Source organism: Cupressus sempervirens, chromosome 11 (assembly GCF_028749045.1).
Source record: "Cupressus sempervirens isolate cs-2001-9-10 chromosome 11, ASM2874904v1, whole genome shotgun sequence".
Classification (NCBI taxonomy): Eukaryota; Viridiplantae; Streptophyta; class Pinopsida; order Cupressales; family Cupressaceae; genus Cupressus; species Cupressus sempervirens.
In genome coordinates, this window is record NC_143128.1 from 389,308,241 (window position 1) to 389,380,329 (window position 72,089).

Below are 72,089 nucleotides of genomic sequence, written 5' to 3' on the forward strand. Positions count from 1 at the left end.
ATTTAATAAAATGAGATATGCTCTCATTATTACTTTTTCTATTTAATTAAATAATCTTTAATTAATTAGAGGCACTTTTCTTATTTAATTAAATAACTTCATTTAATTAATTAGGAATGGTTTCTCATTTAATTAAGTAACTTTGTTTAATTAATTAGATGTAAGTAATTAAATAATTTCGTTTAAATATTTAAATTTTTTTTTCAAAACTAGTCAACTCAAGTCAACTGTAGTTAAGTCTGGTCAACTTTTGGTAAAACTTGTTCTTTGCGTATGTCAATATGAGCAAATGCGAGTATGAATTCTAGCAACAATTCGATTCAAATTCTCATTCAACCTTTCAAAATGAAGAGATGAGGGTCTCTTAAATAGACATTCCTGGAATTCATCAACAGTTGAGATCGATTTCAATCAATGGTCAGGATTAAAGGTAAAGTTTAGTCATAAAGGGAGATTTCCAAATTAAAGGGAGTTAACAGATTTAATTTCAATAAAATAAGGAGTTAACTGATTCACTTTGAGTAGAAAAAGGAGTTAACTGATTTAACTCATTTTTGATCAATAGTGAATCGAAAATTTCACTTTTTGAACTGAAGAGAGATTTTGTTGAGATATTTAATTTAATAAAATGAGATATGCTCTCATAATTTTATTTTCTATTTAATTAAATAATCTTTAAGTAATTAGAGGCACTTTTCTTGTTTAATTAAATAATTTTATTTAATTAATTAGGAATTGCTTCTCATTTAATTAAATAAATTTGTTTAATTAATTAGAAGTAAGTACTGCATTTAATTAAATAATTTCATTTAATTATTTCAAAATTCTTTTCGAAACTAGTCAAGTCAAGTCAAGCATGGTTAAATCTGATCAACTTTTGGTCAAACTTGATCCTCGCGTATGTGAATATGAGCAAATGTGAGTATGAATTCAAGCAACAATTCGATGCAAATTCTCATTCAACCTTTCAAAATGAAGAGATGAGGGTCTCTTAAATAGACTTTCCTGAAATTCATCAACGGTTGAGATCGATTTCAATCAACGGTCAGGATTAAAGGTGAAGTTCAGTCATAAAGAGAGATTTACAAGTTAAAGGGAGTTAACAAATTTAATTTGAGTAAAATAAAGAGTTGACTGATTCAATTTGAGTAGAAAAAGGAGTTAACTGATTTAACTCATTTTTGATCAATGCTCAACTAGAAATTTCCCTTTTTGAGCCGAGGAGAGATTTTGTTGAGATATTTAATTTAATAAAATGAGATATACTCTCATAATTAATTTTTTTATTTAATTAAATAATCTTTAATTAATTAGAGGCACTTTTCTTATTTAATTAAATAAGTTCATTTAATTAATTAGGAATAGCTTCTCATTTAATTAAATAACTTTGTTTAATTAATTAGAAGTAAGTACTCCATTTAATTAAATAATTTCATTTAATTATTTTAAATTTTTTTTCCAAACTAGTTGACTCAAGTCAACCGTGGTTAAATCATGTCAATTTTTGGTCAAACTTGATCTTTGCGTATGTGAATATGAGCAAATGTTACTATGAATTCTAGCAACAATTCGATGCAAATTCTCATTCAACCTTTCAAAATGAAGAGATAAGGGTCTCTTAAATAGACTTTCTTAAAATTCATCAACGGTTGAGATCGATTTCAATCAACGGCCAGGATTAAAGGTGAAGTTTAGTCATAAAAGGAGATTTCCAAATTAAAAAGAGTTAACAGATTTAATTTGAGTAAAATAAGGAGTTAACTGATTCAATTTGAGTAGAAAAAAGAGTTAACTTATTTAACTCATTTTTGATCAATAGTGAACTGGAAATTTCCCTTTTTGAACTGAAGAGAGATTTTGTTGAGATATTTAATTTAATAAAATGAGATATGCTCTCATAATTACTTTTTCAATTTAATTAAATAATCTCTAATTAATTAGAGGCACTTTTCTTATTTAATTAAATAACTTGATTTAATTAATTAGGAATGGCTTCTCATTTAATTAAATAAATTTATTAAATTAATTAGAAGTAAGTACTCCATTTAATTAAGTAATTTCATTTAATTATTTTAAAATTCTTTTCGAAACTAGTCAACTCAAGTCAACGGTGGTTAAATCTGGTCAACTTTTGGTCAAACTTGATCTTTGCGTATGTGAATATGAGCAAATGTGAGTATGAATTTCAGCAACAATTCGATGCAAATTCTAATTCAACCTTTCAAAATGAAGAGATGAGGGTCTCTTAAATAGACTTTCCTGTAATTTATCAACGGTTGAGATCGATTTCAATCAATGGTCAGGATTAAAGGTGAAGTTCATTCATAAAGGGAGATTTCCAAATTAAAGGGAGTTAACAGATTTAATTTGAGTAAAATAAGGAGTTAATTTATTCAATTTGAGTGGAAAAAGGAGTTAACTGATTTAACTCATTTTTTATGAATAGTGAATTGGAAATTTCCCTTTTTGAACTAAAGAGAGATTTTGTTGAGATATTTAATTTAATAAAATGACATATGCTCTCATAATTACTTTTTCTATTTAATTAAATAATCTTTAATTAATTAGAGACACTTTTCTAATTTAATTAAATAACTTCATTTAATTAATTAGGAATGGCTTCTCATTTAATTAAATAACTTTGTTTAATTAATTAGAATTACTCCATTTAATTAAATAATTTCATTTAATTATTTCAAAACTGTTTTCGAAACTAGTCAACTCAAGTCAATCGTGGTTAAATCTGGTCAACTTTTGGTCAAACTTAATCTTTGCATATGTGAATATAAGCAAATGTGAGTATGAATTCCAGCAACAATTCGATGCAAATTCTCATTCAACCTTTCAAAATTAGGAGATGAGGGTCTCTTAAATAGACTTTTTTGAAATTCATCAACGGTTGAGATCGATTTCAATCAACGGTCAGGAGTAAAGGTGAAGTTCATGTTGGAAAATGAAGATGGCATAACTGAGAGGGGAGGGGTGAGTCAGTTACCACAAAAATATTTTCTAAAGTCCCAAAGATGCCTTAAACTTAGTTGCTGCTTCTACTCGATAAACACAAAAATTACTGCTTAAAACTTGATAGATGTTTAGTTAATTTATGAAGCATTTACTGAAATAAGCGACTATGCAAAAGAAAGTAATCATTAACACAGTAGACACCAGATTTACGTGAAAACCCAATATGGGAAAAACCACCAGCAACTAGTCACCAATTTTCACTCTTCTGAAGTGAGCCCTGTTAGGAGCCAACCCTGTTAAAGGTTACAAAACACACTGTTAGGTGTGACCCTGTTAGAGGATTTAATCACCCTGTTAGGAGTGGCCTTGTAAGAGGTCTTTTGAACAATTCAACTGAATTGCCACCCTATTAAAGGATTTATGAAATGGCTGTTAAACCAACTCTGTTAAGAGATTTTGGAATCACTGTTACAATGGTTAGAAAGCAACAATGAATGATCTGAAAATACATGCAACTTATCTTGCTGAATACAGATCTTAGTTTAGCTCCACAAGATCCTTACTGATCAAATATATCTCTGCAGCTCCAAAATTTCCCTCTGCTCAATTCTGCTTAGGCACACGCAAGTCTCTTCCTTGCACTTCCTTGCACTTTCCGTACATACTCTCTCTCCTTTTTTTTTTCGCATCTTGAGCACCTCTTTATATATTATTCATAATACCAAGTCGGCCCAACAAACTTGTCAAAACAATTCCAAAGTCGGCTTGCCCAACCAACTTGACGAAACATATTCCAAAGTCGGCTTGAACTAAAAAACAAAATTCTTCACTGGCCGATGCTGCTCGGTCAATACAGAACAAAAACTTCCTTCCTGTGTTAACCGGCAGAACTCGGTAAAAATTCAATTACTGGGGAATTCGGTAAACCTTCCACTTCCTTTGGAAACCGACTGGACTCGATAAAAGCTGTCTTCGACTACCGAGTGAGCTCGGTGAAAACTCAGCTTTCCTTAGCTTACCGTGCGAACTCGGTTAACACTAACCGTTCGCTACAAAATCCTTTGATACCCGAGTGATCTCGGTAAGAACTAAACTTTCCTTAGCTTATTGTGTGAACTCGGTTAACACTAACTCACCGTTTGACATACAGGAATGCTCGGTATACACTGCAAAAGGCTTTTACTGATCGAATGAGCTCGGTAGACTCTGTCTGATAATTGATATGACATTTGTGTAACATCAAAGACAATACACAATTACTTAATTGTATCCAACAATCTCCCTCTTTGGCATTGATGGCAACACAACATGTCATAGCAGAAATGAAATTTGAAAGCAAGTCTACTGCAACACAACACAATTAACAATTCTCCCTCTAAGATTGAGAATTCTCCCTCTTACAGTAATCTCCCTCTGTGAAGAAATTACTTAATCAAATTTTGGATTTCGGAAAAGATATGACAGTAAAACTCTCCCTCTTTGACAACAAATGCCAAAGACCATCTAATTTCAAATGAATTTCATTGTACCTTTAGTACTAATTCATATGCAATATTTCCTTGATTTGCTGCATCAACTGATGATTGTTCAATTTTGTAAGAGTTGATGCATCACTAAAACTTATTTTAGTGAACTTCAGATAGGGGAATAACCCCTAACTTACCTCTGAGATACAAAAATGCATCCTCAGGTAAAGGCTTTATGAATATGTCAGCAATCTGTTCCTTTGTATGTACATATTCCAATCTGATTTCCTTGTCCTGCACCAATTCTCTGACAAAGTGATACTTGATTGCAATGTGCTTAGTCTTAGAATGCATTACTGGATTTTTAGATATATTGATTGCACTTGTGTTATCACAAAACATGACGACTGGTTCCTTGATTTCCATCTTCATGCCTTGTAGCAATTGCTTGAACCAAACAATATTAGAACAGTTTACTACTGTAGCAACATACTCTGCCTCTGCTGTTGATTGAGCTGTACAGTTTTGCTTTTTGCTTATCCAAGAAACCAACCTCTTTCCAAGAAAGAATGCACCTCCACTTGTTCTTTTTCTGTCGTCAAGGTTTCCTACCCAATCAGCATCAGTAAACACTTTTAAGTCTAGGTTTCCTCCAAGTTTATACCATAATCCATAATCTTCAGTTCCTTTCAGATATCTCATTATTCTCTTGATTACCATCATGTGATTTTCTCTTGGTTTGGCTGAAAATCTTGCCACAATTCCAACTGCAAGAGCAATATCTGGCCTAGTATGAACTACATATTGCAACTTTCCAATCATAGATCTGTACAATGTCTGATCTATTTCCTTTGAATCATCTTCTTTGGTAAGTTTTAGTCCAGTACACATGGGAGTTCCAACTGGTTTACAGTCTTCCATACCAAACTTTTTCAATATCTCTTTGATATATTTTGATTGAGTGATGTAGATGCCATTCTTGTTCTGCTGAATTTGAAGTCCCACAAAGAATTTGATTTCACTGAACATTGACATTTCAAATTCCTTGCTCATTTGTTCTGAAAATTCTTTGCAAAGATCATCATTCCCTGTGAAAATAGTATCATCTACAAATATTTCTGCCAGAAAAATCTTATTTTCTGGTCCTTCCTTGATATACAAATTACTATTATCATTATTTCTTTGAAATCCAATTTGAATAAGATAGCTATGCAATCTTTCATACCATGCTCTAGGGGCTTGTTTCAGACCATACAATGCCTTGTGCAATTTGCAAACCATGTTCCTTTTATCTGGATCAATAAAACCTTCAGGTTGTTCAATTTAGACCTCTTCATCCAGTATACCATTTAGAAATGCTGACTTGACATCCATCTGATAAAATTTAAATCCTTTGTAGGCAGCATATGCTAATAAGGTTCTAACACCTTCCAATCTAGCAACGGGAGCAAAAGTTTCTCCATAATCTATGAATTCTTCTTGAGAATATCCTTTGCACACTAATCTAGCTTTGTTTCTTGATACTTTACCATTTTCATCCAACTTATTTCTGAAAACCCACTTTGTACCGATTACATTTTTGTCTTTAGGCCTGGGTATAAGAGTCCATGTTTTTTTTTTCTCTATCTGCTCTATTTTTTCATTCATTTCTTCAATCCAATTATCATTTTCTAATGTATCTTTGACAGTTCTAGGTTCAAAATCAGCAAGTAAACAAGTACCTTTCAACTTACTTCTTGTGATGGTTCCATCAGATTTATTTCCAATGATCTGATCTGCTGAATGATGTCTCCTGACATATTTGGCTAGAATAGGTTCTTTTTCTTTTGGATGAATTTTTTCGTTATCTTCTTGCATTTCTCCTCCTTGCTCGGTTTGGTCTGGCTCAGTATCAACTGGCATGGTATGTACCTGCTCGATTACCTCAGGCTCGGTAATCTCTAACTCGGTATTTTTTGACTCAGTAGACGTTGGCTCGGTAGATGTTGGCTTGGTAGATGTTTCCTGCAACTCGGTTAGTGATGACTCGGTAGAAGAAGATTTCTGATTCTCAGATGCAGTTGATATTATATCTGAATCACTGGAGACAAATCTTTTGTAATCTTCTGGTTCTTTTCTGCTTTCTTCTTTAGTCTTTTCTGCAAATTCATCAACTTTCACATGTATACTTTCTATGACTTTGTGAGTAGATAAGTTCAAGCATCTATATGCTTTACTCTTGCATGAGTATCCAAGAAATATACCTTCATCACCTTTTACATCAAATTTACCTTTTCTAGATTCTTTCAAGATATAACATTTGCTTCCAAATACTTTCAGATAACTTACATTGGGTTTATAGCCATACCATATTTCGTAGGGAGTTTTGAATGAGTCCTTTTTTAACTGTACTCGGTTTAAGGTATGAACTGTTGTACTGATAGCCTCCTTCCAGTATTTGATAGCAACATTCTTTTCTATCATCAAGGTTCTTGCACAATCCATGATGGATCTGTTCCTTCTTTCAGCTATGCCATTTTGTTCAGGAGTACCTGGTGCTGAAACCTGTCTTTTGATTCCTCTTTCAATACAAAAGTTATTAAATTCATGTGAAATAAATTCACCACCTCTGTCTGACCTTAGGCATTTCAATATTTTCCCTGTTTCTTTTTCTACTCTTGCCAAATACCATTTGAACTTTTCAAATGCTTCTGATTTGTTCCTTAGGTACATGATGGTCATCATTCTTGAATAATCATCAACAAAAAGAATAAAATATTTTTCACCAGTATAGCTTTCAGTTTCAATAGGTCCACATAAGTCGATATGCACAATTTCTAATAAATCTTCAGACTGATAATTTTTGCTTTTGAAACTAGACTTACCCATCTTTCCAATTTGACAATTCTTGCATAAACCGACCTCTGGTTTCTTTAAATCAGGAATGCCTCTCACTTTCTTGAATTTGCTTATCTTTACCAGATTGTCAAAATTCACATGACATAATCTTTTATGCCATAACCAACTCTCTTCTATTTGAACAATAAAACATGAATGTTCATCACGTTCAAGATAGAATAAGTTACCTTTAGTTTGAATACCAGATCCAATCATCTTTCCTTTACCGTTTAGCAGTCTTGCTTTGCCTTGGATGAATTCTACTTTGAGTCCATAGTTGAGTAACTGTGCCACACTCAATAAATTGTGCTTTAGTCCTTCTACCCAATAAGCATTATCACATACAAGTTCCTAGGTTAGAGTGATTCTTCCTTTTCCTTTGATGCAACAAGGTTCATTGTTTTCAAATCTTACACTGCCACCATCATACTCTTCAAATTGATCAAACTTTGTTTTATCTCCAGTCATATGATGTGAGCAGCCACTATCAATGATCCATGTATCATTCTTACTTATGTGAGAGATGAGTGCCATTTCTTCGTTGTCAGATTCATCTTTTACAGCAATGTAAACAATCTCATCCTCTTCTTCATCATTAGAATCATTAGAATCTTTAGCCATAAAACATGATTTCTTACTTTTATCCTTAAATGATTCGAAATCTTTCTTACTGTTCCATTTATTATCTTTCTTTTCATCTTTATCTTTCTTGTTTGGACACCTTGCAACAATATGACCGACTTCTTCACATGAAAAGCAGATTAGGGGTACTTTACCTCTGTATTTACCTCTTCCTCTTGAATATTTCTTTGCAAGTAGGGCTTCAATTACTTCAAGGTCACTGTCAGAGCTCTGATCTGATTGATCTTCACTCTCTGACTGAGATTCCTTCTTCTTTTTGCCTTTGTCCTTGAGTGAAAGCTTGGCTTCAAATGCAAACTCAATGTTCTTTGTAGCTGGAACATAATTATCAAAATTATCTAATTCAAATGCTGTCAATCTTCCAACTATGGCCTCTAGGTTTATCTTGTGATTGGCCTCACACCTTCTTTCTTGAATGGCTGATACCCTGATGGCATAAACTGGAAGTAGAGTTCTAAGAACTTTACTTATGACTGTCTCTTCACTGATACTTCCTCCAGAAGCTTTGATAGCACTGACACATGCTTTAATTCTTTCAACATATGTGGCAATATTTTCATCTTCTTTCATTTTCATCTGATCGAACTGTCCTCTCAGACTTTCAGCTTTGGCTCTTCTGACATTGTCATCTCCACCATAGATCTCTTTCAGTCTTTCCCACATTTCATAGGCAGTAGTGCAGTCCTTGACATCATCAAACTCTTCATAACTCAAGGCAGATGCAATATCAATCATCATAATGTTATGAGTCTTTTTTATAGCAATGTCATTGACTGATAATGTACTTGATCGTTCTACATATTTCTCATCAAGATATTTTAGACTAGTGTCACCAATGGAAGCTAGATGAAGTCTCATTAATCCCTGCCATGCTGAGAAGTTGTTTTGGTTAAGCCTTGGGATTTCCCTCTTATAAGACATCTTGATCTTTGGCTTAGATCTTTGAAATCTTCTCCTGCAAGCACCAAAAGCTCTGATACCAATTGTTGGAAAATGAAGATGGGGTAACTGAGAGGGGAGGGGTGAATCAGTTACCACAAAAACATTTTCTAAAGTCCCAAAGATGCCTTAAACTTAGTTGTTGCTTCTACTTGATAAACACAAAAATTATTGCTTAAAACTTGATAGATGTTTAGTTAATTTATGAAGCATTTACTGAAATAAGCGACTATGCAAAAGAAAGTAATTATTAACACAGTAGACACCAGATTTACGTGAAAACCCAATATGGAAAAAACCACCAGCAACTAGTCACCAATTTTCACTCTTCTGAAGTGAGCCCTGTTAGGAGCCAACCCTGTTAAAGGTTACAAAACACACTGTTAGGTGTGACCCTGTTAGAGGATTTAATCACCCTGTTAGGAGTGGCCTTGTAAGAGGTCTTTTGAACAATTCAATTGAATTGCCACCCTGTTAAAGGATTTATGAAATGGCTGTTAAACCAACTCTGTTAGAAGATTTTGGAATCACTGTTACAATGGTTAGAAAGCAACAATGAATGATCTGAAAATACATGCAACTTATCTTGCTGAATACAGATCTCAGTTTAGCTCCACAAGATCCTTACTGATCAAATATATCTCTGCAGCTCCAAGATTTCCCTCTACTCAATTCTGCTTAGGCACACGCAAGTCTCTTCCTTGCACTTCCTTGCACTTTCCGTACATACTCTCTCTCCTTTTTTTTTCGCATCTTGAGCACCTCTTTATATATTATTCATAATACCAGGTCGGCCCAACCAACTTGTCAAAACAATTCCAAAGTCGACTTGCCCAACCAACTTGACGAAACATATTTCAAAGTCGGCTTGAACTAAAAAACAAAATTCTTCACTGGCCGACGCTGCTCGGTCAATATAGAACAAAAACTTCCTTCCTGTGTTAACTGGCAGAACTCGGTAAAAACTACAATTACCGGAGAATTCGGTAAACCTGCCACTTCCTTTGGAAACAGACTAGACTCGGTAAAAGCTGTCTTTGACTACCGAGTGAGCTCAGTGAAAACTCAGCTTTCCTTAGCTTACCGTGCGAACTCGGTTAACACTAACCGTTCGCTACAAAATCCTTTGATACCCGAGTGATCTCGGTAAGAACTAAACTTTCCTTAGCTTACCGTGTGAACTCGGTTAACACTAACTCACCGTTTGACATACAGGAACGCTCCGTATACACTGCAAAACGCTTTTACTGACCGAATGAGCTCGGTAGACTCTGTCTGATAACTGATATGACATTTGTGTAACATCAAAGACAATACACAATTACTTAATTGTATCCAACAGTTTAGTCATAAAGGGATATTTTCAAATGAAAGGGAGTTAAAAGATTTAATTTGAGTAAAATAAAGAGTTAACTGATTCAATTTGAGTAGAAAAAGGAGTTAACTGATTTAACTCATTTTTTTATCAATAGTCAACTGGAAATTGCCCTTTTTGAACTGAAGAGAGATTTTGTTGAGATATTTAATTTAATAAAATGAGATATGCTCTCATAATTACTTTTTCTATTTAATTAAAAATCTTTAATTAATTAGAGACACTTTTCTTATTTAATTAAATAACTTTACTTAATTAATTAGGAATGGCTTCTCATTTAATTAAATAACTTTGTTTAATTAATTAGAAGTATGTACTCTATTTAATTAAATAATTTCGTTTAATTATTTCAAAATTCTTTTCGAAACTAGTCAGCTCAAGTCAATCGTTGTTAAAGCTGGTCAACTTTTGGTTAAACTTGATCTTTGCGTATGTGAATATGAGCAAATGTGAGTATGAATTCCATCAACAATTCGATGCAAATTCTCATTCAACCTTTCAAAATGAAGAGATGAGGGTCTCTTAAATAGACTTTTCTGGAATTCATCAACGGTTGAGATCAATTTCAATCAACAGTCAGGATTAAAGGTGAAGTTCAGTCATAAAGGGAGATTTCCAAATTAAAGGGAGTTAACAGATTTAATTTGAGTAAAATAAGGAGTTAACTGATTCAATTTGAGTAGAAAAAGCAGTTAACCGATTTAATTCATTTTTTATCAATAGTGAACTGGAAATTTCCCTTTTTGAACTAAAGAGAGATTTTGTTGAGATATTTAATTTAATAAAATGAGATATGCTCTCATAATTACTTTTTCTATTTAATTAAATAATCTTTAATTAATTAGAGACAATTTTCTTATTTAATTAAATAACTTGATTTAATTAATTAGGAATGGCTTCTCATTTAATTAAATAACTTTGTTTAATTAATTAGAAGTAAGTACTCTATTTAATTAAATAATTTCATTTAAATATTTCAAAATTCTTTTTGAAACTAGTCAACTCAAGTCAACCGTGGTTAAATCTGGTTAACTTTTGGTCAAACTTGATCTTTTCGTATCTGAATATGAGCAAATGTAAGTATGAATTCTAGCAACAATTCGACGCAAATTCTCATTCAACCTTTCAAAATGAAGAGATGAGGGTCTCTTAAATAGACTTTCCTAAAATTTATCAATGGTTGAGATCGATTTCAATCAACCGTAAGGATTAAAGGTGAAGGTCAATCATAAAGGGAGATTTCCAAATTAAAGGGAGTTAATAGATTTAATTTGAGTTAAATAAGGAGTTAACTGATTCAATTTGAGTAGAAAAAGAGGTTAACTGATTAAAGTCATTTTTAATCAATAGTGAACTTAAAATTTTCCTTTTTCAACTGAAAAGATATTTTGTTGAGATATTTAATTTAATAAAATAAGATATGCTCTCATAATTACCTTTTCTATTTAATTAAACAATCTTTAATTAATTAGAGACACTTTTTTTATTTAATTAAATAACTTCATTTAATTAATTAGGAATGGCTTCTCATTTAATTAAATAACTTTGTTTAATTAATTAGAAGTAAGTACTCCACTTAATTAAATAATTTCGTTTAATTATTTCAAAAAAAAATTCAAAACTAGTCAACTCAAGTCAACCGTGGTTAAATCTAGTCAACTTTTGGTCAAACTTGATCTTTGCGTATGTGAATATGAGCAAATGTGAGTATGAATTCAATCAACAATTCGATGCAAATTCTCATTCAACCTTTGAAAATGAAGACATGAGGGTCTCTTAAATAGACTTTCCTTGAATTCATCAACTATTGAGATCGATTTCAATCACCGTTTAGGATTAAAGGTGAAGTTCAGTCATAAAGGGAGGTTTTCAAATTAAAGGGAGTTAACAGATGTAATTTGAGTAAAATAAGGAGTTAACTGATTCAATTTGAGTAGAAAAAGGGGTTAATTGATTTAACTCATTTTTTATCAATAGTGAATTGGAAATTTCCCTTTTTGAACTGAAGAGAGATTTTGTTGAGATATTTAATTTAATAAAATGAGATATGCTCTCATAAATACTTTTTATATTTAATTAAATAATCTTTAATTAATTAGAGACACTTTTCTTATTTAATTAAATAACTTCATTTAATTAATTAGGAATGGTTTCTCATTCAATTAAATAACTTTGTTTAATTAATTAAGAGTAACTACTCCATTTAATTAAATAATTTCGTTTAATTATTTCAAAATTCTTTTCGAAACTAGTCAACTCAAGTCAACCGTTGTTAAATCTGGTCAACTTTTGGTCAAACTTGATCTTTGCGTATGTGAATATGAGCAAATGTGAGTATGAATTTCAGCAACAATTCGGTGCAAATTCTAATTCAACCTTTCAAAATGAAGAGATGAGGGTATCTTAAATAGACTTTATTAGAATTCATCAATGGTTGAGATTGATTTCAATCAACGATCAGGATTAAAGGTGAAGTTTAGTCATAAAGGGAGATTTCCAAATTAAAAGGAGTTAACAGATTTAATTTGAATAAAATAAGGAGTTAACTAATTCAATTTGAGCAGAAAAAGGGGTTAACTGATGTAACTTATTTTTTATCAATAGTGAACTGGAAATTTCCCTTTTTGAACTAAAGAGAGATTTTGTTGACATATTTAATTTAATAAAATGAGATATGCTCTCATAATTACTTTTTCTATTTAATTAAATAATCTTTAATTAATTAGATACTATTTTCTTATTAAATTAAATAATTTCATTTAAATGATCTTTGCGTATGTGATATTTTAAAGTCTATTTAATATTCACATACGCAAAGATCAAGTTCTTTAATTAAAGATCAAGTTCTTTTCGAAACTAGTCAACTCAAGTCAACCGTGGCTATATCTAGTCAACTTTTGGTCAAACTTGATCTTTGCGTATGTGCATATGAGCAAATGTGAGTATGAATTCCAGCAACAATTTGATGCAAATTCTCGTTCAACCTTTCAAAATGAAGAGATGACGATCTCTTAAATAGACTTTCATGGAATTCATCAATGGTTGAGATCGATTTCAATCAATGATTAAGATTAAAGGTGAAGTTCAGTCAGAAAGGGAGATATCCAAATTAAAGTGAGTTATCAAATTTAATTTGAGTGAAATAAGGGGTTAACTGATTCAATTTGAGTAGAAAAAGGAGTTAACTGATTTAACTCATTTTTTATCAATAGTGAACTGAAAATTTCCCTTTTTGAAATGAAGAGAGATTTTGTTGAGATATTTAATTTAATAAAATGAGGTATGCTCTCATAATTAATTTTTCTATTTAATTAAATAATCTTTAATTAATTAGAGACACTTTTCTTATTTAATTAAATAACTTCATTTAATATTCACATACGCAAAGATCATTTAAATGAAGTTATTTAATTAAGTAAGAAAATAGTATTTAATTGAATCAGTTATCTCCTTTTTCTACTCAAATTGAATAAGTTAACTCCTTATTTCACTCAAATTAAATCTATTAACTCCCTTTAATTTGGAAATCTCCCTTTCTGACTGAACTTCACCTTTAATTCTGACCGTTGATTGAAATCGATCTCATCCGTTGATGAATTCATGGAAAGTCTATTTAAGAGACCCTTATATCTTCATTTTGAAAGGTTGAATGATAATTTGCATCGAATTGTTGCTAAAATTCATACTCACATTTGCTCATATTCACATACGCAAAGATCAAGTTTGACCAAAAGTTGACCAGATTTAACAACAGTTGATTTGAGTTGACTAGTTTTGAAAATAATTTTTAAATAAATAGATGAAATTATTTAATTAAATAGAGTACTTACTTCTAATTAATTAAACAAAGTTATTTAATTAAATGAGAAGTCATTCCTAATTAATTAAATGAAGTTAATTAATTAAATAAGAAAAGTGTCTCTAATTAATTAAAGATTACTTAATTAAATAGAAAAAGTAATTATGAGAGCATATCTCATTTTATTAAATTAAATATCTCAACAAAATCTCTCTTCAGTTCAAAAAGGAAAATTTCTAGTTCACTATTGATCGAAAATGAGTTAAATCAGTTAACTCCTTTTTCTACTCAAATTGAATCAATTAACTCTTTATTTTATTCAAATTAAATCTGTTAACTCTTTTTAATTTGGAAATCTCCCTTTATGACTGAACTTCACTTTTAATCCTGACCGTTGATTGAAATTGATCTAGACCATTGATGAATTTCAGGAAAGTCTATTCAAGAGACCCTCATCTCTTCATTTTGAAAGGTTGAATGAGAATTTGCATCGACTTATTGCTGGAATTCATACTCACATTTGCTCATATTCACATTTGCAAAGATCAAGTTCGACCAAAAGTTGACCATATTTAACCACGGTTGACCTGAGTTGACTAGTTTTGATAAGAATTTTGAAAGAATTAAACAAAATTATTTAATTAAATTGAGTACTTACTTCTATTTAATTAAACAAATTTATTTAATTAAATGAGAAGCCATTCCTAATTAATTAAATGAAGTTATTTAATTAACTAAGAAAAGTGTCTCTAAATAATTAAAAATTATTTAATTAAAAAGAAAAAGTAATTATGAAAGCATATCTATTTTTATTAAATTAAATATCCCAACAAAATATTTCATCTATTTAAAAAGGGAAATTTTAAGTTTGATAAAAAATGACTTAAATCAGTTAACTCCTTTTTCTACTTAAATTGAATCAGTTAACTCCTTGTTTTACACAAATTAAATCTGTTAACTCCTTTTAATTTGGAAATCTCCCTTTATGACTGAACTTCACCTTTAATGCTAACCGTTGATTGAAATTGATCTCAACCGTTGATAAATTCCAGGAAAGTCTATTTAAGAGACCCTCATCTCTTCATTTTGAAAGGTTGAATGAGAATTTGTATCAAATTATTTCTGGAATTCATACTCACATTTGCTAATATTCACATATGCAAAGATCAAGTTTGACCAAAAGTTGACCAAATTTAACCACGGTTGACTGCTTTCGAAAAGAATTTGTAAATAATTAAACGAAATTATTTAATTAAATGGAGTACTTCTAATTAATTAAACAAAGTTATTTAATTAAATGAGAAGCCATTCCTAATTAATTAAATGAAGTTATTTAATTAAATAAGAAAAGTGTCTCTAATTAATTAAAGATTATTTAATTAAATAGAAAAAGTAATTATAAGAGCATATCTCATTTTATTAAATTAAATATCTCAACAAAATCTCTTTTCAGTTCAAAAAGGGAAATTTCTAGTTCACTATTGATCAAAAATGAGTTAAATCAGTTAACTCCTTTTTCTACTCAAATTGAATCAGTTAACTCCTTATTTTACTCAAATTGAATCTGTTAACTCCCTTTAATTTGAAAATGTCCCTTTATGACTGAACTTCACCGTTAATCCTGACCGTTGATTGAAATCGATCTCAGCCGTTGATGAATTTGAGGAAAGTCTATTTAAGACACCCTCATTTCTTCATTTTGAAAGGTTGAATGAGAATTTGCATCGAATTGTTGATGGAATTCATACTCACATTTGCTCATATTCACGTATGCAAAGATCAAGTTTGACCAAGAGTTCACTAGATTTAAACATGGTTGACTTGGGTTGACCAATTTCAAAAAGTATTGTTAAATAATTGAATGAAATAATTTATTTAACTGGAGTAGTTACTTCTAATTAATTAAACGAAGTTATTTAATTAAATGAGAAGCTATTCCTAATTAATCAAATGAAGTTATTTAATTAAATAAGAAAAATGGCTCTAATTAATTAAAGATTATTTAATTAAATAGAAAAAGTAATTATGAGAGCATATCTCATTTTATTAAATTAAATATCTCAACAAAATCTCTCTTCAGTTCAAAAACGTAAATTTCCAGTTCACTATTGATAAAAAATGAGTTAGATGAGTTAACTCTTTTTTCTACTCAAATTGAATCAGTTAACTCCTTATTTTACTAAAATTAAATCTGTTAACTCCTTTTAATTTGGAAATCTTCCTTTATGACTGAACTTTCACTTTAATCCTGACCGTTGATTGAGATCGATCTCAACCATTGATGAATTCCAAGAAAGTCTATTTAAAAGACCCTCATCTCTTCATTTTGAAAGGTTGAATGAGAATTTGCATCGAATTATTGCTGGAATTCATGCTCACATTTGCTCATATTCACATACACAAAGATCAAATTTGACTGAAAGTTAACCAGATTTAACCATAGTTGACTTGAGTTGACCAGTTTCAAAAATAATTTTGAAATAATTAAATGAAATTATTTAATTAAATAGAGTACTTACTTTTAATTAATTAAAAAAAGTTATTTAATTAAATGAGAAGCCATTCTTAATTAATTAAATGAAGTTATTTAATTAAATAAGAAAAGTGTCTCTACTTAATTAAAGATTATTTAATTAAATAGAAAATGTAATTATGAGAGCATATGTCATTTTATTAAATTAAAGAGCTCAACAATATCTCTCTTCAGTTCAAAAAGGGAAATTTCCAGTTCACTATTGATAAAAAATGAGTTAAATTAGTTAACTTTTTTTTCTACTCAAATCGAATTAGTTAACTCCTTATTTTACTCAAATTAAATCTGTTAACTCCCTTTAATTTGGAAATCTCCCTTTATGACTGAACTTCACCTTTAATCCTGACCGTTGATTGAAATCGATCTCAACTGTTGATGAATTCCAGGAAAGTCTATTTAAAAGACCCTCATCTCTTCATTTTGAAAGGTTGAATGAGAATTTGCATCAAATTGTTGCTGGAATTCATACTCACATTTGCTCATATTCACATACGCAAAGATCAAATTTGACCAAAAGTTGACCAGATTTAACCACGGTTGACTAGTTTCGAAAAGAATTTTGAAATAATTAAACGAAATTATTTAATTAAATGAAGTACTTACTTCTAATTAATTAAACAAAGTTATTTAATTAAATGAGAAGCCATTCATAATTAATTAAATGAAGTTATTTAATTAAATAAGAAAAGTGTCTCTAATTAATTAAAGATTATTTAATTAAATAGAAAAAGTAATTATGAGAGCATATCTCATTTTATTAAATTAAATATCTCAACAAAATCTCTCTTCAGTTCAAAAAGGGAAATTTTTGGATCACTATTGATAGAAAATGAGTTAAATCAGTTAACTCCTTTTTCTACTCAAATTTAATCAATTAACTCCTTATTTTACTCAAATTAAATCTGTTAACTCCCTTTAATTTGGAAATCTCCCTTTATGACTAAACTTCAGCTTTAATCCTCACCGTTGATTGAAATCGATCTCAATCGTTGATGAATTTCAGAAAAGTCTATTTAAGAGACCCTCATCTCTTCATTTTGAAAGGTTGAATGAGAATTTGCATCGATTTATTGCTGGAATTCATACTCACATTTGCTCATATTCACATACACAAAGATCAAGTTTGACCAAAAATTGACCAGATTTAACCATGGTTGACTTGAGTTGACCAGTTTCGAAGAGAATTTTGAAATAATTAAACAAAATTATTTAATTAAATGTAGTACTTACTTCTAATTAATTAAACAAAGTTATTTAATTAAATGAGAAACCATTCCTAATTAATTAAATGAATTTATTTAATTAAATAATAAAAGTGTCTCTAATTAATCAAATATTATTTAGATAAATAAAAAAAGTAATTATGAGAGCATATCTTATTTTATTAAATTAAATATCTCAACAAAATCTTTCTTCAGTTCAAAAAGAAAAATTTCCAATTCACTATTGATCAAAAATGAGTTAAATAAGTCAACTCCTTTTTGTACTCAAATTTGATCAGTTAACTCCTTATTTTACTCAAATTAAATCTGTTAACTCCCTTTTATTTTGAAATCTCCCTTTATGACTGAACTTCACCTTTAATCTTGACCGTTGATTGAAATCGATCTCAACCATTGATGAATTCTAGGAAAGTCTATTTAAGAGACCCTCATCTCTTCGTTTTGAAAGTTTCAATGAGAATTTGCATCGAATTGTTGCTGGAACTCATACTCACATTTGCTCATATTCACATACACAAAGATAAAGATTGACCAAAAGTTGACCAAATTTAACCACGGTTGACTTTAGTTGACTAGATTCAAAAAGAATTTTGAAATAATTAAACGAAATTATTTAATTAAATTGAGTACTTACTTCTAATTAATTAAACAAAGTTATTTAATTAAATGTGAAGCCATTCCTAATTAATTAAATGTAGTTATTTAATTAAATAAAAAATGTGTCTCTAATTAATTAAAGATTATTTAATTAAATAGAAAAAGTAATTATGAGAGCATATCTCATTTTATTAAATTAAATATCTCAACAAAATCTCTCTTCAGTTCAAAAAGGGAAATTTTCCAGTTCACTATTGATAAAAATGAGTTAAATCAGTTAACTCCTTTTTCTATTCAAATTGAATCAGTTAACTCCTTATTTTATTCAAATTAAATCTTTTAACTCTCTTTAATTTGAAAATCTTCCTTTATGACTGAACTTCACCATTAATCCTAACCGTTGATTGAAATCAATCTCAACCGTTGATGAATTCCAAGAAAGTCTATTTAAGAGACACTCATCTCTTCATTTTGAAAAGTTGAATGAGAATTTGCATTGATTTGTTGCTAGAATTTATACTCACATTTTCTCATATTCACATATGCAAAGATCAAATTTGTCCAAAAATTGACCAGATTTAACCACGGTTCACTTGAGTTGACTAGTTTCGAATTTTTTTTTGAAAAAAATAAATAAAATTATTTAATTAAATGGAGTACTTACTTCTAATTAATTGTACAAAGTTATTTAATTAAATTAGAAGCCATTCCTAATTAATTAAATGAAGTTATTTAATTAAATAAGAAAAGTGACTGTAATTAATTAAATAGAAAAAGTAATTATGAGAGCATATCTCATTTTATTAAATTAAATATCTCAACAAATTCTCTCTTCAGTTCAAAAAGAGAAATTTCTAGTTCACTATTGATCAAATCTGAGTTAAATCAGTTAACTCCTTTTTCTACTCAAATTGAAACAGTTAACCCCTTATTTTACTCAAATTAAATCTGTTAACTCCTTTTAATTTGGAAATCTGTCTTTATGACTGAACTTCACCTTTAATCCTGACCGTTGATTGAAATCGATCTCAACCGTTGATGAATTCCAGGAAAGTCTATTTAAGAGACTCTCATCTCTTCATTTTGAAAGGTTGAATGAGAATTTGCATCGAATTGTTGTTGGAATTCATACTAACATTTTCTCATATTCACCTACGTAGAGATCAAGTTTGACAAAAAAATTGACCAAATTTAACAATGGTTGACTAGAGTTGACTAGTTTTGTAAAGAATTTTTAAATAATTAAACAAAATTATTTAGTTAAATGAAGTACTTACTTCTAATTAATTAAACAAAGTTATTTAATTAAATTAGAAGTCATTCCTAATTAATTAAATGAAGTTATTTAATTAAATAAGAAAATTATCTGTAATTAATTAAAGATTATTTAATTAAATAGAAAAATTAATTATAAGAGCATATCTCATTTTATTAAATTAAATATCTCAACAAAATCTCTCTTCAGTTGAAAAAGGGAAATTTGCATTTCACTATTGATCAAAAATGAGTTAAATCAGTTAACTCCTTTTTCTACTTAAATTAAATCAGTTAACTCCTTATTTTACTCAAATTAAATCTGTTAACTCCCTTTAATTTGAAAATCTCTCTTTGTGACAGAACTTCCACTTTAATCCTGACCGTTGATTGAAATCGATCTCAACCATTGATGAATTTTAGGAAAGTCTATTTAAGAGACCCTCATCTCTTCATTTTGAAAGGTTGAATGAGAATTTGCATCGAATTGTTGTTGGAATTCATACTCGCATTTGCTCATATTCACATACGCAAAGATCAAGTTTGACCAAAAGTTGACCAGATTTAACAACGATTGACTTGAGTTGACCAGTTTCGAAAAGAATTTTGAAATAATTAAACAAAATTATTTAATTAAATGGAGTAGTTACTTATAATTAATTAAACAAAATAATTTAATTAAGTGAGAAGCCATTCCTAATTAATTAAATGAAGTTATTTAACTAAATAAGAAAAGTGTCTCTAATTAATTAAATATTATTTACATAAATAAAAAAAGTAATTATGAGAGCATATCTCATTTTATTAAGTTAAATATCTCGACAAAATCTCTCTTCAGTTCAAAAAGGAAAATTTCCAATTCACTATGGATCAAAAATGAGTTAAATCAGTTAACTCTTTTTTCTACTCAAATTGAATCAATTAACTCCTTCTTTACCTCAAATTAAATCTATTAACTCCCTTTAATTTGGAAATCTCCCTTTATGACTGAACTTCACCTTTTATCCTGACCGTTGATTGAAATCGATCTCAACCGTTGATGAATTCCAAGAAAGTCTATTTAAGAGACCTTCATCTCTTCATTTTGAAAGGTTGAATGAGAATTTGCATCGAATTGTTGTTGGAATTCATACTCACATTTGCTCATATTCACATACGCAAAGATCAAGTTTGACCAAAAGTTGACCAAATTTAACCATAGTTGACTTGAGTTGACCAGTTTCAAATTTTTTTTGAAATAATTAAATGAAATTATTTAATTAAATGGAGTACTTACGTCTAATTAATTAAACAAAGTTATTTAATTAAATGAGAAGCCATTCCTAATTAATTAAATGCAGTTATTTAATTAAATAAAAAATGTGTCTCTAATTAATTAAAGATTTTTTAATTAAATAGAAAAAGTAATTATGAGAGCATATCTCATTTTATTAAATTAAATATCTCAACAAAATCTCTCTTCAGTTCAAAAAGGGAAATTTCTAGTTCACTATTGATCAAAAATGAGTTAAATCAGTTAACTCCTTTTTCTACTCAAATTGAATCAGTTAACTACTTATTTTACTCAAATTAAATCTGTTAACTCCCTTTAATTTGGAAATCTCTCTTTATGATTGAACTTCACCTTTAATCCTGACCATTGATTGAAATCAATCTCAACCGTTGATGAATTCTAGAAAAGTCTATTTAAGAGACCCTCATCTCTTCATTTTGAAAGGTTGAATGAGAATTTGCATTGAATTGTTGCTAGAATTTATACTCACATTTGCTCATATTCACATATGCAAAGATCAAGTTTGACGAAAAGTTCACAAGATTTAACCACGGTTGACTTGAGTTGACCAATTTTGAAAAGTATTTTGAAATAATTGAACAAAATTATTGAATTAAATGGAGTAGTTATTTCTAATTAACTAAATAAAGTTATTTACTTAAATGAGAAGCTATTCCTAATTAATTAAATAAAGTTATTTAATTCAATAAGAAAGTGTCTCTAATTCATTAAAGATTATTTAATTAAATAGAAAAAGTAATTATGATAGCATATCTCATTTTATTAAATTAAATATCTAAACAAAATCTCTCTTCAGTTCAAAAAGAGAAATTTTCAGTTCACTATTGATCAAAAATGAGGTAAATCAGTTAACTCTTTTTTCTACTCAAATTGAATCAGTTAACTCCTTATTTACCTCAAATTAAATATATTAACTCCCTTTAATTTTGAAATCTCCCTTTATGACTGAACTTCACCTTTTATCCTGACCGATGATTGAAATCAATCTCAACCGTTGATGAATTCCAAGAAAGTCTATTTAAGAGACCCTCATCTCTTCGTTTTGAAAGGTTGAATGAGAATTTGCATCGAATTGTTGCTAGAATTCATACTCACATTTTCTCATATTCACATACGCAAAGATCAAGTTTGACCAAAAGTTGACTAGATTTCACCACATTTGACTTGAGTTGACTAGTTTCAAAAAGAATTTTGAAATAATTAAACAAAATTATTTAATTAAATGGATTACTTACTTCTAATTAATTAAACAAAGTTATTTAATTAAATGAGAAGCCATTCCTAATTAATTAAATGGAGTTATTTAATTAAATAAAAAATGTGTCTCTAATTAATTAAAGATTATTTAATTAAATAAAAAAAGTAATTATGAGAGGATATCGCATTTTATTAAATTAAATATCTTAACAAAATCTCTCTTCAGTTCAAAAAGGGAAATTTCCAGTTCACTATTGATCGAAAATGAGTTAAATCAGTTAACTCCTTTTTCTACTTAGAATTTAATCAGTTAACTCCTTATTTTACTCAAATTAAATCTGTTAACTTCCTTTAAGATGAAAATCTCCCTTTATGACTGAACTTCACTTTTAATCCTGACCGCTGATTGAAATCGATCTCAACCGTTGATGAATTCCAGGAAAGTCTATTTAAGAGACCCTTATCTCTTCATTTTCAAAGGTTGAATGAGAATTTGCATCGAATTGTTGCTGGAATTCATTCTCACATTTGCTCATATTCACATACGCAAAGATCAAGTTTGCCCAAAAGTTGACCAGATTTAACCACGGTTGACTTGAGTTGACTAGTTTTGAAAAGAATTTTGAAATAATTAAACAAAAGTATTTAATTAAATGGAGTACTTACTTCTAATTAATTAAACAAAGTTATTTAATTAAATGAGAAGCCATTCCTAATTAATTAAATGAAGTTATTTAATTAAATAAGAAAAGTGTCTCTAATTAATTAAAGATTATTTAATTAAATAGAAAAAGTAATTATGAGAGCATATCTCATTTTATTAAATTAAATATCTCAACAAAATCTCTCTTCAGTTCAAAAAGGGAAATTTCCAGTTCACTATTGATCAAAATTGAGTTAAATCAATTAACTCCTTTATCTACTCAAATTGAATCAGTTAAGTCCTTATTTTACTCAAATTAAATCTGTTAACTCCCTCTAATTTGAAAATCTCCCTTTATGATTGAACTTCGCCTTTAATCTTGACCGTTGATTGAAATCGATCTCAACCGTTGATGAATTCAAGGAAAGTTGTAACGCCCCTCCAAGGGATCCAAAAGAATTAACCTAAAGTTTCACTAAGTTTGCTAAACATTTTTTTTTTTTAAAGTAAGAATGTATAACATACACATCAAACACATAGTAGCGGAAGCAATAACATGTAATCATTGACAAACATACATTGCAAGTTACATTTCTTAAAGATCCCAAGACGTTGAGTCACGTTTAAAATTTAATTAAATTCTAAGTCTAACAACTAATACATACATAATAAAGAATAATCAGAAACTCCAATGTCCATAATATACATTTGTTCCGAATGCTCTTTGGCAAATTAATTCGGAATGCTCCATCATCCACTGTACATGTCACAAGGTATGAAAGGTTTAAAAGAATATACATATGTAAAGATCAAGATACAACATCCTCAAATCCATGATACAAGGTACAGTAAAAATATATGAAACTATTCACCATACATGATACATCCATACATCCATAATGATAAAACATTTATCATAAAATCTAACCATCCGTCATAATAATCCAAGAGCATAGTGAAGGTAAAAGCCAATCATGAAATCTCCAGCCACGGTGACCACGGAATGGATCTCAATGGTAAGAGTAAAAGCACTACCACCCGACTGCATGGAACCTAAATGGTCCACTCCCACCGCGCTGAGGAGATAGTCTCAAGTCCCAAACAAGGTATCAAAACACAAAACACAAGTACTCTCTAAGTCTGGGAAATCCTAAAAGTATACTAACTCAAGGGTTCCAACATAGATAGACATCTAGACCCAGAGGCACCCCAAAGACACGTAGGAAACCTAATATGCAAGCGGGAAAGTGTCATCGCAAAAGTCACGTAGAAGTTACCCAAGCAATCCCTTAGGAATCCCGGGTCCCTACTGATCCCTACGGCCATTAGTATCCTCTCGTACTGACGAGGCATACTGTGGAATGCAAGGTCGTAACCAAGCGTTCTCTCTACCCCATCCTAGTCTGTACTAGCACTCAAGGCATGGGAGAGAACATACAATTATCTTATTAGGTTTATTTTCCCTTATTTAGTGTAAATATTTTCACTTATTAAAACAACTTACAATAGGTTACTCCAGGCAGCCTCTTAGGGCCCCGATCCCCATTGCAAGCCACTTCCTGACTCTACACATAGATAACCTACCCTAGGCTCATGAAATCACAAATCAAGAATAATAATAAAATCACCTCAGTCCTATACAAGCAACTGAAAAACATCATAAAAGATAAGCCACAAAATTACATCAGTTCTTCATGAGCAACAGATAAGCATCCAATAATAATCATATGATCACGACAGTTCTCTATCAACAACTGAAGGCATCAATGATAAATCACAAAATCCAATGGTTCTCCAATGAGCAACCAGAAAGTAACCCAATAGTAAATTACAATACTGATCGAAGACTTCAAAATGGTCAAGTCAAAACATGACATCATCAAGAACATAACAAACACTTCAGTCCTCTTAAGCGACCGAAAAGCAAACCAAGTATAACTGATCGAGACTCAAAAATGGTTAAGTCAAGTATCTCAAATACATACACCTCAGCTTCACACAAGGAAACTAGAAAGCAATAACAAATAGTAAACACAATCATGTCATAGAGCACTTCATCACATTACCATGGTCGGGTTAAGAAAGATCGAGACCAAATCATCATGACATCACATTCACAACCCCGAGCCTCTGGTAACAACCTAAACTGGTCAACGCTAAACCAACCCTAAAACACTGAAAGCACAAGGACAACATCAAAGTCTCAGATATTGGATTTGAAAGTATATTATTGAGTTAAGGTATGGTTTATGTTTCAGTTTAACGTCGAATTCAAGTAACTAGGTTTTCATAACTACCCCTTACGATTAACCCAATTCTATAATAACTTCCATTAAGTCAATATTCCAAATCTACCATTTAATCAATTAATATTCATTATTAATTAACTTTAATTAAACTAATTTTAATAATCATTTGTTCTTATCTTAATCTATTCATTACTTGTTAATTTATTAATATTAAACCAAAATTATTAATAAATTAATATTTACAAACTATGTTAAATGCATTATTATTTAATTATTAAATATGAATAAAAAATTAAAATATTTATTAATTTAAAAATATATATATTAAAAATTTATTAATAAAAAATTTTAAATAATAATACAATTTGTTTTATAATTAATAAAAATTATATTAAAAAAATATTAAAAAAAAATACAACTTTAATACATACATTTAAAGCCCGTCGGCTTTGCCGCAGGCCTGCGGTCGTAGGGCCTGCGGCGGCAGGTACATTGTACCTACCGTCGCAGTACCTACGACGCAGGTACTGTCAGTCGTCGGAAGTGGGGGGTGGGTACGGGTGATCCCCTCCCCCCCCACTTAAAACAATAATTTTATATATATATATATTTTTGTATAAAAACAATTTGTTTTTAAAACATTTTCTATAAATAAAGTCATGTATTATATATATCGATTTCAAGTAAATTTACTTTATTAAATTTTATCAATCATAAAATTTAAATAAAATAAATCAATCATATTTATTTTCCAACTTAGAGTTTTCTTCATCCAATTTCACAACCCTAACCTTATTAAATTTCTCAAATTCCATTTAATTCAAACTCAAATCTTGATTTAATTCTTATTTATTTCAATTGTTGACTGAGGTTTGTAAACAGTTTTTCAATCTAGATTTACAAATGAAAACGAGTAGCAAAAGATTCAGAACAAAGAAATGACACATTCGAGAAGGCAAGTTCTTACAATCACGGAGTAGACAGGAATATCAATTTGCATAATTCAATCAGTGATCAAAACACAAGACCCTAGCTGAACCTGATACTATTATGCAATCTCCAGGAACTGTAAGAGAATTCGCTCCTCTCAATGACCTTCTTCTCGAAAAACTTTCTTGGTATCAGCCTTCTGAAATTCGCTTCCAAAAATTGTCTCCCAAAAATTCCTGTCCAAATACGTCTATCTCAAAAATGAACCCCCCCAAAGTTGTGATAAGCAATTTCTCCTCAAATCGGGGCACTAATTGTGCATTTACCCGAGAAGACTCTTTGCACAACTCAGTTAACTCCAAATTAACCTTTATTATATTTTCTTTTAATTTGCATTCATCTTTTATGCACATTAAGTTGAATTATTAAATAACTTTATTTAATATTCCACTTGACTTCTATTTTTAATCTTTATTACTTTTAATCTCATGCGCACTTTATGAAATTAAAGTAACATTACTATTTTCACTTATTTTTTTATCTTTTAATAAATTTCTTTTATTTAATCTTATGCATAAGTCATGCGAACTAGAATCTTTTATTAAATAATTATATTTTCACTTTTTAAATTATTTTAGAAACTAAATTGATAAAAATATTTATTAACTCAAATAATAATAATATTTAGCATTTATTTAAAAATGAACTCTAAATATATTATTATTAAATTAACTAAATATTATCACGTTCTAAATTTAGACTTAAAGCTTTTATCTCCAAATTTAATTCCTTTCATTTAATTAATTTCTCAATTTAAATAAAAATAATAATTAAATATTAAAATGTCATAATAATCTTCTATTAAATTAAATCATTAATTAATCATTTTAATTAATTTCTTTTATATTTAAACTCATGCCTAGATCATGCGATCTAGAAACCTTTAATAATTTAATATCTTTTCCACTTTTAATTTATTTAAGAAACTTTAATTGATAAAATATTTATTAATTCAATTAATAATAATATTTAGCATTTATTTAAAAATGAACTCTAAATATATATTATTATTAAATTAAATAAATATTATCACATTCTAAAATTATACTTAAAACTTTTATTTCCAAATTTAATACTTTTTATTTAATTAATTTCTCAATTAATTAAATATAATTAAATATTAAAATATCATAATAATTTTCTATTAAATTAAATCATTAATTAATCCTTTTAATTAAACTTAATTAATAGAAAATACATCAAGGACTCATAAAGCAACATATGAAAACCCATCATAGAAGAACACATACTAAATCAAACAAAAAGGGTTATAATCACGAAATAACATCATTTGATGCATTCGGAGGGTACTTAACTCAGATACTTGTCTTAATTATAAATTAGGACAATTGGCTAAAGGGTTTAAGAATTGGACTTAAGAGTTTATCTCCCCTCTCTTACCATTGAGATAATGCGATAGAGTACGCTCATCTTGGCAATTCAGGGAAGTCGATACCTGGTACTTGCAACCTGCATAAAATCCACGCATGTACAGACACAATATTCTAAGCTAAACAGACAATGGCAGGAAGTGGTGCATCATGTAGATCCTGACTAGCAGGTGACTACGACTCCCTTCCTTAACCACATCAGAAACACCATACATAAAGAAAACAAACACGCACACCATACACATGCAGTATGGGGTAAGTATCCATAAGAAAGCACATGTGATAATAAACCATATAACTAATCATCATTGATAATTGAAAACATTGAATAATCATCATACATGCATGAAATATAGAGTACCAAGTAATCTCATCATATAATAAACTGAGTGTAAAACAACATCTGATAATTTCTCAAATAATAATACTGATCATCAAACATAAATTGGCCTAAAAGAGTTTGGAAATGATGACAGAAATGCGACTTAGGGGCAGGCACTACAAAAGTCTATTTAAGAGACCCTCATCTCTTCATTTTGAAAGGTTGAATGAGAATTTGCATCGAATTGTTGTTGGAATTCATACTCACATTTGCTCATATTCACATATGCAGAGATAAAGTTTGAACAAAAGTTGACCAGATTTAATCACAGTTGACTTGAGTTGACTAGTTTTGAAAACAATTTTGAAATAACTAATCAAAATTATTTAATTAAATGGAGTACTTACTTCTAATTAATTAAACAAAGTTATTTAATTAAATGAGAAGCCATTCCTAATTAATTAAATGAAGTTATTTAATTAAATAAGAAAAGTGTCTCTAATTAATTAAAGATTACTTAATTAAATAGAAAAAGTAATTATGAGAGCATATCCCATTTTATTAAATTAAATATCTCAACAAAATCTCTCTTCAGTTCAAAAAAGAAAATTTCCAGTTCACTATTGATCAAAAATGAGTTAAATCAGTTAACTCCTTTTTCTACTCAAATTGAATCAGTTAACTCCTCATTTTACTCAAATTAAACCTGTTAACTCCCTTTAATTTGGAAATCTCCCTTTATGACTGAACTTCACATTTAATCCTAACCGCTGATTGAAATCGATCTCAACTGTTGATGAATTCCAGGAAAGTCTATTTAAGAGACCCTTATCTCTTCATTTTTAAAGGTTGAATGAGAATTTTCATCGAATTGTTGCTGGAATTTATACTGACATTTGCTCATATTCACATACGCTAAGATCAAGTTAGACCAAAAGTTGACCAGATTTAACCACGGTTGACTAGTTTGGAAAAAAAATTTGAAATAATTAAATGAAATTATTTAATTAAATGGATTACTTACTTCTAATTAATTAAACAAAGCTAGTTAGTTAAATGAGAAGCCATTCCTAATTAATTAAATGAAGTTATTTAATTAAATAAAAAAAGTAATTATGAGAGCATATCTCATTTTATTAAATTAAATATCTCAATAAAATCTCTCTTCAGTTCAAAAAGGAAAATTTTCAGTTCACTATTGATCAAAAATGAGTTAAATCAGTTAACTCCTTTTTCTACTCAAATTGAGTCAGTTAACTCCTTATTTTACTCAAATTAAATCTGTTAACTCCCTTTAATTTGGAAATCTCCCTTTATGACTGAACTTCACCTTTAATCTTGACCGATGATTGAAATCGATCTCAACCGTTGATGAATTCCAGGAAAGTCTATTTAAGAGACCCTCATCTCTTCATTTTGAAAGGTTGAATGAGAATTTGCATTGAATTGTTACTAGAATTCATACTCATATTTGCTCATATTCACATACGCAAAGATCAAGTTTGACCAAAAGTTGACCAGATTTAACCACGATTGACTTGAGTTGACTAATTTCAAATTTTTTTTTGAAATAATCAAACGAAATTATTTAATTAAATTGAGTACTTACTTCTAATTAATTAAACAAAGTTATTTAATTAAATGAGAAGCCATTCCTAATTAATTAAATGAAGTTATTTAATTAAATAAGAAAAGTGTCTCTAATTAATTAAATATTATTTAATTAAATAGAAAAAGTAATTATGAGAGCATATCTCATTTTATTAACTTAAATATCTGAAGAAAATCTCTCTTCAATTGAAAAAGAGAAATTTCTAGTTCACTATTGATCAAAAATGAGTTAAATCAGTTAACTCCTTTTTCTACTCAAATTGAATCAGTTAACTCCTTATTTTACTAAAATTAAATCTGTTAACTTCCTTTAATTTGGAAATCTCCTTTTATGACTGAACTTCACCTTTAATCCTAACCATTGATTGAAATCGATCTCAACCATTGATGAATTCAAGGAAAGTCTATTTAAGAGACCCTCATCTCTTCATTTTGAAAGGTTGAATGAGAATTTACATCGAATTGTTGCTGGAATTCATACTCACATTTGCTCATATTCACATACGCAAAGATCAAGTTTGACCAAAAGTTGACCAGATTTAACCACGGTTGACTTGAGTTGACTAGTTTCGAAAAGAATTTTGAAATAATTAAACAAAATTATTTAATTAAATGGAGTACTTACTTCTAATAAATTAAATAAAGTTATTTAATTAAATGAGAAGCCATTCCTAATTAATTAAATGAAGTTATTTAATTAAATAAGAAAAGTGTCAGAATAACTCTGCTTTCGAAAATGTCGAAAGCGAACACTTCACTCAGTTATCCAAGCCCGAATCGAGGGCAGAGGAACAAACTGAAACTCTCCAGAAATGCATGCATCATCGAAATAGCGAGACATGGAAGCTCTCCAGTGAATCAGAGCAAATTTCTTAACCTAAAATATGGTAAAATGGATGTAAGATTTGAGGTTCCTATGGCCAACAAATTCGAGGCTCTGGATAAATCAGTAGTCGAGGCCACCCACTTTCGTCCAAAAGAAGGGCCTCAAAGACTTACAATCAGTGCAGAAGCTTCCTCTGATATCAAAAACCTATCTGGAGTGCGCCCCCAGTTGCCTATATTCACGGTAGAACATATCGATAACTAGATCCGAGTTTTTAACATGACTAAATATGTATTTCCAAATTCTTTCAAATCTTTGTCCCCTCTAGGAAGCGCTTCAATTATCTCTAATCTTCCAGATGTTAAATCTGATTTAAAACTAGTCTCCTCTCCAATCTATATACCCCCTCATAAACGGCTTAGCAACCCATCCCCTTCTCCTAACCCTAATTGTTCTCTTGGATCGCTGCAACCAAACCCCCTTGAGAAACCAGTTCACATCACCATTGATGATGTTGAAGATTCTTGGTTCGACTATCTAAAGAGAGGGATCTTCGCAATTTGGACTAATTCAATTTGAGAAGAACAGGTAAGTATTTTTCACCATCATGAAAATGTTTTGTTTTTAAAATGTGAAGAAGAGTCTGTTAAAAATGAGTTTATTGCTATCTCAGAATGTTTCTTTAAAGGTTTCTATGTCAAATTTGTTGAATGGGTTCCTAATTTTCATATTGATAAGGTGGATTGTATGATCCCATTATGGTATTCCATGTCTCTTCCTCCAGAGCTATGTGATGTTGATATTATCTATGAAATAGGCTCTATAATAGGAGTAGTTATTACTATTGATGCTTCTTTTTTTAGCTGTAACAGTATTAAAATTCTCATCAAACTTAATATTAATCACCCTTCAGAGTTCCAAAAGAAAATTATTTCCAGGAAAGCCTCATATGATATAACCTTTCAAGAGTATAAAGGGAAGATCATTGATATACTAAAATCTAAAATTAAAAATAATCATAGACCTGAGGTCCTTCCCCTCACATCGCACTTTAGAGACAAATTCCCAGGACTAAGTTCTAAATTAGTCAGAAGGAATAAAAATTGAGGAAACTACTGATCAGAGATTCAGATTGGATAAAATTCTCAGGCAGAATAGAGGGCTTCATTGATAAAAATGATGCCAGATGAGACAGAAGGTACCCTATTAATCTCAAAAGCAGATTTAATAAAGGATACAACAGTATTGAAGAATGGTGTTTGTAGCAAAAATGACAAGGAACTCAAGGGAACAAAAAAATGTGACAAAAAACATAAGACCAACAAAAGGGGATCTGATGGAATTAAGATTTAGTTTCCAAATGACAGAAGAGAGCACCCCAAAAAAATGAAAGAGCCAACTATTAGACAGTACAAGGAAAAAAGAAAGGCTTTAGAGAGAAATGAATTATTAGACAGAGCAGACAGTAAGGATTATAGGACAAACAAGGAGAATTCGAGAGATCAAGTTTTCCCTCCCTCAGAATTGGATTCTGTGAATCATACAGAGAAGGAAGCCCAGGATGATAGAAAATGGAAGGAGAAGGAAGAATCAGCAAAAATCAGAATTGAGGCAGGCAATAGAGAAAAATTTGGTCAAAATCATGAAACAACATGCAAATCAGATGGGATTTGGAATAGAGACCAAAATCTTGAGCAAGGCACAGTAAGGCATAAGGCTCCTGCAAAGTATAAAGAAAGATGTAATAAGGAGGATGGAAATGAAGAAAGCAGTCGGAAATCAGAAAAAATGAAGGGGCCTAACATATACATATATCAGGAGGAGATTGATGGGAACAAGGATACTGCAGGACAAGGAGAGATACAAAACAGCATTACAGAATCAACAAATAATCAAGATATAGGTGAAGCAGAAAATGTCATGCTTTTCTCTTCTCCCAAGGTGTGGATGGAAAAAGCAGCTTCTAGAGCAAAAAAATAGGATTCTCAGCATTTGAACACTGATTTTATCCCTGAATCAGAGTTAACCAACCCGCAAATTGAAGGTGCTAGAAGAACTTCAAAATTTTGGCAGACACCAGATGGATATCCTTCCTTGCCATTCACCCCAGAGGAGATTCAGTCGCAGATTCAGAATGTTGGCAAAAGACTAGAAGTCTGTATATCATTAAAGACTTTCAACAATTTTTAAATGAGGACCTAGAATTTACACCAGAGGTTGGATTATCAGAGCTTGAGGCTAATAGTCTTGAGCAGCTATCAGAGGAACTTATTAAGGTGTTTGACTTTGATAATTTAGATAAGAGTACTACCTCTTAGAAAGAGAGGCTGATCCAAAAAATTATCAAACTGGGAGGAGATGATTATACTGCTGAAGATCTCCAAAGGGATATGATAAAGATCCAGATGGAGGATAGTGCAAGGAAGCAGGACAAACAGAGTGAGAAGAAGTCAAAAGACAATCAGGTAGGTGAACGAACAAACATGGGAGAAAGAGAGAATAAAGAACTAGAGGAGGACAGTCTCGGGAGTAAAATTTGCAAAGAATTGGAAATGGAAGAATTTCAAAGAACAGAGGAATGCATTTGTCCAACAGCACAAGAACTAGGTATATTTCAACAAGAGCTTGGTATAGAAATGAATCAGGAAGGTATAACCTCTCCAAAATATGGTAAGCCAAAAGGAAAAAGGGGGAGGAGATCACTGAAGGATTTATGTGAGGCTGAAGGACTAGCTAGAGAACAAAGGAAAATTGATGAACTCCTAAACATGGGGAAGGGGAAGTGCCTTCCTAAGACTACATGAGGATAAATTCATGGAGTGCTAGGGGTCTAAATGCCCCCAACAAGAAAAGGTTATTAAAACAACATTTAAAAAGTTTTAATTCAGAAATAATATTAATTCAGGAAACAAAACTAAATAAAGTAGAAGGAGACAAATTTAACAAAATGTTAGGAATGTGGGGTTCAATCTTCATAGAGGCAATAGGTTCCTCGGGGGGTTTAGGAATTGTTTGGAATCCTAAGAAAGTTAGTCTAACTTATTTAGTTAATAACAATAATTGGATGTGTGCTAGTATACAGAGCCTAAAATTAGATACAAAATTCATCCTAATCAATGTGTATGGTCCTAATAATACAATAGGAAAAAAAACTGTTTGGGCTGAATTAAGTATGGTTATTTCAGAACACAAAGATTGTCCGATTATATTAGGAGGTGATTTTGATACGATTTTAAGTTTAAATGAGAAAATAGGGGGTACTCAACATCTCTCGCTATCATCAATAGAATTCAAAGTATGGATCGACAAATTTAGTTTATTAGAAATTCCTCCAAGCAATGGTATATTCACGTGGAATAATAGAAGAAAGGATAATGATTATATTGCAAAAAAGTTAGATAGATTCTTTCTTGTAGGAAATATCTCTTCTTACAATAAGAACTTCCAATCCTCCATTCTTCCCTTCGCAGGATCAGATCATTTCCCAGTATGTTTGGAGATTTCAGAACCTTCTAAACCACAGAGAAATCCTTTTAAGTGTGAAAAGATGTGGTTTCGGGATTCAAAATTTTTAGAACTGATTAAGACATGGTGGACTCAAGCGGACTTCGCTGGGTCCAGAATGTTCATTTTCATTTCGAAACTCAAATTTTTGAAAGAAAACATTTTGAGGTGGAACAAAGAAAACTTCAACAACATTTTTAAAGAAAAGTTGGAAGTTGAAGATAAACTGAAAAACTTGAACTAGGAAATTATAAAATATGGCATGAATTATGAAAAATATACTTTAGAAAAAGAGCTCCTCATGAAACAAGAAGATATTTTATCCAAATAGGAAACCTTCTGGAGACAAAAATCCAGAGAGAAATGGTTGGAAGAGGGAGATCGAAACACAAATTTTTTTCACAATTCTACTATTCAGAACCGATCTCTAAAGAAGATATCTAGTATCTCGACTCTGCAGGGTTTGCATACAGAAAACCCTACAGAAATTGTAGACACGATAGTCTCTCACTTAAAAAATTTACTAAATAATTATGAAGGGTCTAATAGGGAAGCATAGGCCTGAATGCTCAAATTTATTCCAAAGTTGGTCACAGCAGAAGAAAATAAAAAATCTAAATAGACCAATAACATTGGAAGAGGTAAGGACTGTGGTCTTTAATATGAGTCCAGACAAATGTCTAGGCCCAGATGGGTTTCAAGCTTTCTTTTTTCAAAAATGTTGGGATACACTTGGAGAAGACCTATGGAGACCAATTGAAGCATCAAGAAATGGTGGATCCTTGCTGGCTGAAATCAACTACTCATTCTTCACACTTATCCCTAAGAAGGAATGTCCGAAAAATCCTAGAGACTTCCACCCTATAGCTCTGTGCAACACTATTTACAAAATTTTCTCAAAAGTTATAGCCAATAGACTCAAGGCAATTATGCCAAAATTGATTTTTGAGGAACAAACAGGTTTTTTTCCAAGTAGATCCATTTTGGATGGCATACTCATTATTCAGGAAGCTATTCACTCGGCTGCCATAGATAAAGAACTATGTATTCTTATGAAATTAGATATACAAAAGGCTTACGATATGGTTGATTGGCATTTCCTATGCAAAGTTCTAGAAGCATTTGGCTTTTCATGTCAATGGGTAAATCTAATATTTAAGTTTATCTCAACTCTGAAGATTTCTGTTCTCATAAATGGGACTCCTGAAGGTTTCTTTGAAATCTCCAGGGGTATTAGGAAAGGAGACCCTCTATCTCACTCTCTCTTCATTCTAATGGCTGAAGCCTTTGGTAGAGTAGTCTCCTATGCTTATCAGGTTTGAAAGATTTAAGGGATTTCTGTTACCAGAAACCTCCCTAACATTACCCATCAACAGTATGCAGATGACACTATTTTACCTGGCAAGAGTTTGATCCAAGAAGCTATGGGTTTTAAAAATATACTTCAAAATTACATGGATGCTTCAGGGCAGAAGGTTAATAAAGATAAATCCAAAATATTCTTTATGAACACCTCTCCGAAAATGGAAAACAAGATATGTGGAATTATGGGATATAGAAAGGGTATGTTCCCTTGTTAGTATTTGGGTATCTCCCTGGAAAAGAACTCGATATACATCAAAGTTTGGCAGGATACGATTGAAAAGGTGGATAAGCGGATTGGAAGTTGGAAGAATAGATGGCTCTCTAAGGCTGGTAAGATTACTAAGATACGATCTGTCCTCTCAACCATCCCAATTTTCCCTTTGGCATGTCTTCCTCTCACAAATTAGATGTCCAAGCGATTCGAATCTAAACTTAGGAATTTCCTTTGGAAGGATAAGGAAAATGATAAGAAACTTTCTCTCATTAAATTGGACAATTTATGCAAACCTAAAGAATGTGGAGGTTTAGGATTGAGGAAACCACAATGGAAAAATGAGGCTCTAGGAGCCAAACTTGTATGGAGATTATACCAAGAACATGAGCACAAATGGGCTAAAATTTTATATCATAAATATCTGGATCCAACGAAGCCGAAATCGCTGTTCAGAATGGAAAATTTGCCGAAAGGGTCAGAATGCTGGAATTTTATGGTAAAATGCAGGGGTATTATCAGCAAATACCTAACATGGGACGTGGCTGTAGGAGATAAAGCCTTGTTCTGGGAAGACTCCTGGGATGGGCTCCCCCCTTTAAACACACCTCCCAATTTAGAAAACCTAATAATAAGGCTAAAATCATAATGGGGTAGTAAGGTCAAAGATTACAAAATTAAAGAGTTGATTGATGGGGAACTTCGATGGAGATGGCGGTCAATAGATGATTTAGATCTTGATCTGGAATTAGTTGTAGCCTTCAAAAAGATCATCTCGAAAAGGAAAATAAAACAATCTGAAAGGCCAGATAGTCTTATTTGGGCTAGTTCAAAGGATGGATTATACAGTGTGAAACAAGGTTATTAGGCTATTATTCATTCACAGCAATGGAACTCAATGGAGATCCCATTAAAATTATGTTGGGATATAGCTTGTCTTCCTAAGGTCAGTTTCTTTCTATGGCTTGCCCTTCAGAACAGAGCTTTAACAGTAGACAGACTCACTAGATTTGGTATAAATGGTCCTAATTGGTGTGTCATGTGTAAATAGAACAATGAAGATGCTGATCATCTCTTTCTCAACCGTCCTTTTTCACAAAATTGTTGGGAATGGCTCAAGTCCCAACTAAATTGGGCTACCCCTCTACAGAATTCTCTTAAAGGGCTCCTATGTTCATGGCCCACAAATATGGGACATGGGGTCTATAGCAAATTCTAGAATATTTTCCCATCCATAGTTGTATGGGAAATATGGAAAGAAAGAAACCGTCGTATTTTTAAAGATCAAGAGTGGAATCTAGGTAGATTTATACTAAATCTAGAAGCTTCAATAGTAGAAGTAATGAATGCTAATCTGAGGAAGACAGCGGATGCGGAAGGATCTTTCTCATATTGGGATGGAATTATGAAGAAATTATGGTCCAACCTTATCAATCCACCACTGGTGTATGCGGCAAGAAATAAAGAGGCAAGGGAAAAATGTAAATGGGTCCCTCCTCCCCCAAGTTGGCACAAATTGAACTTTGATGGGGCAGCGAGAGGGAACCCGAGTATAGCCGGGGTAGGATGTATTTTAAATGATGAGAATGGCAGATGAGTAGCAAAGCTAGCTGCCCCCCTTCCTCCTGTTTCTAATAGTGTGGTAGAACTTGAAGCCTTGGAGAAGGGTCTTCAGCTCTATCTTAAATTAAGCCTCCCCAAAATCCACATTGAAGGTGATTCTCAAGTCATTCTTAACGCTATCAGACAAAAAAAGACCCCAAATTGGGTCTTGAATTTGAAACTCCAAGAAGTGTTAATTTTAATAGAGCATTTCGAGGAGATCAATATCAGTCATATTTATCGAGAAGGTAACTCATTGGCAGATGAACTTGCCAATAAGGGTGCAGATGGAGAATCAATTTTATTGTTCAAGTTAGATATCTCCCCTCCTTTATAATAACAAGATAGTTACTTATCAATATAATCAACTACAGATTGATACAAAAGTTACCTTTTTGGGAAAATCCCAAGCCCAGATATAGTTCCTATTCAAAAGAATTGCATTTATATTCAACCAATTCACAAGCATTAATGTTCAGCGAAATATTATCACATCAACTCAAGATATAATTTAAGCAATGTATCATATTGTCAAATATTTATATTCTTTAAAATAATGCTAATTCCTATATCCTTCAGATTTATAATCCTTCATAATAAATCACCTATCTTATAGTATTTAAAAATTATTTTGAAGGTCCAAATTATTAATAATTACTTAATACTAGTTTTCATATATTTATAGTCATATATATATACATAATAATATCATTTATATTATTTTAAACTACATGTATATAGATATAATAATATTTTCTTATATATATATATAACTAGAGATCAAATATGTTAATCTATTCAAAGATATTAACATACCTATGTTAGATAGTAACATTAACAAGTATTATAAGTATATAATTAGAATTTAATTATTGAGTACTTTTGGATTAGGATTAAGTCTATTATTTTAATCATTAATAAATTATGCCTTATTTATGATATGTAATTAGCATTCGTAATCCAATTATTAGATAAAACTATCCAAAACCTCCTTCTTCTAGCAATATGAATGATTATTAAGTACTGATATTAATTTTCATTATTCTTTCATTTCAGAAAGAGTACGTGTTGTTCCTTTTTCCCTGTATGTCTCTTTGAAATCATTCCCAATGGAATATTTAACTATAGTTAGTTAATACCCGTCTGATTTGAGCATGCCAAAGCTGAGCATGATCTCACTCCCATCATCACAAGATATGGAAGGATCTCCCAAGCTTGTATGAATGACCTAAATTATCATGATAGGGTATGAAGTTAGGTTCCAACATCTGTGTGAGGTATATGTTAGAGTTCAAGCCAGTTCGTGATTATTCATGACTGCTGGTTCATTTAAAACTTTAAGGCATTCTCAAAATCATAGCAGAAGGAAAGGTTTAGAGTGAAGATCTATGGTCATAGTTTCCTCCCCTCTTAGTCTCTTCTTAGAACCTTTGGTATTGTAGTCCTCTGATCGAAGATGGAATCCAACATTCATGTCTTTCACTCTACCAAAACCAGAACTATGGCATTCTTAGGCAAAATCAAGCCTGAAAGATGGAGTCGACTATTGAGAATCACTGATGACATGATTATATTTGCTGTTAACAGAGCACTGGGTGAGGAAATTTTTGATTATTTTGCAACTTGGAGGACAAAGAGCTCCATCATCGGCTCTTTTATTGGGATAATGGTTAGGGCTAAGATCCCTAAGGACGACATTATATGGCTTTGTTTTGAAATTCTCAGCCCGACATGGAGGAAGGGGTTGAAAAGGCCATATACATCATAGATGATAATGGCAGAATTCCATACCCTAAAAAATACATGGGTCTCCTGGAGGGTGATGAAAAATTGAAGATTGCCCCTCGTCGACAAGCCCTAATCATGAGGGAAGGCCTAGCCTTCTATAAGGAATGGCCTTGTATGGAAGCTAGCATTAATTTTCTTTTACGCTGGAGAGGGATCATTGAAGAAGACAACAACGAATGGATATACAACTACCTCAAAGTGTTTAATACATACATTGAGCTAGGAGTCTCCTTTGAGGATCTGAATGCTATCAATTGTGACATCCTCAAGTCTGAAAAAACAAGCAGGGTCTCACTACGAATCGATCTGCCCATGAATTTGGCCATAGATGATATTGAAGATGAACCTGAAGTGCTTATGGTCACACAGAAAGATTATGGATGGGATAGGTCTCTCAGTAGTAAGGACTTTTATATATAATGTGTTAATATAGCTTGAAGAATCCAGTCTTAGGTTTGGTTTAAGTAGCTGGAGTAGCTCAGTAGTAGTATAAACTTTATGTTATTCTCTGTATCGGACAGGTTGATACCTCCTAATTTTGCGCTCTTTTTTGGGAATACTAAGGGTCTAAGATCTAATCTCCTCCCATATAAAATCTTTTCTATGGTATATATATGAACACAATAGAATTTCAAAAGTCTAAAACCCCCCCGTAACTTGGGTTTGGATGGAAAACGTGTATATATTACTCTGTCTTTTAAACAGTAGTATTTAGTTTAAAAGTATGAATGTTGTAGATGCTCCGGTTGGCTGTGAGAAAATGATCATCTGATTAAATTTAGGACTTCATGTATTAATCCTTTGATGTATGAACATTATAGAACTAATTTGTCTCTGTGTTAAATTTTTTCTGGGTCTCTTCCGCTTCCTTTTAGAATAGTATGTGTCTGTTTCTTATGGTTCCCCTGTAAGTTTATTCTAGAAGAAGCGCTTAATTAGAACTTTCATCTTATTGATGCTTCCTATTATGATGGATTTCCGAGTTTGTTTCTTATTATGTTGATGGGATTATCATAGATTAATAACAGTGCTCTGATCTAAAATTAGAGGATATGCTTTTTAAAATTCCGTTGTATGAATGAGGCTACTATTGAGATATCTAGATAATCTTTCTTGAGCAAGATTAACTAGGCCTATTTTGGTTGGAGAAACACTTGATTAAATTGCTGGAGTATTTATTCTCAAACCCTCAAACCAAATAGGGTATCCTCTTGGTATGCCTTCGTGAAAGAGTGGATTAAAAGATAATTCTTAGGAATTATTTGGATAGATATTTAGTCTACTGGATTGGTCTTTTAAAGTATATGCTATGAGCAGTCATTTGTGATTAATCCTATGACTTGAGGTTTTCACAATATCTGTGTCTTGGAAAAATACTTTATTACTGCTTTCCCAACTATTGGTGTTTCACAGGTATTGATCAAGTGATATCCCATTTTGGTAATTAATTTTCTCTCCCTCTCTTGTATTTCAAATTTAAATTAGGAAAGATGAGGTATTTTTTGGATAGATTTCCAAAATAAGTTGTAGTAAAGATGCTGATAGATCTTCTTTATCAGACAGAATAGTTTATGATTAACCAGTTCTTTGAAAAGGTTTTTAGAAAGATAGGTATATTTGGCACAGGTTGGCAAGGAATGTACTCCTATAAACAGCATTGAATTTTAATAGGAAAGATTTAGACAGCCAAAAGATGGATACGAGCAGATTCTTTTGCTTTAGATCTTTCTTTTAGGTTGGAGATAAGAGGATATTTGCATTTTACTCGCCTCGAAAGCAAATGTAAATAATAGGGGTATGCCCCAAAACCATATGTATTGAAAATTTGAAAATTTGATATTATCTACTAGGGTATGCCCCTTTTATTATTGTAAAAATTGGGGTATGCCCCTTTTATCAATGTATAATATAGGACTGCGGCCCCAGGCAAGACTAGAGGGTTTCTTTCCCCATTCTTTCCTACCAGTACCTATCAAAACAGGGGACTTTCTGTAAGACTTTGATTTAATTATATTTTAATCAAGGCTTTGATCGTTTATTGATCAAAAAAAAGAAAAACAAAGAAAAGTGTCTCTAATTAATTAAAGATTACTTAATTAAATAGAAAAAGTAATTATGAGAGCATATCTCATTTTATTAAATTAAATATCTCAACAAAATCTCTCTTCAGTTCAAAAAGGGAAATTTCTAGTTCACTATTGATCAAAAATGAGTTAAATTAGTTAACTCCTTTTTCTACTCAAATTGAATCAGTTAACTCCTTATTTTACTCAAATTAAATCTGGTTACTCCCTTTAATTTGAAAATCTCCCTTTATGACTGAACTTCACCTTTAATCCTGACCGTTGATTGAAATTGATCTCAACTGTTGATGAATTCTAGGAAAGTCTATTTAAGAGACCCTCATCTCTTCATTTTGAAAGGTTGAATGAGAATTTACATCAAATTGTTGCTGAAATTCATACTCACATTTGCTCATATTCACATATGCAAAGATCAAGTTTGACCAAAAGTTGACTAGATTTAACCATGATTGACTTGAGTTGACTAGTTTCGAAAAGAATTTTGAAATAATTAAATGAAATTATTTAATTAAATGGAGTACTTACTTCTAATTAATTAAACAAAGTCATTTAATTAAATGAGAAGCCATTCCTAATTAATTAAATGAAGTTATTTAATTAAATAAGAAAAGTGTCTCTAATTAATTAAAGATTACTTAATTAAATAGAAAAAGTAATTATGAGAGCATATCTCATTTTATTAAATTAAATATCTCAACAAAATCTCTCTTCAGTTCAAAAAGGGAAATTTCCAGTTCACTATTGATCAAAATGAGTTAAATCAGTTAACTCCTTTTTCTACTCAAATTGAATCAGTTAACTCCTTATTTTACTCAAATTAAATCTGTTAACTCCCTTTAATTTGGAAATCTCTCTTTATGACTGAACTTCAACTTTAATCCTGACCGTTGATTGAAATCGATCTCAACCGTTGATGAATTCCAAGAAAGTCTATTTAAGAGACCCTCATCTCTTCATTTTGAAAGGTTGAATGAGAATTTGCAAGGAATTGTTGCTGGAATTCATACTCACATTTGCTCATACTCACATACGCAAAGATCAAGTTTGACCAAAAGTTGACCAAATTTAACCATGGTTGAATTGAGTTGACTAGTTTCGAAAAGAATTTTGAAATAATTAAATGAAATTATTTAATTAAATGGAGTACTTACTTCTAATTAATTAAAAAAAGTTATTTAATTAAATGAGAAGCCATTCCTAATTAATTAAATGAAGTTATTTAATTAAATAAGAAAAGTGTCTCTAATTAATTAAAGATTATTTAATTAAATAGAAAAAGTAATTATGAGAGCATACCTCATTTTATTAAATTAAATATCTCAACAAAATCTCTCTTCAATTCAAAAAGGGAAATTTCCAATTCACTATTGATCAAAAATGAGTTAAATCAGTCAACTCTTTTTTCTACTCAAATTAAATCAGTTAACTCCTTATTTTACTCAAATTAAATCTGTTAACTCAGTCAACTCTTTTTTCTACTCAAATTGCTAAACTTAAATTTAATGGATAACCATATATCACAAACATAAATAACTAAGTGCACGGTTCCTCCCAACCGTTAATAGCATCATTAGACCATCGTGGATCCTATCCATCCCTCCGTGCATAACATTCCAAAGCACTGAAGAGATCATCGGTATTATTATAGTAGGAATGTCACTCCTAAAACATCCTACTAACATGCAAAGTAAAGCATAGGATACCATCATCTAACATATGCAAATCATCAATATAAGAAACATACCAATAAATACATCCATCATAAGGTATATCATCTATCATAATGCTCCAAGAATAGAATGAAGATAAATACCAATCAAGAATGCTCCAGCCGCGGTGTCTCAAATGGATCTCAAATGATAAGGGTGAAAAGAACACTACCACTTGACCGCGTGGAACCTAAGTGGTCCACTCCCACTGTGCTGAGGAGATAATCTCAAGTCTCAAACAGGCTATCCAAAACACATGTCATAAATCTCTATAAGTCCAGGAATCCTAAAAGTATACTAACTCAAAGGTTCCAATCACAAAATTGACATCTAATCCTAGAGGCACAACAATAAGTACACCACCAGAGGTACATAAAATCTATAGAGAAGACTCAGGCTACATACTAGGGAGTGTCATCACATGGCTGAATAATGTGTGGTGTTTTAGTTTTCCATTTGAAAGTATACATTAAGTGTCTTAAGTTTCATCATTTGACCTACAAGTCTACCCATTTGTTCCCCGAAAGCATTATCCTTACATTCTTAAGAATTACATTTTAAGAATAACTTAAGAATAAATATTTACTCATTAAACTGATCATCATTGATCCTTAATTAAATTGTTCTCTTTATTTAACTATGACCCATATTCTAATCGTATAACTCTTCTTTAATGTTACTTCAACTTTTTGAGATAATCAAAGGATCATTATTCGTTAAATTATAAGAGAACCAATTATCAATCTTTAAATAAGAAAAATATAACTTTATTTATCTCAATCAATTAACATAGGTACACAATTCATGACCTATTACATTCTAATAGTTTTCAATTAGAAACTTAATTAAGTATTACTAATGTTTGAGTCTATTAACTTAATCGTTATTATCATCGACAACCATATAATATCTAAAGTCATTATTCAAGTCTTGAGAGTACGACTTGTCAACTTTGATATACATACTTCACAACTTTGCTAGAGGAATCGATGTTAGCATATCAATTAAAATTTCTATTACATATTTTAATTGTTAATTAAATATAATTAACTCTAATTAATTTAATTAATAATTACATATCCATGGCAATGTTCCAATTTATATCAATTGACTAAAAACTAATTAAAAGTCAACTATAATTTAGTACTCAAATGATCATATTATTAATTCAATAATAATATCTTGATAATATTTAAATAAAAGCTATATTGGGAATCTTAATAATAATTTCGTGTGACCACATTTGTCATCTCTGAAAGAATACCAACATTCTTTTGACAAATTCATATTATCATTAATCATTTCAAATAAAACTCTATCGGACAACTTAATTATTATTATCGTAGTTATAATATCAACTCAATGAATATCAATTGATTACAAATCAGTTATACTTCAAATCCAAAAACTAATATCTTTACAAAACTTTAATCATTAAATAATCTCCACTAGATTAAATCTAATTGAATTCATTGATAACTATCTACACCATTATTTATTAATAGTTTGTTAGACCCAACAAACATTAATAAATAATAAACTCATCAAAACTATTATTAATTGATCTTAAAGAAGCCCTTCAAACTTCATTGGTTAATATTTAACTAATTATAATTTGTAAGTTATAAGTCATCTACTATTTTCAAATTTAAAGTATTTTCTAGGTAAAAGAGATTCCTGATTCCACCCATTTTAATATTTAAATGATAGGTGCAATTACTCGTAGTAATTGATTATTTTAAACTATCAAAATAATGCTTATCAATTTTCAATTAATCAATCTATTACATAACTTAATTGATAACTCAATGATTATTATCAAGCAAGAAGACTTCTTTTAACCCTATAGTTATCCTGTTTAAATAGTATAATCCTCGTAATATTTTGAAATCAACCTCCCTAAACTCAACTAAGGGTAAATGTTTGAATCATTATAATTTAATGTTCTCTCAAGAGATGATTCTGATTTAATCGTAGTATAATGAATTTCTTTTCCTCTATCTCGACCAATTTGTCTTGTTAAAAAGTATTTATACCATCATTCATTAACAATCTTATCCATTAAATAATAATCTCATTAATAATTCAATTATTTAATTCCACTTATTAATATCTCTTTTCTTTTAATTTTCTCTCATTTAAAAAATCCATTTACTTAGATTGACTAATAATTAATTACACTTCTTCTACTATTAACTAATCTTAATTAAATTTGATTTAATTAGATTAGATAATAAAACATATAAAACTAATGCATATTAATAAGATTCTAATAAGGAAAGATTACAATAATATCTTTAATTCATTCCATGCTTTGATATATTATTTTTGTGAAGTTTAAGCATAAAGAACTCTTGGTTATGGGAAATGGGGAAATATCTGTCCTTGAATAAAATAGTCTCAGTATGACAGCCATATCTCCCTAATGAACTGTTGGATCGGGCTGAAATTGAAATATGTTGGAGAAGGCCAAGTTGCACCACTTCTGACTGGAGCGATCGAATAAATTTGATCCTGATAAAAATTTATGATTGACTAAGTTCGGGTCTATCCAAAGGGTAGCGACAGGACAATTTGTGATGAATTAAAAATTTTCTCTTAAAATAATTGTTCTCTAAATTTATCCAATAATTTCACTAATTAATTTGGCCATAAAAATTGAAATCATTTTCAAATTTATTTCAAATTAATTCTAATTTGAACCCAAACCTGTTTAGATCTAATTTCTTCCTTAATTGGATCTAGGGTTTTTCTATCATTTTCTTTGCAACCAAATAGAATATCTAGATTCCAATTTAAAAATTAAAAATCCAACCACAAAGAATATTCAGACACATATAGCAGACACGATGAAGACAAAAAGAGAAAGAGTGCAAATAGAATATGAGATTATTATGAGTGCACTTGGACACTAATGCTAATTTGCCATGCCTCAAAAGTCCATAGAAAATCCCTTCCTTCTCCATCATTCGCAATTCCTCCAAGATCCAAGCCAATCGAATCTTTCAAGTGACTAGAAATGCTAAAAGAAGCATAGAAGCATGTAGAAAACATATGAGCATGTAGAAACATATGAGCATGAAGGAGCATATGAGCATGAAAAAGAATAAGAGCATGTAAGCTTGAAGCTTCCATTTTTAGCTTGAAGCTTGTAGCTTGTAGCTTTCATTAAGCTTCCATTCAGCATGTCCAAACACATTAGGAGAGCCTCTATTTAAAGGCCTCTAAGATGCATCTAGAGTGTGTCTAGAAACAACTAGAAGATAAACATGACAACCAAGCATGAGTCTTCTTCAACCTTCTAGATAAGTCTTAAAGTTGTAGACACGATGTGCTCAAATAAAATGCTAACTCCTAAGTGTAGACAACTTGTGCATTCTTAGAGTGCAAACTCCAGTGTTGTCTACATGACAACTCTCGAGAATTTGCCAACTCTTATGTGAGCACATATTAAAATAATGCACATTAATTAATATAATATTTACTTTACTCTTCCCAATTTTATTTATTTATTTATTAAATCTCATACACTAACTTTAATAATTCCACTTTTTAAGTCTTAATATATTTATATTTTAATCACATGCGATTTAGAATCTTTTAATAATTTTAATATATTTTTCACTTTTAAATTTTATTTTCCAAAACTTAATTGCTAAAATATTTATTAGCTTTAATAATAATATTTAGTCATTTATTTAAAAATGAACTCCAAATATATTATTATTAAAATAAATATTGTCACATTCCAAATTTGAACTTATAACTTATTTTCAAATTTAATTATTTAATTTAATTAATTTTTCAATTAATTAAATAAAATAATATTAAAACATGATATTAATTTTTCATTAAATTAAATCTTTTAATTAGGCTTAATTAATAGAAAACACTCCGAAGACTCACAAGGTAAAAATATGAAAACCCATCATAGCCAAAATACATACAAAATCAAGCCAAGGGTTAATATCATGAATTACGTCATCCGACGTATTCGGAGGGTACTCAACTTAGATACTTGTCCTAATTTTCAATTAGAATAAATGGCTTAAAGGGTTGGGATTTGGACTTGAGAATTATCTCCCCTCTCTTATCATTAAGATAATGTGATAAGGTACGCTCATCTTGGCAATTCAAAGAAGTCGATACCCGGTACTTGCAACTTGCATAAAAACCATGCATGTACAAGCACAATATATACTAACTAAATAGGCAATGGCAAGAAGTGGTGAATCATGTAGATCCCAACTAGCAGGTGACTACGACTCCCTTCTTTAACCACATCAAACACGCCATACATAAGAACAAACATGCAAACCATACACATGTAAGTATGGGGTAAGTATTCATAAGAAACACATATGTTAATAAAAACCATCTAGCTGAAATCAATAAAAATAATCATCATGCATACATGAAATATAAAGTCTAAATGATCTCATCACATAATAAACTGAATCCATAGCACAATATCTAATAGTCTCAAAACAATGTTGCTAACCATCAACATAAAACCAACTCTAAAAGAGCTTGACAATGATAGTAAAAATGCAACCTAGGGGCAGACACTACATCCACCCCCCTTGGGATTAGGCTTACTCCCAAAAGCCTACAAGAATGAAAAAACTAAGATACTCACTATGCGAATCTCATTGAACCCTTTACCTCCTATAGGGAAATATATTCTGACTGAGGAGATTAAACACACATTTAGAACAATATGATTCTGGTTTAATGGTAAATCGAAAATTATATTGATCCAACATTCATTCTTTTATCAACTACTATAATAGATCCCTTAATACATTCTAAACAAAAGCAACTTAATGCTTGCAAAGATAATCAAGGGCATACTACCTTAAATCATAGATGAAAGATACATGTTTTGAAAACAGAATAAGTTTCAATTTTAAGTTTTGCCTATGTTTAGGTTTTCAATATAATTTCAATTTTGAAACCTAGTGTAGGAGTACGAAAAATATGCAAGTAACAGTTTAGGTTCTGTTTCAGTTCACCTAGTTTCAAGTTTTCAGTTTGAAAGAGATACACATGATAGTTCAAAGTTTTCATTTTTGTTCAACTAGTTCACATTAGTGCCATTCCAATATACCTAGAGCTCCCAATGTTGAAACTCAAGCTCTGATACCAAATGTAATGCCCTACCAAGGGACCCAAAAGAATTAACCTAAAGTTTGCCAAACATTTTTTTTTTTTAACATGAAAGTAAATCTATCTACATCATTCACATGATAGCGGAAGCAATAGCAACAAATCAAATGAAAGTAAACATAACATAACAGATTACATTCTTTAAAGATCCCTTTACGTTGAATTACATATAAATCAAAAAGGGAAATTTCTAGTTCACTATTGATAAAAAATGAGTTAAATTAGTTAACTCCTTTTTCTACTCAAATTGAATCAGTTAACTTCTTATTTTACTCAAAATAAATTTGTTAATTCTATTTAATTTGGAAATCTTAATTTATGACTGAACTTCACCTTTAGCCCTGATCGCTGATTGAAATAGATCTCAACCGTTAATAAATTCTAGGAAAGTCTATTTAAGAGAACCTCATCTCTTCATTTTGAAAGGTTGAATGAGAATTTGCATCGAATTGTTGCTGGAATTCATACACACATTTGCTCATATTCACATACGCAAATATCAAGTTTGACCAAAAGTTGACCAAATTTAACCATGGTTGACTTCAGTTGACTAGTTTCAAAAAAAATTATGAAATAATTAAATGAAATTATTTAATTAAATGGAGTACTTACTTCTAATTAATTAAACAAAGTTATTTAATTAAATGAGAAGCCATTCCTAATTAATTAAATGAAGTTATTTAATTACATAAAAAAAGTGTCTCTAATTAATTAAAGATTATTTAATTAAATAGGAAAAGTAATTATGAGAGCATATCTCATTTTATTAAATTAAATATCTCAACAAAATCTCTCTTCAGTTCAAAAAGAGAAATTTCCAGTTCACTATTGATCAAAAATGAGTTAAATCAGTTAACTCATTTTTCTACTCAAATTGAATCAGTTAACTCCTTATTTTACTCAAATTAAATCTGTTAACTCCCTTTAATTTGGACATCTCTCTTTATGACTCAACTTCACCTTTAATCCTGACCGCTGATTGAAATCGATCTCAACCGTTGATGAATTCCAAGAAAGTCTATTTAAGAGACCCTCATCTCTTCATTTTGAAAGGTTGACTGATAATTTGCATCAAATTTTTGTTGGAATTCATACTCACATTTGCTCATGTTCACATACACAAAGATCAAGTTTGACCAAAAGTTGATCAGATTTAACCACGGTTGTCTTGAGTTGACTAGTTTCGAAAAGAATTTTAAAATAATTAAACGAAATTATTTAATTAAACAGATTACTTACTTCTAATTAATTAAACAAAGTTATTTAATTAAATGAGAAGCCATTCCTAATTAATTAAATGAAGTTATTTTATTAAATAAGAAAAGTGTCTCTAATTAATTAAAGATTATTTAATTAAATAGAAAATGTAATTATGAGAGCATATCTCATTTTATTAAATTAAATATCTCAACAAAATCTCTCTTCAGTTCAAAAAGGGAAATTTCCAGTTCATTATTGATCAAAAATGAGTTAAGTGAGTTAACTCATTTTCTACTCAAATTGAATCAGTTAACTCCTTATTTTACTCAAATTAAATCTGTTAACTCCTTTTAATTTGGAAATCTCCCCTTATGACTGAACTTCACCTTTAATCCTGACCATTGATTGAAATCAATCTCAACCATTGATGAATTCTAGGAAAGTCTATTTAAGAGACCCTCATCTCTTCATTTTGAAAGGTTGAATGAGAATTTGCATCGAATTGTTGCTAGAATTCATACTCACATTTGCTCATATTCACATATGCAAAGATCAAGTTTGACCAAAAGTTGACCAAATTTAACCATGGTTGACTTGAGTTGACTAGTTTCGAAAAGAATTTTGAAATAATTAAACAAAATTATTTAATTAAATGGAGTACTTACTTCTAATTAATTAAACAAAGTTATTTAATTAAATGAGAAGCCATTCCTAATTAATTAAATGAAGTTATTTAATTAAATAAGAAAAGTGTCTCTAATTAATTAAAGATTACTTAATTAAATAGAAAAAGTAATTATGAGAGCATATCTCATTTTATTAAATTAAATATCTCAACAAAATCTCTCTTTAATTCAAAAAGGGAAATTTTCAGTTTGCTATTGATAAAAAATAAGTTAAATCAGTTAACTACATTTTCTACTAAAATTGAATTAGTTAAATTCTTATTTTACTCAAATTAAATCTGTTAACTCCCTTTAATTTGGAAATCTTCCTTTATGACTGAACTTCACCTTTAATATTGACCGCTGATTGAAATCGATCTCAACCGTTGATGAATTTCAGAAAAGTCTATTTAAGAGACCCTCATCTATTCATTTTGAAAGGTTGAATGAGAATTTGCATTGAATTGTTGTTGGAATTCATACTCACATTTGCTCATATTCACATATGCAAAGATCAAGTTAGACCAAAGTTCACCAGATTTAACCACGGTTGACTTGAGTTGACTAGTTTCGAAAAGAATTTTGAAATAATTAAATAAAATTATTTAATTAAATGGAGTACTTACTTCTAATTAATTAAACAAAGTTATTTAATTAAATGAGAAGACATTCCTAATTAATTAAATGAAGTTATTTAAATAAATAAGAAAAACATCTGTAATTAATTAAAGATTACTTAATTAAATAGAAAAAGTAATTATGAGAGCATATATCATTTTATTAAATTAAATATCTCAACAAATTCTCTCTTCAGTTCAAAAAGTGAAATTTCTAGTTCACTATTGATAAAAAATGAGTTAAATCAGTTAAATCTTTTTTCTACTCAAATTGAATCAGTTAACTCCTTATTTTACTCAAATTAAATCTGTTAACTCTTTTTTATTTGGAAATCTCCCTTTATGATTGAACTTCACCTTTAATCCTGACCGCTGATTGAAATCGATCTCAATCGGTGATGAATTCCAGGAAAGTCTATTTAAGAGACCCTCATCTCTTCATTTTGAAAGGTTGAATGAGAATTTGCATCGAATTATTTCTGAAATTCATACTCACATTTGCTTACGTTCACATACGCAAAGATCAAGTTTGACCAAAAGTTGACCAAATTTAACCACGGTTGACTTGAGTTGACTAGTTTCAAATTTTTTTTTGAAATAATTAAACGAAATTATTTAATTAAATGGAGTACTTACTTTTAATTAATTAAACAAAGTTATTTAATTAAATGAGAAGCCATTCCTAATTAATTAAATGAAGTTATTTAATTAAATAAGAAAAGTGTCTCTAATTAATTAAAGATTACTTAATTAAATAGAAAAAGTGATTATGAGACATATCTCATTTTATTAAATTAAATATCTCAATAGAATCTGTCTTCAGTTCAAAAAGGGAAATTTCCAGTTCACTATTGATAAAAAAGATCTAAATCAGTTAACTCTTTTTTCTACTCAAATTGAATCAGTTAACTCCTTATTTTACTCAAATTAAATCTGTTAACTCCCTTTAATTTGAAAATCTCCATTTATGATTGAACTTCACCTTTAATCCTGACCGCTGATTGAAATTGATCTGTACTATTGATGAATTCTAGGAAAGTCTATTTAAGAGACCCTCATCTCTTCATTTTGAAAGGTTGAATGAGAATTTGCATCGAATTGTTGCTAGAATTCATACTCACATTTGCTCATATTCACATATGCAAAGATCAAGTTTGACCAAAAGTTGACCAGATTTAATGATGGTTGACTTGAGTTGACTAGTTTCAAAAAGAATTTTTAAATAATTAAACAAAATTATTTAATTAAATGGAGTACTTACTTCTAATTAATTAAAAAAAGTTATTTAATTAAATGAGAAGCCATTCCTAATTAATTAAATGAAGTTATTTAATTAAATAAGTAAAATGTCTCTAATTAATTAAAGATTACTTAATTAAATAGAAAAAGTAATTATGAGAGCATATCTCATTTTATTAAATTAAATATCTCAACAAAATCTCTCTTCAGTTCAAAAAAAAAAATTTCCAGTTCACTATTGATAAAAAATGAGTTAAATCAATTAACTCTTTTTTCTACTCAAATTGAATCAGTTAACTCCTTATTTTACTCAAATTAAATCTATTAACTCCCTTTAATTTAGAAATCTCCCTTTATGACTGAACTTCACCTTTAATTCTGATCGTTGATTGAAATCGATCTCAACTGTTGATGAATTCCAAGAAAGTCTATTTAAGAGATCCTCATCTCTTCATTTTGAAAGGTTGAATGAGAATTTGCATCGAATTGTTGTTGGAATTCATACTCACATTTTCTCATATTCACATACGCAAATATCAAGTTTGACCAAAAGTTGACCAGATTTAACTACGGTTGACTTGAGTTGACTAGTTTCGAAAAGAATTTTGAAATAATTGAACAAAATTATTTAATTAAATGAAGTACTTACTTCTAGTTAATTAAGCAAAGTTATTTAATTAAATGAAAAGCCATTCCAAATTAATTAAATGAAGTTATTTAATTAAATAAGAAAAGTGTCTCTAATTAATTCAAGATTACTTAATTAAATAGAAAAAGTAATTATGAGAGCATATCTCATTTTATTAAATTAAATATCTCAACAAAATCTCTCTTTAGTTCAAAAAGGGAAATATTCAGTTCACTATTGATCAAAAATGAGTTAAATCAGTTAACTCTTTTTTCTACTCAAATTGAATTAGTTAACTGCTTATTTTACTCAAATTAAATATGTTAACTCGCTTTAATTTGCAAATCTCCCTTTATAACGAAACTTCACCTTTAATCTTGATCGTTGTAGTGCCTAGCCTCATTCACATTTTTTTCTAGACATTGTTATTATTATCAGACTGTGATAAACTAGTTTTATGTTGATGGATTAGTGGTATTGTTTTGACACTATCAGACATTATGTTATGGATTCAGTGGTTATATGATGAGATCATTTAGATTTTACATTTCATGCATACATGATGATCATTATACTATTTTCAGTCATTACTGATGATTAGATGGATGGTTAATTATCTTATGTGTTTTATTATGGATACTTACCCCATACTTGCATGAGTATGGTGTGTGTGTTTTCTTATTGTATGGCCTTTCTGATGTGGTTAAAGAAGGGAGTTGTAGTCACCTGCTTAGTCGGGATCTACACGATGCACCACTTCCTGCCATTGTCTGTTTAGCCTAGCATTATATATATTGTATGTACATGCATGATTTTTCTGCAAGATGTAGGTACCGGGTATCGACTTCTCTAAATTGCCAAGATGAGCATACCCTATTATACTATCTCAATGATAAGAGAAGGGAGATAAATTCTCAAGTCCAAATCTCAAACCTTTAAATCAATTGTCCTAGTGAGGTAGGACAAGTATCTGGATATTTTACTCACTAAATGTGTCAGATGACATGGTTCATGATTTCTAACCCTTTAGACTGATTTTGAGTGATTTGCTCTATGATGGGTTTTCATATTTTATCTTGGAGGTCTGTGGTGAATCGTTTATTAATTAAGTCTTAATAAATGGATTTAATTAATAAATTAATTATTTGAGAAAATTAATATAAACTATCATATTATTTGATATTTTGATTATAATTAATTAAATGTGAATTATTGAGGAAATTGAATTAAATAAAAAAATTAGAAAATTAAAATTAATAATAATAATAGTAAAATAATAATAAAGTAATAAATAAATAATAATAATAAAAGTTATAAAGATTAAAATGGAAATTATAAACATTTAAATAGAAATTATATAAAAAGTGAATTGGAGTTATAAGCTTGTACGAGAGTTAATGCACTTTTGTATTTCTCATGTGTCAACAACATGGAGGTTAGTGCATCAATTAAGCACATGATGTCTACAACCCTATGGCTCTTCTTGAAGGTTGAAAAAGACCTATGCTTAGTTGCTGACACCTTCTAGCTATTTCTAGAAGCATTCTAGAGGTTTCCTGAGAGCTCTTTATATCCAGGCATCCCTAGAAGGTTAGACATAGCATTGGAGTGCAATTGGAGCATTGGAGGATTCGAGAATTCTAAAGAAGGGAGCTTGCTTTGCGAGTTTTCTAAGGAAGAACGAATTAGCATCAGAATCTGGGTAGATTCTTATGATTTTACTTATGCTATTTCCGCATTATGCATTCCCTATCTTCTTCGTGTCTTCCATATGTCTTCTGAGGAATTTTATATTTTTATTGTATGCATTCTCAATATGGGCAATTAAATTTATTTGAGAATTCTATATGCATAGATCTGAAAGGAAACCAGGGCTAGGGTTTAAATTATAGCCAGACCCATTAGAAAGTTATTGAGAAAATTTAAAGAGCAAATATTTTAGAATCGTATATATATATATATATATATATATATATATATATATATATATATATATATATATATATATATATATATATATATAAAATTTGAGATCTGCATTTTTTATGCATATTTAAATATATATATTTATAAAAATTTTGCATATATATATACACACACACACACACACACATATATATACATATATACATTTAAATATATATATATATATATATATTCATATATGTATATATATAAATATATTTATTGAAAGTTCAAATGTCGTATCGCTCTGCGAATTTCATTTTTGTAAAACGTTTATAAATTTTTTATTAAAATCGAATGACAGTGGTAAAACATTTATTTCAAAGGTTATTGAAACCACAATTGAAAATATATATAAAATTCATATGGAGGGGCAGGTTATACCCCGTACCCCCCTCCCTTTCCATTGTTTATTATTATGGCGGGACTGTCGCGATTGACACGACTGATGTCGTGATCCGTATACGGTTCAGCGACAGTAGTCGCAGGCATTCACTGTGGTCGTGGGTGGTATAGACCCGACACCCTCGTCGAGTATAACCAAGCACAGGATACAAATGATAGCATATCGCTTATGTATAACGATTTCCTTATTTGGTTTTACATAAAATGTTATTAATTGTTGCTCATTATTAGATATTGTTATATGTATATATAATTAATTATAAATGAATATTATAAAGTTCTAAATTAGTGGATCACTCTTTTAATGATTTGAAATATTGATATTGAGCTTGTCAATTATGAAGAGATATTAATAATTAATTTAATTAAACTCAGTTTAATTAAGATTAGTTATTAGAATATATATAATCAAAGTTTTGATTCATTGAGAATGTCAATTTTCAAACAATCTTATGTAAACAAAATATTATTAGATCAATTAGAAAATTGAATCTAATAGTTTTGGGGAGAAAATTTTATCTATCAAACAAATACATGGGTTAGGAAAAACGTGAAATTTCTCCACTTGATATAATTTGGAAAAAAACGTAAATTGAGACTTTTACATTTGAAAATTTAGCAAAACCAAAACATGTGTTTGCATTGTGTATTCTTTATGCTATTGTTTTGGGTTTTGGGTTGACTAGTGTTGACTAGTTATACAATGTCTACCAGAGGCTTGGGAGTTATGTGATTGTGATGTCATGATGATGTTTTAATCTCGATCTTTATAAATCCAACCATGGTTATGTGATGGAATGCTCTATGTATTGGATGTGATTACTGATTGTTATAGTTGAGATTCTTATGTATGAGACACTTGACTTAACCATTATTTTAGGTCATCGATCAGTTATCCTTGGTTATTTTTCTAGTCGCCATGATGAGACTGTTATGTGGATTTATTTTGATGATGTCATGATGTGACATATTTGCCTCAACCATTTTTGGAGTCTTCGATCAATTTGATTGAGATATATTTTGGTTATTGAAAACCATTGGATATTTGATTATCAGTGATAGTTCAGTTGCCAATAGAGAGCTATTGTGTTCATGATTTTTTGTGGATGTTAGCTCATGGAGATTTGATGCTTTTATGCATATTTGATGATTTTATGGATTATCTTTTGGGATTTTGAGATTTTTGAGTCCATGAGCATTAGGGAAGGATATCTGCATGTAGTGACAGGAAGTGGCTTGCAATGGGGGTCTGGGCCCTAAGAGGCTGCCAAGGTAACTCATTGTAAGTTGGATTAATAAGTGATAACATTCATACCTAATATTAATAGAATGAACCTAAAAAGATAATTTTTTTATTCTCGCCCATGCCTTGAGTGCTTGTACAGGCTAGGATGGGAGTAGTGAGATGCATGGTTGCGACTTTGCATTCCATAGTATTTCTCATCAGTATGAGAGGATAGTAATGGCCGCATGAAATCAGTATGGACCCGTGGAGTTTAGCTAACTGCCAGAGTAACTTGTACCTGATAATTGCGATGACACTTTTTCGCTTGCATAGTAGGTTCCTACATGTCATTGTGTGCCTCTGGGAATAGATGTCAAATTTTGTGTTTGGAAGCTTTGAGTTAGTGTACTTTTAGGATTCTTGGACTTATAGAGATATGTGCTATGTGATTTTGATAGCCTGTTTGGGACTTGAGATTATCTCCTTAGCACGGTGGGAGTGGACCACTTAGGTACCACGCAGTCGGGTGGTAGTGTATTTTCCACTCTTATCATTTTGAGATTCATTGAGACATCGTGGCTAATGCATCCTTCATGATGGTGGATATGTATCCTTTTTCATTGATGATTAGCATATGTTAGATGATGTTATCTTATGCTTTTATTTGCATGTTAGATTACTTTCTACATACGATGTTGTATTTATTAGGAGTGACATTCCTACTATGTAATGTCGATGATCTCTTCGATGATTTGAAATGTTACGCACGGAGGGATGGCTAGGATCCATGATGGTTTAATGATGCTATTGACGGTTGAGAAGAACTGTGCACTTAGTTTATTATGTTTGATCTTTATGATGGATGTATATGTCTTCTATGATGTTGTATCATGTGTTTATCTCTACTTTGATGCATCATGGATTAGAATAGGATGATGTACCTTATTCTATGTATGTAAATTTTTGAGCTTATCATACCCTGTGACATGTACAGTGGATGATTGAGTATTTGAAAAGTAATGTATAAACATTGGACTTATCATTATTATTTCATGTGGATGTTGTACTAGATGGATTCATTTATGTGATTCAACGTTTAGGGATCTTAAAGAATGTAAACTATTATTTATGTTAGGTTTACTTTCAGATGGACATTATTATTGCTTCAGTTAATGTGCATATGTTATATTTGATGTTTACTTCTATGGAAAAAAAAAATTCTACTAAACTTAGTGAAATTCTAGGTTAATTCTTTGGATCCCTTGGCGGGCGATTACAACCACTGATTGAAATCGATCTCAACCGTTGATGAATTTCAAGAAAGTCTATTTAAGAGACCCTCATCTCTTCATTTTGAAAGGTTGAATGAGAATTTGCATCGAATTTTTGCTAGAATTCATACTCACATTTGCTCATATTCACATACGCACAGATCAAGTTTGACCAAAACTTGACTAGATTTAACCACGGTTGACTTGAGTTCACTAGTTTCAAATTTTTTTTTGAAATAATTAAACAAAATTATTTAATTAAATGGAGCACTTAATTCTAATTAATTAAAAAAAGATATTTAATTAAATGAGAAGCCATTTCTCATTAATTAAATGAAGTTATTTAATTAAATAAGAAAAGTGTCTCTAATTAATTAAAGATTACTTAATTAAATAGAAAAAGTAATTATGAGAGCATATCTGATTTTATTAAATTAAATATCTTAACAAAATCTCTCTTCAGTTCAAAAAGAGAAATTTTTAGTTCACTATTGATAAAAAATGAGTTAAATCAGTTAACTCCTTTTTCTACTCAAATTGAATTATTTAACTCTTTATTTTACTCAAATTAAATCTATTAACTCACTTTAATTTGGAAATCTCTCTTTTTGACTGAACTTCACCTTTAATCCTGACAGCTGATTGAGATCAATCTCAACCGTTGATGAATATCAGGAAAGTCTATTTAAGAGACCCTCATCTCTTCATTTTGAAAGGTTGAATGAGAATTTGGATCGAATTGTTGTTGGAATTAAATGAAGTTATTTAATTAAATAAGAAAAGTGTCTCTAATTAATTAAAGATTACTTAATTAAATAGAAAAAGTAATTAGGAGAGCATATTTCATTTTATTAAATTAAATATCTCAACAAAATATCTCTTAAGTTCAAAAAGGGAAATTTCCAGTTCACTATTGATCAAAAATGAGTTAAATCAGTTAACTCTTTTTTCTACTCAAATTGAATCAGTTAACTCCTTATTTTACTCAAATTAAATCTGTTAAGTCCCTTTAATTTGAAAATCTCTTTTTATGATTGAACTTCACCTTTAATCCTGACTGTTGATTGAAATCGATCTCAACCGTTGATGAATTCTAGAAAAGTCTATTTAAGAGACCCTCATCTCTTCATTTTGAAAGGTTGAATGAGAATTTGCATTGAATTATTGCTAGAATTTATACTCACATTTGCTCATATTCACATAAGAAAATATCAAGTTTGACCAAAAGTTGATCAGATTTAACCATGGTTGACTTGAGTTGACTAGTTTCAAAAATTTTTCTGGAATAATTAAACGAAATTATTTAATTAAATGGAGTACTTACTTCTAATAAATTAAACAAAGTTACTTAATTAAATGAGAAGCCATTCCTAATTAATTAAATGAAGTTATTTAATTAAAAAAGAAAAGTGTCTCTAATTAATTAAAGATTATTTAATTAAATAGAAAAACTAATTACGAGAGAATATCTCATTTTATTAAATTAAATATCTCAACAAAATCTCTCTTCAGTTCAAAAATGGAAATTTTCAGTTCACTATTGATAAAAAATGAGTTAAATTAATTAAATATTTTTTCTACTTGAATTGAATCAGTTAACTCCATATTTTACTCCAATTAAATCTGTTAACTCCTTTTAATTTAGAAATCTCCCTTTATGACTGAACTTCACCTTTAATCCTGACCGTTGATTGAAATCGATCTAACCCGTTGATGAATTCTAGGAAAGTCTATTTAAGAGACCCTGATCTCTTCATTTTGAAAGGTTGAATGAGAATTTGCATCGAATTGTTGCTTAAATTCATACTCACATTTTCTCATATTCACATATGCAAAGATCAAGTTTGACCAAAAGTTGACCAGATTTAACCATGGTTGACTTGAGTTGACTAGTTTTGAAAAGAATTTTGAGATAGTTAAACGAAATTATTTAATTAAATGGAGTATTTACTTCTAATTAATTAAACAAAGTTATTTAATTAAATGAGAAGACATTACAAATTAATTAAATGAAGTTATTTAATTAAATAATAAAGGTATTTCTAATTAATTAAAGATTACTTAATTAAATAGGAAAAGTAATTATGAGAGCATATCTCATTTTATTAAATTAAATATCTCAACAAAGTCTCTCTTCAGTTCAAAAAGGGAAATTTTCAGTTCACTATTGATCAAAAATGAGTCAAATCAGTTAACTCTTTTTTCTACTCAAATTGAATCAGTTAACTCTTTATTTTACTCAAATTAAATCTGTTAACTCCCTTTAATTTGGAAATCTCTCTTTATGACTGAACTTCACCTTTAATCCTGACCGTTGATTGAAATTGATCTCAACTATTGATGAATTTCAAGAGAGTCTAGTTAAGAGACCCTCATCTCTTCATTTTGAAAGGTTGAATGATAATTTGGATCGAATTGTTGCTGGAATTCTTATACACATTTGCTTATATACACATACGAAAAGATCAAGTTTGATCAAAAGTTGACCAGATTTAACCAGGGTTGACTAGTTTTGAAAAGAATTTTGAAATAATTAAATGAAATTATTTAATTAAATGGAGTACTTACTTCTAATTAATTAAACAAAGTTATTTAATTAAATGAGAAGTCATTCCTAATTAATCAAATGAAGTTATTTAATTAAATAAGAAAGGTGTCTCTTATAAATTAAAGATTACTTAATAAAATAGAAAAAGTAATTATGAGAGCATATCTCATTTTATTAAATTAAATATCTCAACAAAATCTCTCTTCAGTTCAAAAAGGGAAATTTGCAGTTCAATATTAATCAAAAATGAATTAAATGAGTTAACTCCTTTTTCTACTGAAATTGAATCAGTTAACTCCTTATTTTACTCAAATTAAATCTGTTAACTCCCTTTAATTTGGAAATCTCCCTTTATGACTAAACTTCACCTTTAATCCTGACCGTTGATTGAAATCGATCTCCACTGTTGATGAATTCTAGAAAAGTCTATTCAAGAGGCCCTCATCTCTTCATTTTGAAAGGTTGAATGAGAATTTGCATCGAATTGTTTCTTGAATTCATACTCACATTTGTTCATATTCACACACGCAAAGATCAAGTTTGACCAAAAGTTGACCAAATTTAACCACGGTTGACTTGAGTTAAATAGTTTCGAAAAGAATTTTGAAATAATTAAATAAAATTATTTAATTAAATGGAGTACTTTTAATTAATTAAACAAAGTTATTTAATTAAATGAGAAGCCATTCATAATTAATTAAATGAAGTTATTTAATTAAATAAGAAAAGTGTCTCTAATTATTAAAGATTACTTAATTAAATAGAAAAATTAATTATGAGAGCATATCTCATTTGATTAAATTAAATATCTCAACAAAATCTCCCTTCAGTTCAAAAAAGAGAAATTTCCAATTCACTATTGATTAAAAATGAGTTAAATAAGTTAACTCCTTTTTCTACTCAAATTGAATCAGTTAACTCCTTATTTTACTCAAATGAAATCTGTTAACTCCCTTTAATTTGAATATCTCCCTTTATGACTGAACTTCACCTTTAATCCTAACCGCTGATTGAAATCGATCTCAACCGTTGATAAATTCTAGGAAAGTCTATTTAAGAGACCCTCATCTCTTCATTTTGAAAGGTTGAATGAGAATTTGCATCGAATTGTTGTTGGAATTCATACTCACATTTGCTTATATTCACATACGGAAAGATTAAGTTTGACCAAAAGTTGACCAAATTTAACCACGGTTGACTTGAGTTGAATAGTTTTGAAGTGAATTTTGAAATAATTAAACAAAATTATTTAATTAATGGAGTACTTAATTCTAATTAAATAAACAAAGTTATTTAACTAAATGAGAAGCCATTCCTAATTAATTAAATGAAGTTATTTAATTAAATAAGAAAAGTGTCTCTAATTAATTAATGATTACTTAATTAAATAGAAAAAGTAATTATGAGACATATCCCACTTTATTAAATTAAATATCTCAACAAAATCTCTCTTCAGTTCAAAAAGGGAAATTTTTAGTTCACTATTAATAAAAAATGAGTTAAATCAGTTAACTCCCTTTTCTACTCAAATTGAATCAGTTAACTCCTTATTTTACTCAAATTAAATCTATTAACTCCCTTTAATTTGGAAATCTCCCTTTATGACTGAACTTCACCTTCAATCCTGACCGCTGATTGAAATCGATCTGAACTATTGATTAATTCTAGGAAAGTCTATTTGAGAGACCCTCATCTCTTCATTTTGAAAAGTTGAATGAGAATTTGCATCTAATTGTTACTTGAATTCATACTCACATTTGCTCATATTCAAATACGTAAAGATCAAGTTGTACCAAAAGTTGACCAGATTTAACCATGATAGACTTGAGTTGACTAGTTTCAAATTTTTTTTTGAAATAATTAAACAAAGTTATTTAATTAAATAGAGTACTTTCTTCTAATTAATTAAAAAAATTTATTACATAAATGAGAAGCAATTCCTAATTAATTAAATGAAGTTATTTAATTAAATAAGAAAAGTGTCTCTAATTAATTAAAGATTACTTAATTAAATAGAACAAGTAATTATGAGAGCATATCTCATTTTATTAAATTAAATATCTCAACAAAATCTCTCTTCAGTCCAAAAAGGGAAATTTCAAGTTCACTATTGATAAAAAATGAGTTAAATCAGTTAACTCCTTTTTCTACTTAAATTGAATCAGTTAACTCCTTATTTTACTCAAATTAAATCTATTAACTCCTTTTAATTTGAAAATCTCCCTTTACGACTGAACTTCACCTTTAATCTCGACTATTGATTGAAATCGATCTCAACCGTTGATGAATTCCAATAAAGTCTATTTAAGAGACCCTCATCTCTTCATTTTGAAAGGTTGAATGGAAATTTGCATCGAATTGTTGTTGGAATTCATACTCACATTTGCTTATATTCACATACAGAAAGATTAAGTTTGACCAAAAGTTGACCAGATTTAACCACGGTTGACTTGAGTTGACTAGTTTTGAAAAGAATTTTAAAATAATTAAATGAAATTATTTAATTAAATGGAGTACTTACTTCTAATTAATTAAACAAAGTTATTTAACTAAATGAAAAGCCATTCCTACTTAATTAAATGAAGTTATTTAATTAAATAAGAAAAGTGTCTCTAATTAATTAATTATTACTTAATTAAATAGAAAAAGTAATTATGAGACATATCTCATTTTATTAAATTAAATATCTCAACAAAATCTCTCTTCAGTTCAAAAAGGGAAATTTTCAGTTCACTATTGATAAAAAATGAGTTAAATCAGTTAACTCCTTTTTCTACTCAAATTGAATCAGTTAACTCCTTATTTTACTCAAATTAAATCTGTTAACTCCCTTTAATTTTGAAATCTCCATTTATGACTGAACTTTACCTTTTATCCTGACTGTTGATTGAAATCAATCTCAACCGTTGATGAATTCCAAGAAAGTCTATTTAAGAGACCCTCATCTCTTCATTTTGAAAAGTTGAATAAGAATTTGCATCAAATTGTTGCTGGAATTCATACTCACATTTGCTCATATTAACATACGCAAAGTTCAAGTTTGACCAAAAGTTTACCAGATGTAACCACGATTGACTTGAGTTGACTAGTTTTAAAAAGAATTTTAGAATAATTAAACGAAATTTTTTAATTAAATGGAGTACTTGCTTCTAATTAATTAAACAAAGTTATTTAATTAAATGACAAGCCATTCCTAATTAATTAAATGAAGTTATTTAATTAAATAAGAAAAGTTTCTCTAATTAATTAAAGATTAATTAATTAAATAGAAAAACTAATTATGAGAGCATATCTCATTTTATTAAATTAAATATCTCAGTTCACTATTGATAAAAAATGAGTTAAATCAGTTAACTCATTTTTCTACTTAAATTGAATCAGTTAACTCCTTATTTTACTCAAATTAAATTTGTTAACTTGCTTTAATTTTGAAATCTCCCTTTATGACTGAACTTCACCTTTAATACTGACCGCTGATTAAAATCGATCTCAGCTGTTCATGAATTCTAGGAAAGTCTATTTAAGAGACCCTCATCTCTTCATTTTTAATAGTTGAATGAGAATTTGCATCGAATTGTTGCTGGAATTCATACTCACATTTGCTCATATTCACATACTCAAAGATCAAGTTTGACCAAAAGTTGACCAGATTGAACAACGGTTGACTTGAATTGACTAGTTTCCAAAAGAATTTTGAAATAATTAAACGAAAATATTTAATTAAATGGAGTACTTACTTCTAATTAATTAAACAAAGTCATTTAATTAAATGAGAAGCCATTCCTAATTAATTAAATGAAGTTATTTCATAAAATAAGACTGAACTTTAATGTGGAAATCTCCCTTTATGACTGAACTTCACCTTTAATCCTGACTGCTGATTGAAATCGATCTGAACTGTTGATGAATTCTAGGAAAGTCTATTTAAGAGACCCTCATCTCTTCATTTTGAAAAGTTGAATGAGAATTTGCATTTAATTTTTGCTTCAATTCATACTCACATTTGCTCATATTCACATATGCAAAGATCAAGTTTTATCAAAAGTTGACCAAATTTAACCATGATTGACTTGAGTTGACTAGTTTCGAGAGGAATTTTGAAATAATTAAACAAAATTATTTAATTAAATGAAGTACTTACTTCTAATTAATTAAACAAAGTTATTTAATTAAATGAGAAGCCATTCCTAATTAATTAAATAAAGTTATTTAATTAAATAAGAAAAGTGTCTTTAATTAATTAAAGATTACTTAATTAAATAGAACAAGTAATTATGAGATCATATCTCATTTTATTAAATTAAATATCTCAACAAAATCTCTCTTCAGTCCAAAAAGAGAAATTTCAAGTTCACTATTGATAAAAAATGAGTTAAATCAGTTAAGTCATTTTTTTACTCAAATTGAATCAGTTAACTCCTTATTTTACTCAAATTAAATCTGTTAACTCCTTTTAATTTGGAAATCTTCCTTTACGATTGAACTTCACCTTTAATCGCGACTGTTGATTGAAATCGATCTCAACCGTTGATGAATTCTAGGAAAGTCTATTTAAGAGACCATCATCTCTTCATTTTGAAAGGTTGAATGGGAATTTGCATCGAATTGTTGTTGGAATTCATACTCACATTTTCTTATATTCACATACAGAAAGATTAAGTTTGATCAAAAGTTGACCAGATTTAACCACGGTTGACTTGAGTTGACTAGTTTTGAAAAGAATTTTAAAATAAATAATTGAAATTATTTAATTAAACGGAGTACTTACTTCTAATTAATTAAACAAATTTATTTAACTAAATGAGAAGCCATTCCTACTTAATTAAATGAAGTTATTTAATTAAATAAGAAAATTGTCTCTAATTAATTAATGATTACTTAATTAAATAGAAAAAGTAATTATGAGACATAGCTCATTTTATTAAATTAAATATCTCAACAAAATCTCTCTTCAGTTCAAAAAGGGAAATTTTCAGTTCACTATTGATAAAAAATGAGTTAAATTAGTTAACTCTTTTTTCTACTCAAATTGAAATAGTTAACTCCTTATTTTACTCAAATTAAATCTGTTAACTCCCTTTAATTTGAAAATCTCCCATTATGACTGAACTTTACATTTAATCCTGACTACTGATTGAAATCAATCTTAACCGTTGATGAATTCCAGGAAAGTCTATTTAAGAGACCCTCATCTCTTCATTTTGAAAATTTGAATAAGAATTTGCATCGAATTGTTGCTGAAATTCATACTCACATTTGCTCATATTCACATACGCAAAGATCAAGTTTGACCAAACGTTGACCATTTTTAACCACGATTGACGTGAGTTGACTAGTTTCGAAAAAAAATTTAAAATAATTAAACAAAATTATTTAATTAAATGGAGTATTTACTTCTAATTAATTAAACAAAGTTATTTAATTAAATGACAAGCCATTCCTAATTAATTAAATGAAATTATTTAATTAAATAAGAAAAGTTTCTCTAATTAATTAAAGATTACTTAATTAAATAGAAAAAGTAATTATGAGAGCATATTTCATTTTATTAAATTAAATATCTCAACAAAATTTCTTTTCAGTTCAAAAAAAGAAATTTCAAGTTCACTATTGATCAAAAATTAGTTAAATCAGTTAACTTATTTTTCTACTTAAATTTAATCAGTTAACTCCTTATTTTACTCAAATTAAATCTGTTAACTCGCTTTAATTTGGAAATCTCCCTTTATGACTGAACTTCACCTTTAATACTAACCGCTGATTAAAATCGATCTCAGTTGTTCATGAATACAAGGAAAGTCTATTTAAGAGACCCTAATCTCTTCATTTTGAATGGATGAATGAGAATTTGCATCGAATTGTTGCTGGAATTCATTCTCACATTTGCTCATATTCACATACTCAAAGATCATGTTTGACCAAAAGTTGACCAGATTGAACCACGGTGACTTGAACTAACTAGTTTCCAAAAGAATTTTGAAATAATTAATTGAAAATATTTAATTAAATGGAGTACTTACTTTTAATTAATTAAACAAAGTTATTTAATTAAATGAGAAGCCATTCCTAATTAATTAAATGATGTTATTTAATTAAATAATAAAAGTGTCTCTAATTAATTAAAGATTACTTAATTAAATAGAAAAAGTAATTATGAGAGCATATCTCATTTTATGAAATTAAATATCTCAACAAAATGTCTCTTCAGTTCAAAAAAGGAAATTTTCAGTTCACTATTGATCAAAAAATAGTTAAATCAATTAACTACTTTTTCTTCTGATATTGAATTAATTAAATTTTTATTTTACTCAAATTAAATCTGTTAACTCCCTTTAATTTTGAAATCTCCCTTTATGACTGAGCTTCACCTTTAATCCTAACCGCTGATTGAAATCGATCTCAACTGTTGATGAATTCCAAGAAAATCTATTTAAGAAACCCTCATCTTTTCATTTTGAAAGGTTGAATGAGAATTTGCATCGAATTGTTGCAGGAATTCATAATCACATTTGCTCATATTCACATATGCAAAGATCATATTTGACCAAAATTTGACCAGATTTAACTATGGTTGACTTTAGTTGACTAGTTTCGAAAAGAATTTTGAAATAATTAAACAAAATTATTTAATTAAATGGAGTACTTCTAATTAATTAAACAAAGTTATTTAATTAAATGAGAAGCCATTCCTAATTAATTAAATGAAGTTATTTAATTAAATAAGAAAAGTGTCTCTAATTATTAAAGATTACTTAATTAAATACAAAAAGTAATTATGAGAGCATATATCATTTTATTAAATTAATTATCTCAACAAAATCTTTCTTCAGTTTAAAAAGAGAAATTTCCAGTTCACTATTGATTAAAAATGAGTTAAATAAGTTAACTCCTTTTTCTACAAAAATTGAATTAGTTAACTCCTTATTTTACTCAAATTAAATCTGTTAACTCCCTTTAATTTGGAAATCTCTATTTTTGACTGAACTTCATGTTTAATTCTGACCGCTGATTGAAATCGATCTCAACCATTGATGAATTATATGAAAGTCTATTTAAGAGACCCTCATCTCTTCATTTTGAAAGGTTGAATGAGAATTTGCATCGAATTGTTGCTAGAATTCATACTCACACTTGTTCATATTCACATACGCAAAGATCAAGTTTAACCAAAAGTTGACCAGATTTAACCATGGTTGACTTAAGTTGACTAGTTTCAAAAAAAATTTTGAAATAATTAAACAAAATTATTTAATTAAATGGAGTACTTACTTCTAATTTATTAAACAAATTTATTTAATTAAATGAGAAGCCATTCCTAATTAACTAAATGAAGTTATTTAATTAAATAAGAAAATTGTCTCTAATTAATTAAAGATTATTTAATTAAATAGAAAAAGTAATTATGAGAGCATATCTCATTTTATTAAATTAAATATCTCAACAAAATCTCCCTTTAGTTTAAAAAGGGAAATTTCTAGTTCACTATTTATAAAAAAATGAGTTAAATCAGTTAACACCTTTTTCTACTCAAATTGAATCAGTTAACACCTTATTTTATTCAAATTAAATCTGTCAACACCTTTTAATTTAGAAATCTCCCTTTATGACTGACTTTCACCTTTAATCCTGATTGCTGATTGAAATCGATCTGAACCGTTGATGAATTCAAGGAATGTCTATTTAAGAGAGGCTCATCTCTTCATTTTGAAAGGTTGAATGAGAATTTGCATCGAATTGTTGCTGGAATTCATACTCACATTTGCTCATTTTTACATACGCAAAGATCAAGTTTGACCAAAAGTTGACCAGATTTAAGCACGATTGACTTGAGTTGACTAGTTTTGAAAAAAAAATTAAAATAATTAAACGGCATTATTTAATTAAATAGAGTACTTACTTCTAATTAATTAAACAAAGTTATTTAATTAAATGAGAAGCCATTCCTAATTAATTAAATGAAGTTATTTAATTAATTAAGAAAAGTGTCTCTAATTAATTAAAGATTACTTAATTAAATAGAAAAAGTAATTATGAGAGCATAATTCATTTTATTAAATTAAATATCTCAACAAAATCTCTTTTCAGTTCAAAAAAGGAAGTTTCTAGTTCACTATTGATAAAAAATGAGTTAAATCAGTTAACTCCTTTTTCTACTCAAATTGAATCAGTTAACTCCTTATTTTACTCAAATTAAATCTGTTAACTCCCTTTAATTAAGAAATCTCCCTTTATGACTAAACTTTACCTTTAATCCTGACCGCTGATTGAAATCGATCTCAGCCGTTGATGAATTCTAGGAAAGTCTATTTAAGAGACCCTCCTCTCTTCATTTTGAAAGGTTTAATAAGAATTTGCATCGAATTGTTGTTGGAATTCATACTCACATTTTCTCATATTCAGATACGTAAAGATCACATTTGACCAAAAGTTGACTAGATTTAACCACGGTTGACTTGAGCTGACTTGTTTCGAAAAGAATTTTTAAGTAACTAAACGAAATTATTTAATTAAATGGAGTACTTACTTCTAATTAATGAAAAAAAAAGTTATTTAATTAAATGAGAAGCCATTCCTAATTAATTAAATGAAGTTATTTAATTAAATAAGAAAAGTGTCTCTAATTAATTAAATATTATTTAATTAAATATTATTTAATTAAATATTATTTAATTAAATAGAAAAAGTAATTATGAGAGTATATCTCACTTCATTAAATTAAATATCTGAACAAAATCTCTCTTCAGTTCAAAAAGGGAAATTTCCAATTCACTAATGATAAAAAATGAGTTAAATGAGTTAACTCCTTTTTCTACTCAAATTGAATCAGTTAACTCCTTATTTTACTCAAATTTAATCTGTTAACTTGCTTTAATTTGGAAATCTCCCTTTATGACTGAACTTCACCTTTAATCCTGACCGCTAATTTAAATCGATCTCGACCGTTGATGAATTCAAGGAAAATCTATTTAAGAGACCCTCATCTCTCCATTTTCAAAAGTTGAATGAGAATTTGCATTGAACTATTGCTGGAATTCATACTCACATTTGCTCATATTCACATACGCAAAGATCAAGTTTGACCAATAGTTGACCAGATTTAACCATGGTTGACTTGAGTTGACTAGTTTCGAAAAGAATTTTGAAATAATTGAACGAAATTATTTGATTAAATGGATTACTTACTTCTAATTAATTAAATAAAGTTATTTAATTAAATGAGAAGCCATTCCTAATTAATTAAATGAATTTATTTAATCAAATAAGAAAAGTGTCTCAAATTAATTAAAGATTATTTAATTAAATAGAAAAAGTAATTATGAGAGCATATCTCATTTTATTAAATTAAATATTTCAACAAAATCTCTCCTCAGTTCAAAAAGATAAATTTCCAGTTAACTATTGATAAAAAATGAGGTAAATCAGTTAACTCCTTTTTCTATTCAAATTGAATCAGTTAACTCCTTATTTTACTCAAATTAAATTTGTTAACTCCTTTTAATTTGGAAATCTCTATTTATGACTGAACTTCATCTTTAATCCTAACCGCTAATTGAAATCGATCTCAACCGTTGATAAATTATAGGAAAGTCTATTTAAGAGACCCTCATCTCTTCATTTTGAAAGGTTGAATGAGAATTTGCATCGAATTGTTGCTAGAATTCATACTCACACTTGTTCATATTCACATATGCAAAGATCAAGTTTGACCAAAAGTTGACCAGATTTAACCAGGGTTGACTTGAGTTGACTAGTTTCAAAAAGAATTTTGAAATAATTAAACAAAATTATTTAATTAAATGGAGTACTTACTTCTAATTTATTAAACAAAGTTATTTAATTAAATGAGAAGCCATTCCTAAATAATTAAATGAAGTTAGTTAATTAAATAAGAAAATTGTCTCTAATTAATTAAAGATTATTTAATTAAATAGATAAAGTAATTATGAGAGCATATCTCATTTTATTAAATTAAATATCTCAACAAAATCTGTCTTCAGTTTAAAAAGGGAAATTTTCAGTTCACTATTAATCAAAAATGAGTTAAATGAGTTAACTCATTTTTCTACTCAAATTGAATCAGTTAACTCCTTATTTTACTCAAATTAAATTTGTTAACTTCCTTTAATTTGAAAATCTCCCTTTATGACTAAACTTCACCTTTAATCCTGACCGCTGATTAAAATCGATCTCAACTATTGATGAATTTCAAGTAAGTCTATTTAAGAGACCCTTATCTCTTCATTTTGAAAGGTTGAATGAGAATTTGCATCGAATTGTTGCTAGAATTCATACTCACATTTGCTCATATTCACATTCGCAAAGATCAAATTTGACCAAAAGTTGATCAGATTTAACCACGGTTGACTTGAGTTGACTAGTTTCGAAAAAAATTTGAAATAATTAAACGAAATTATTTAATTAAATGGAGTACTTACTTCTAATTAATTAAAAAATTTATTTAATTAAATGAGAAGCCATTCCTAATTAATTAAATGAAGTTATGTAATTAAATAAGAAAACTGTCTCTAATTAATTAAAGATTACTTCATTAAATTGAAAAAGTAATTACGAGAGCATATCTCATTTTATTAAATTATATATGTCAACAAAATCACTCTTCAGTTCAAAAAGGGAAATTTCCAGTTCACTATTGATAAAAAATGAGTTGAATCAGTTAACTCCTTTTTCTACTTAGATTGAATCAGTTAACTCCTTATTTTACTCAAATTAAATCTGTTAACTTCCTTTAATTTGAAAATCTCCTTTTATGACTGAACTTCGCCTTTAATCCTGACCGCTGATTGAAATCGATCTCAACCGTTGATGAATTCCAGAAAAGTCTATTTTAGAGACCCTCATCTCTTCATTTTTAAAGGTTGAATAAGAATTTGTATCAAATTGTTAATGGAGTTCATACTCACATTTTCTCATATTCACATACGCAAAGATCAAGTTTGACCAAAAGTTGAACAGATTTAACCACGGTTGACTTGAGTTGACTAGTTGCAAAATTTTTTTTGAAATAATTAAACGAAATTATTTAATTAAATGGAGTACTTACTTCTAATTAATTAAACAAAGTTATTTAATTAAATGAGAAGTCATTCCTAATTAATTAAATGAAAGTATTTAATTAAACAATAAAAGTTTCTCTAATTAATTAAAGATTACTTAATTAAATAGAAAAAGTAATTATGAGAGCATATCTCATTTTATTAAATTAGAAATCTCAACAAAATCTCTCTTCAGTTCAAAAAGGGATATTTTCAGTTCACTATTGATAAAAAATGAGTTAAATCAGTTAACTCCTTTTTCTACTCAAATTGAATCAGTTAACTCCTTATTTTACTCAAATTAATACTTTTAACTCCTTTTAATTTGGAAATCTCCCTTTATGACTGACCTTCACATTTAATCTTGACCGCTGATTGAAATCGATCTCAACTGTTGATGAATTTTAGGAAAGTCTATTTAATAGACCCTCATCTCTTCATTTTGAAAGGTTGAATGAGAATTTGCATCGAATTGTTACTGGAATTCATACTCATATTTGCTCATATTCACATACGCAAAGATCAAGTTTGACCATAAGTTGACCATATTTAACCACGGTTGACTTTAGTTGACTAGTTTTGAAAAGAGTTCATGCTTTGACAAGGTGGAGACATTTCTTGTTGGGGCATAGATTTGAGCTACATAGTGATCATCGTAGTCTTCAGTACGTTTTCTCTCAGCCTAATTTGAATGCTTGCCAGAGTCGATGGATGGTGTTTCTATGCGAGTATGATTTTGAGGTTAAGTACATTCAGGGTAAGAAGAATGTGGTGGCGGATGCTTTTAGTCACAAGAGACATGTGGTATCATCGATGACTCTTAGTGTGGATTTGAGGAGTCATATTCTTCAGGCACTTCCTACGGATTCCTGGTATCAAGAAGTGTGCAGAGAGATTGATTCGGGAAGATCTTTGGAAGGTAAGTTTGTAAGTTACGTTCGAGAGTCAGATGGTCTTTTGAGACATTTGGGGAGGATTTATGTGCCATTTTCGGATGAGCTTCGCACCTTGATACTAGCAGAAGCCCATCGTACACCTTACTCAGCACATCCAGGTGTCAAGAAGATGCATGCTGATTTGAGACGTTTGTTCTTTTGGTCTGGGATGAAGCGAGATATTGCTGATTTTGTGGCTAGGTGTCTTGAGTGTCAGAGAGTTAAGGCAGAACACCAGCACTCGGCTGGACTTTTGTAGCCAAATCTCATTCCTTCTTGGAAGTGGGATATCATCTCCATGGATTTTATTGTAGGATTACCTATGACAGTTTGACGTCATTATGCTATCATGGGCACCATTGATCGGTTGACTAAGGTGGCACATTTTTCACTGATCAAGTCTTCCTACATAGAAGCTTTTGTAGCTAATGTCTTCATGCGTGACATTGTGAGACTACATGGTATTCCTAGAAAGATTATTTCTGATAGGGATCTTGTATTCACATCTGCATTCTGGACATCGTTGCAGCATGAGCTTGGAGCACAGCTAAACTTTAGTTCAGCATATCATCTAGAGATTGATGGTCAGACAGAGAGGGTGAATCAGGTTTTGGAGGATATGCTACGGATGTATGTGATGGATAGGCAGACACATTGGGAGGATTATCTCTATCTGGTGGAGTTTTCTTACAACAACGGGTATCATAGTTCTA